Source organism: Cinclus cinclus, chromosome 8 (genome assembly GCF_963662255.1).
Source record: "Cinclus cinclus chromosome 8, bCinCin1.1, whole genome shotgun sequence".
Taxonomy (NCBI): domain Eukaryota; kingdom Metazoa; phylum Chordata; class Aves; order Passeriformes; family Cinclidae; genus Cinclus; species Cinclus cinclus.
Genome location: NC_085053.1, coordinates 1,607,488 through 1,677,775, shown reverse-complemented (window position 1 = coordinate 1,677,775; position 70,288 = coordinate 1,607,488). Strand labels below are relative to the sequence as shown.

Here is a 70,288-nt window from a genome sequence, read left to right as displayed (position 1 = left end):
CTCCAGTGTGGATAGCCAAACTCAGGCAGTAAATGTGACCTCAGGAAGCTCCCCAGCTTGTTCTGACACATGACTGCTGGATGCAGATAAACCAGTGGTTATGGATGAGGTACTCTGCAGGCTTGTGGCTCTATGTTGTATCTGGGCTTCAGCAGTGCCAGCAATATGCACTTCATTTCTCTTTTCCTTCTTACTGTTTTAAAATTTTAAAGGTTCTTTCCACAAGACGCATTTGGGGTTCATTATGTATCATCATTCTGGTGTACGTTCATGTTCTACTGCCCAGCTCATCATGGGCTTTTGTTCCTGCCTGAAACAGGACGCTTAGAAGTGAACAGTAGGGTTTGTCCAAAGATTTTCAGCTTTTTGGTATCCATGGATGCCTGTTCTAAGCAGTGTGCAAGAGAAAGAAATACCTACAGGAGAAACCTGTGTCTGCTTCAGAACACATTGTGACAACTGCAGTAGGATGTTTGTCTTCCTTTGTATCCATAAGGGATTAGCTTCCAACGGTTTCTCATGCTGTGAAACCCAAGTGCTTACATTAATTGCCTTCCTAGAGGTTACTCTTTCCTGATATAAGGGAAATTTGTATATTGAGGTGAACTGCAAAGTCAGTTGTAATACCTCATATTTATCACTTCACCTGTCCCTTGCAGACAATGCTGAATCACGAAGCTGTACATTGATAACACTTATTAGCTATGAAATCACAGCTGCTAGGGTTCAACAAAAATGATGGGTTACAGTTTGAGACATTGCAGGATGTAGAAGTAGAAACACACAAAAGAGGGTGTGCTGTATTTAAAGCTGTTCCACTGCAGAGATTTTCTCTGTTGTAGTTGCCTGAAAGTGCTAATAATTAGCCAATAATTCATCTCATAATGAATAATCCCCCGCAGTATATTGGAAATGAGCCTATTTTTGCAGAACATTTAATGCATTTTCTTGCCTGAAGAGCAGGTTAGTACCCCACAAAAGTTCAGCTGGTTTGCTCTACTGCTGTTGAAAGGGTTTAAAAAGCTATTCCAGGTGGAGAAAGCCTCAGGAATTAAAAGAGAACACAGGAAAATCTCCCATAGACTGATTGCAGCTGCAAACCCTGGGGACTGCACTCACAGTTAACCTCTTGGTACCAGGGAAGTGTGGGAATGGTTCCTGGAATACCTGACCTGGACGTGTTGGGTCTGAGTTTATGAATGAGTTGCTGGATGACGCTGCCGAGTCTATAAATGGGACAGTGATTGTCTCTATGGCTTGAACAGTGGAAAAACATGTCACTACATTTCAGTTTTATTCTATTAATAAATCAGTGCATCTTGTACACAGTGTGTTTACTTTCAGTTGTGATATCTGAGACTAACAGAGGGATCCAAGCCTGTTTTTCCACAGGAGATGATAAATGGTAGAATCAGTTACATCCTTTGGCAACTTTCTGCTGTGTGAAAATAAAACCTCAAAAAAGGCTGCTCCAGAATATGGAAATGCATGAAGTAAAGACATGGCAGGATACAGCTTAGCAGGAATTTTTTCAACTATCTGGCTCAGGACAATGGTGGAAAATCTCTCCTGATGCCTTCCATACACAGGAGAAAGTGGGATAAGTATGTCTCCTAGAGCAGCCACTTGTAATTTGGGCTAATTGGAGTTAGATTCTAACTCCAAAGTAGTATTAGAAATATGTATGAAGCATTGCTCTGTTGTTGCTGGTACACTGCATTTCCTGTTATTTTGCTGGAAAACCTGACCTAAAAGCAGAAGATTTGATGGTATTGTGAGAAAATTGTGACTGCTGTTACTGCTGTTGCAGGACACCTTGTAGCAACCTGCTGGTGGTTTTCAGGATGGGATACCAGTAAGTGCAGTAATAATTTAATTGTACCATTCTCACTTCCATCCTCTGCAGCTGTCCCCAGTTGTTCCTCAAGAGATTCAAAGGCCTAGAGGATAGGTCTGTTCCTCATTACAGTTGTGTTCAGCTCGTCAGGGACACACAGAAGACCTTCTGACAGAAGAGTTGAATTGCAAATGGTATTTACAGAAATCACACAGACACCATTTTGCATATAATTTATGGTTCTCTGGTAGGCTAAAATGTGGTTAGAATGTTTCTACACCTTGTAGTCACAGGTAAGATTCTTGTTTGAACTCTGAAAATGGTGTTCAGAGAATTCCAAATCCAAAGGGGTTTTTTTTGACAACTGCTTAAGATAATGAGTTTCCTAGAAGGGAGTAAATTTATATGCAACAGGACTGTTTAAAGGCTGAAACATTCTTGTGTAGCATTCTGATAGTGCTGGTGCTCTTTCTGCCTGAGAGGGAAGACGCTGTTACAATCAGCAGTTTCTGTTCTCTTACAAGTCTCTTGTTGAAGTCCTGGGCGTTTCTCTCCGTCTTTAATTTCTGAGCCTGTGAAGTGAAATGGACTGGCTGGAAGCCACGTGAAACAGCCGTATGGAATAACAATAGCAGTCCAGCATCAGGCTGCTCTTGCTGGCCAGGGAGCTGAAGAGTTAACTTGTTTGATCTCAGTTGTGAAGCCTTTCTCTGACGTGTGATATAAACCACTACCGTGGTGTCAGTTCCACTTTGGAAGTTCGCGAATGTTTTGATGGGTGCCAGTGTGCCGGTTTAAAATTCCCCCTGTGCCGGAGCCAAGGAGTCCAGTCCTAATTGTAACAACATGTGTGCTGGTCAGAAATGCCAGGAGATGATTTTGGTGCAACAAAAGGCTTGGGGTTTTTTTCTTGTTTCTCCTTGAAGGAAAAAGAACTGTTGGAATTGAGGCTCTTCAAGCAAATCCATTTTTACCTTTGTAGTAGCTGATGTTTGTCCTGCTGCCCCAGGTGTGCACCAAGGGCAGGTGTGCTGTCCACTTTGGTATCTTTTCAAAATAATGGGAAAATGGAAAGTTCAGCACAGCTCAGGAATGAGTGGGCAGAGTTTTAGTGAGGACCTCTTGCACAGGTGCAGGTAAAAGTGTGTGAAATGTGCTGGGCTTGAACTCCCATGGCAGGGAAAATCAAGCTGTGTGATGTCTGACAGTAACACTGCAGGGCTTGGCACAGGGGATTCTCCTCTGGCAACGTGGCCATTTCTGTGCTGGATCACCACATTACCATTATGGGAAGAGCTGGAAAACACCAACGAACACCACTGAGAATGTTACAAAGCACAGTACAATTATCCATGTTGCATTTTGGCCAGGATGTCAGGATTAGCACTCCCTCCTCTGTCAAGAAATGTTTAAATGAGCACAGATGGTCATGACTCAGCCTGGGGTTCCCATGGATGTGTGCAGCATGGTGTAAAACACTTGGACACTCCCCAATCTGATTGTATGTCCAGCCAGATGAAGCTGGGCTCTCAAGAGGTTTGAGCTTAGGGGAGCTTTCTAGGGAGGGACTCAGGTTCTCCATCAGCCATTTTTCTTCCTAATACTTTCTGCGATGCAGTGGAGTCTTTCCTCTGGGCCTGGACCCTACCTGAACCAAATGAGGAAAAACTAGTAAGAGAGAATTGTAGAGACTGGCCTGGTGGTTGGAGGTGCTGTGTTTCCTGATCAGCTGCATTAGGAACATGCTGAGAGGAATGCTCATGGCAACTTAACCTCTGGAGAAGTTCTGGAGCCCAAGAAGGGGCAGAGCACTGTCAAATTCCCTCCTTTGCTGGGATTCTGTCTAGTCTGTATCTTCTGCTTAGGACAGCAGGAGCTCAAGATTTACTGTTCTTAACTTGCTTCTGTGAAGGTTCAAGTTTGGATTAAACACCTACACCTGAGGCCTGGAACTTCACCAGATGCACCTTATGTGGGATCTTGGAGCATCTGCACGTCCTGGACCAAGATTGGTACTTCAGTGGGATTCTGTGTAACTATGTCTTGGGTATCTGTGCTCCTCTTCTGCACATGCCATAGCTGTGTTTAAGGGTTCATGCAGTTGCTGAGAGATAGCTGAAATTTTTCTGCAGGCCTGATCCATCCCAGAAATCCTAAGTTCAGCAGTTTGGTGTTATATCATGATCCCTTTCCTAATTCTATGGATATCAGCAGGTGTGGCGTGTAATGGACAAAGGGTTTTGCCAGGGGCAGTGCAAAGCAGGGTGTAGAGATATGGGCTGGTATTATAGAAACCACATGCTTGTTAAGTTCCCTATTTAGGCTGGTCTGCATGGTCCCATTAAAGCGAGTGTTGGCTCCTTTGATGGGGCACGAGACTGGTTTCCTTCATGGTTTCCCTGATTTATGTCCCAGCAGAGAACTCGGACGTCAGTGGGGAAAGACCAAGTAACAAGAGCAGCGAGCCAAGCCTCACTCACCCCCTCGGTATGATAGGACAGCAGATCCTTCAAATCCTTGCCTTTGGCAGCCTATTAGTTACAGGGTTTAAATCATGCCTTTTAAGGCTCAGGTAGAGACACTAAAAAGCTTGGACCTTTCTGAATTAGGGCCTGGATTGTGAAGTTAGGGTCATTTTCTCAATTAGCTAAACATAAATCAGTCTAACGAGGCACTTGGGAGCACTGGGCAGGTTTAGTACCTTGTCTCTCCTGCCTCTGTCCTTACCACTCCCACCTGCTTGTTTGGCTGGTCAGCCAGTGATTTTATTTTTCCATGCTGCCAGTGCTGAGCAGTGGATTTTGATGTCTGAACTGGTTTTCACACCTGGCACATGAGTGCAAGAGGGAAGAACTGGAAGAAATTGCTCTTGAGCAAGTAGGTAAAACACATCTTAGGTGTGGTAGAGATTCAACAGTGTCAGCACTCCAAACCACACTGTCCTTCAGGGGCTGGGAATGGTGTATTGAATGGGCAGTGGTGGGTGGTGGCATGAATGCAGAAAGTCCAGCAGCAGCAGGGATGTGATATCTGGGACTGAAAAGCACATGTTGAGGCTGCAGCTCTGGAGCTGGTTAATGGAACACATGACTCCTTTACCAGGAGCCTTTTCCCTGGCTCCACCATGTAAGGACTATGCTGTTCTCTGTAGACTGATGGAAATTTGGGATGGGATAGGTTGCCCTGTGCCAAGTTCAGCCCAGTGCTCTGGTGGAGCCTTGGGATCCATTTCTGCAGTCAGCAAGAGAAAAGCTTGGAGGTTCCTCACAGCAAAGAATGAAACCCTGAGAGATGAAAGAACCCATTTCATGACTTGTGATGCCACTGAAGTGGATAAAAATCATCCCAAGGGAATGCTGCAGTGTTGGAGACATCCCTTCAGTCTCTTGCACTGTTTAATATTGGGGAGGATGTGGCAGAATGAAGGAACAGAGTCACTTCACCCTGGCCATGCATGAGCTGAAGCTGTGGCCCTCCCTCAGTCAGCTTTCAAGGGCTGGAGCTGAGTAAGACAAAAACAACCAAACACCAAAAAAAAAAATGCTTTGTGGGTAATAAAAGTGAAACATGAGTGATAAATCCCTGAGTGATGGGCCTTTTTAACTTCCCCACACAAGGTTTCTTTACTCTAGCAGTTGGTAAGTGCTGGTATATCTGAACATGATCAACTGATGTGATCCTCTCATGTTCATGTTATCAGGGCTGAATCTCACCATTCAAAAGTCTGTCTGACATTTTGCTCTGCACCAATTGGCCTTTGTTCTGGTTTGTTGGTGTTTGCTGATTATGCAGGGCCAAATTGAGCCCCAGATCTGGGGAGGTATTGCTCTGAACTTGCTGTGGCTTGGGAGCCCTCAAATATTGTGATGGGTTTGTAATGGAACAGCTGCAGACAAGGACACACAGCAGGAGCAGCTCTAAATGCACAGTTGTTGTTCTTGTGTTGCTCCTGTTAGTCCCTAACTGTCCTGAAGGAGACCTCACTGAGTTATTTCACCTCCACAGCTTCCTCCTCCATCGAGCCAGTAAAGGAGGAGTAGAGTAAAGGACAGAGTCACTCTATGAACTACAAGCTTAGCAATGGTGTGTGGTGTCATCATCTACCAAGATGTCTTGGCATCTTGGTGATGGATACCAAGTGAGGCTGTGGCTGCTCTGCAGTCCTAAGCCCAGCAGCAACAGAAATGGGAGCCCTTCAGCTGCCTGCCATGGAGCTAAAGGGCAACTGACCTTGGCCATTGTCTCCACGTGGACCACTGCATCCCCAGGAGAACTGAAGGGATGGAGAGCTCTGGGAGTCATTCCTAGGAAGCAGGTACCAGCACCTCCCTGCTGGTGTGACTCCTTCACAGGTAGGAAGTGGGTATCCTGCAGATGGTGTCTCAGCAAGCCATGTTTATTTGTTCCCTTCCTTTTTCCAAGTGGGAGGGAAGTCCTTTGTACTGCCACTGCCCTAGGAGGTCATGAGCCATCAGCCCATAAAAGAAACATCACTAGATGTGTTTGTTCACTGCATTTAAGAGTCACAAACTGGCTGTCCCTTGGATTGGTAGCTTGGGCAACAAACTGGCAAAGCCAGGCTGTGAGCATCTGCCAAAATATCTTCTGAGTACACTCACTGCCTTGGGCACACTAGCTAGGTACAGCTCTGCCTTTGCAGGCTTAAGTCACTTCCCCATTCCAGTGTGGACAGGCTCTGTCCCTGTCCCAAGGAGGGGTTAATCCAATCCAGCCATCATTTTCTTCAAACCTTCCCAGTTTGCATCTGGAGTAGATTTCTGAGCATCACCCCAAACCCACATCACATCTTAAATAGTTCTGTAGCTGTTTAGGTGATGACTCTGGTTGCTGATGATCTCCTAGAGGTTGTGTCTCTGGCTTGGCTGTCGTGTGAGCTGCAGCTGCTCCCACGTTTTGTGGTTTGCTTCATGGAGAAGATGATACTCTTTGGTGTGAGGATGTGCTCATGAAGAACCAGGTCCATTCCAAGGTTTTCCTAACGTGCTTCTCTGAGCCTCCAAGAAGAACATCCTCCAGCTGTTTTAAAAAATCATGCCTCATTCTCTGCAGGATTTTCTGCTTGCTTCCAGATCTGCTAAAATGCCAGTTGTTTTCTTTTCTTCATTCTTCAAATCAAAATATTTAGCAGTGGACTTTTCTCTATGACATCCCACTGCATCCCTTAACTACTGTCGAGTGTTCATCAGTCTCACTGACATTAACCAGTTCTGCAGGAAAACAGCACTGCCAAACAGGCAGGCTCCACTCCTGGACAGTATCTGGTACTGTCAATGACAGTCCCCCTGTGTGTCTCTCAGGGATGCTGCTTTTGCTGGCAGTACTTGAGAAGCTGTTGGAACATACTTTCCTTGGCCTGGCAAATAGCTCTTGGGCCTTCATGGTGTTCCTTCTGGCCTCAACATGAACAAAGCTCTATCTGCTTTTCAGAGAAGGGAGTCACCATTTGCTTTTCAAGGACTAGTGAGTCTCCTCTGCCCCAGCAGCCTGCCACACTGGAGCCTTTCATAATTTGCACCCTTCCAAGCCACCCCTTTTCTTTCTCCTTCTGTCTTTCAGTTTCCCTTTCTACTTCCAGCAGCTGCTGAGAAACTTAATGGACCCATCTGTCTTCCAGGCCAAACAAATAACCAGGGCTCCCCAGAGCCACCAGGCAGAGAAGAAGCTGGGTGAAAATACTCTAATTCATAGAACTATAACTCAGTAGGATTAAACTCACAGCCAGTTTTAGAAGCCCACATCCCTGCTGTTCTTCCAGGCTTTGGGGTTATCCATGTTCACTGTTACACCCCAAACACTTGCACTCAGAAAAGAAAACATTGCTTCCACCTACGGTCTGCAACCCCAGAGGTGGCTGGTTTGAGTTGGTCACCTCTGGGGCGGTGACAAATGATAACCCAGCTGGGAATTCCTGGGGAGAGCCAGGAGAATTCCTGGAGGAGGTGAGGCCTGGGGAAGGCATTTGGGATGGCTGCTATCCTCAAACACATCAAAGGTGCAAATGGCTTTTATCAAGAGGCAGTAAAACTAATCCAAAGCCCACTTTAATCTGTTTGCCACATATTTGAAAAGGAACTGATTTCAGAAATGCTTTCGAGAGTTTTAAAAATTCTTCTGGACCTGTGTCTTAGAGCTCTTTCCACTCTGGAAACCTGATGCTTTTGTTTCCCAGATGTTCTGGATTCATGACTGAGGGAAGATGGAGAACTAAAACTATTTCTAAACCTCTTCTGAAATATGGGCACAAATAGTTTGGCTTTTTTTTCCAAGCTCTAAACCCCTGTTAAACTGCAGGGTTTTTTTGAAAACCCAGGCCATGCTTACAGTAAATACCACCTCCTCAGTCAGAAAGTGAGACATCTTCCCATTGAGTTGTCAAAGACCCTTCATTTCCACCTCACTAAGCCTGCAAGACACTGGCCTTTTGACCTGCTGGGGTGCTTGCCCCTAGTCTGGAGCTTTAGGCTGGTCCTGTTCTGCTGGAAGAGATCAACCTTTAGTGTTTAAAACAGGAGCAAATCCTTGGAAAGGTCAGAGGAACTGTAGTCTTTCTCATTTTCTGGCTTTCTTTTTTTATTTTTTTTTTCCTGCAGGAGAGTTTAAACATCGCTGCTTTCATTTGGAAAGGGCGAGTGACTTTCCCATGCCGTAATACCCAGCAAGTGTTGAGAGAATGTGGTTACATAAAACCATATTTTTAATACAACCGACAGACTGTCTTGAGAGCTAAGTGTTTTTTGACAGTTTTTATGCACCTGTTAATTCAAAGCTCTTAACATGTGCCAGTTAAAAAGAGCCAGGCACTAAAACATCCACCCTGTGGACGGCCGGGGCTCAGCTGCACACCAGAGCACAGGGAATCCATGCAAGGTAGAAACTTGGCTTCTCTCACAGCACCAACTGGTACAGAGCTAATTCAACTCAGAGCTTTTGTTTCCCAGTCCTGCTTGGCCTCATAGATTCCTGCTTCTGCTTTGGAGCTGAAGAACAGCTGACATTTCTTTGTGTTTCTTCTGCTTGCTTTTCTCACCTGTGCCAGAAAGAAAAGATGACAAAATTTCTGTCAGGGCCATGTCCTTAAAAGACAATCCTGACAATACTTCACCAGGCTCCTCTGCTAAATTTGTGCCTCATTGTTTTCCAGATAATGGGGTTGGTTTTGGTGATCAGGTACAGCCCAGATGGAAACCTGCTGCACTGTCCTCCATCATGTCTGCTCAGGTATCATCTCCACTCCACTCCCTGCTCAGGTGGTCTCTTCAGACAGAAAGGAAGCTCTCCTCCTCCTCCCCTTGTCTAACATTTTCCTTCCTCTCCACTCCTTCAAAATTGCAAACTTTCAATGCAGAGATTTTCTCTGGGTCATTTTAAACCCCCACAGCCAGGTATTTCCTCTTCCTTCTGCAACTTTCTCACCACACTGTATCTGCTCATAATGTAACTCCCCAGTTTTAGGGTTAGGTTTAGGTTCTGGCTCTGCACTCTGTGGATCACCCAATGGCCTCATCCCTGCGGAGAAAAGCTTGAAAACTCAGCACCATATGACATAAAGCCCCAAAAAAGCCCAGAAGGCAGATAAATACAAGAAAGCCTGAGAATTTTAAATACTTGCAGATGCTGACACAGTAGTTTCTGTAGTAGAAATGACCAGCTAACCCTAAAATGAGTGGCCACTCATTTTTTTTTGTGCCAGTCACTGTGCACTTGGGATGTGTTTCTGTGTAAGGAAGGGTTAGCATGCCACTGCCACTCTTTTGCTGTGGAAAATTTAGTCAAGCTTAATCAAGCCTTCAGCTGATAATTGCACTGCCTTGAGGAGATGGGGACATGGCAACTGTAGACTTTTATCTCAAGGCCAAGAGGCATGAGGAGAGTCTCTGGTGTTAAGCCCAAAGCTTAACAAAACAAACATCAATATTTCTTCTTGCATCTCTGCTAAGTTCCCTACAGGCTGCATTTAGAGATTTGGTTCACAGTGAATAACCTGTCAGAACAGTATTAGTGTCCCTGAATGCTGCACATGAGCTTGAACTGACAGGAGAGTTCTTTAAGCAGGAAACACAAGGTGAGGACTTATCAGGACAGTAGATTGGGCCAGGATTTCATGGCAATAACACTCAGGTTGTTTATTGCAAAATCACCTGGTGGGACAAATGTGCTCCACGTCTTGTGTGTGCACGCTGTTCTTTGTGTTGAATTAGCTAGAACATGGTATTTAGTGTTTTTATTGGGTTTGCATTTTACACTGACTGCAGGAAGACATATTGTACCCCATCTGGCATAAATACTGTTGGACCCCAAGTTACCCTGTGACAATTCAGAGGATAAATTGGACCAGGCAGAATGGTGTGACCATCAGTGTTTTGCTGCACTGGATCACAACAGTTTTAATCATGCCCTGGGTACCCTCGAGCAAAATTTTCTGTCTCAGTACTGCCCAGCTTTGCAGGTATGTGTTATGCTTATGATGTTTCCTTGAAAAAAAATGTGACTCTGCTCCTGCTGAAAGGTTGCATTACTGTTATTTCTTAAACTGCTACTTCAGCAGCTGCTGTGCATGGACTTGACCTGTAGCCTGTGTCTTTTCAGGGTGTACCTTCCAAGCAAGATTAAGGTGTAGCTGGGGTGATCTGGAATGACAGAACTGGAAAGGATCTCAAGATGTCCTCTAACGCATAGCCACAACTAAGTCCACCCTGTGTGTCCTGACTGGTAATTGTCTGATAGTTCCTGCCTCCTGCAGTGATGGAGAATCTGTCTCCCAGCAATGGAATCTTGGAACCCAAGGTCTAACTGGAAACTCCAGTACACTTGAACCTGGCCCTTCTTGCCCCATTAACAGTGTTTGAGGAGAATGGTTTTTCTCTTCCCAAGGCACAGCCCTCTCTCTGTGTTACCCTCTAAAACACTTGCACAGCAGGCTCTGCAGTGAGGCAGGGAGTGAAGAATTCCTGGTGGGAAGCATCCCAAACTCGCTCAGATCAGTAGAGATTCCAACAGCAACCAAGCCATCTGTGACTCATCTTCGTGCTTGTGCATCAGCTCGTGGAGAGATCCTCAGAGCAAGCAAGGCTCTGCTTGCCTGCATGCTCACACAGAAAATAGCACCGGGTTCCTGGTGGTTTGTCCTCACGAGGGGACAGGGCTATGATGCAAGATAAGGTCATAAGAAAAGTATGGTTGTTGTTTACTGCTCTGAAAAATGCTCCATTTTTCAGCTACAGGAAAATTATAAGAGTCGTAATCCTTGCTGAGAGCTGAGCTACTTCTTCAAACAAATTGACTCCATTTCCATCTGATTTAAATTTGAGAGAACTGCTCATGTCCCAAAGCTGAGTGATTTTATCACCTCTTCACCAGCCCCAGCATATGATGACAGTTTTTTTGTGGCTTGAACCAGAGAATGAATAACTTTGCTGAGAGATCTCCCAGTTTTCACCCATCTGAGGAGCCCTGATGTTTCCTTAGAATCCCTTTGCCCTTTGGCTGCAAAGATGGCTTGCTCTGAGGGCAGAATAGCTCTCTAGGAATTGAGAGTAAAGGGAGGCTTCAGAAGAGCCTCCAGATCAAGCTTGAAGGTAGCAGCTTCTTTACTTAAGCTCAAAGAATATCTGCCATTTTTAATTTTTTTGAAAGTGTGTGTTAAAACATTTCAGTTAGAATTACTGCTCATGGGACAAATATGCAAACATGAGTTAGGATGCTAGAAGATAATTGCCTTGCTTAAAAATGTTCAGAGTAAAATCTAAGGGGCCTTTCCTTTGGCATACTCTTTCTCTTCTTTGGAGAACTTCCTGAAAACCCCTTCCTTGGATTGGTGACCGTGCACTCTTCTGGAGCCAAAAAGCGTTTTGGCAGAAAGGTAAACCCAAAGTGTCAGCCGACAGCGAAGCATTTGAATGCTGCTGCAAATTAATTTCCAGGACAGATGAATAGCTGATCTATCCTAGACAAAGATTTTTCCTTTGCACAGCCACATACAGCAATGAAAGCAGCAATTTCCACGGATACTTTTTGCCCAAGAAGAGATCTGTAGCAGAATTCACATCCCCTCGATTAAAGCATCTCCAAGTCCAAGCTGGACAGCTTGGTTCCCTGGAACATCAGAGTGTGGCTGGTCCTGATGATCCTGGGCTGGAATTTCTCACTGTCAGCCATAGAGGGAGCCGTGATGAGAGGCTGGGATGTGGCAGGAAATTCAGCACAATAGAAATTGCCCGGTTTGGAAGGGAATTGTGCAACCCTGGCTGCAGGGAGAGCCTGGCTGATCTGCTCCTTAGGTGTTCTGGGATGAATGAAGGCAACCTGGGTGGATAAAGGATGCTTTGTGCCGTGGTCAGATTCAGATACCTGGGGGAGGGGAGCAGGGAATGAAGCAATTCTGTTTGTTTTGAACCAAAACAGTTTTAAAAAAAAGAAAATAAAATAAACGAGAAATACTGAGTCAACTTAGGACATGGTGTTTGATCCGAAACACAATGTTCCATTTTAGAGTTTAATTTCATTTTTTTCTAAAGTCGGGTTTTTCAATAAAACCTCCAAAAGGCTCATTTCAGAAACACCTACATGAAGTCAACCCCTTTGCTTTGAAAACACTTTGGAATGAAATGTTTTGAAGTTTAAGAAAGAGCCTCCTGTATTAGGCTCGTTGGTTTTGTTTGGTTTTTTGGAAAAAGGTGCTTGTCAAATTCAGCCCAATTTTGTGAGTGGTTTATGTCCCTCCAAAATTAAACTCTGCTCAAAATTACTGCTTGCTGCACAAATTCACCCACTATATCTGTGGATCTGCCCAGGGCAAAATGGAGCCTGTGATTCAACCTGAAGCTGTTGGAACCAGGGAGGAGAAACCAGGGTGTTTGCACAAAGGAAAGGATTCAGCTCTCAGCAATCAAAGCCCAGGTCTTGCTTCCTTTCCAAGGGCATCTGGAGTCCCCTGGCTCCATGTGGCGAAAATTCCCATTGTCTCCATGTGGAGTTAAAAGATTAAATGAAGAAAACGCCAAATGAAGAAAAGAGCACGGGAAGAAATTTATTTCTAAGACCCATCTTATTTATCTGCTTCCAAGAAAAAAAAAAAAAATACGAGCGTGAGACATGTAAGTTTCTTTTCAGGCACTTTCTAATGACTTGGATGATCCAGTGAAACAAATGAGAGCAGCCAGGAGAGTGCTTTGCTCCGAAAGGGCAGGGAAATATTTGCCAATGCAGCAGCTCTGCAAATGTGTGAGGCTGTTAAGCTCCTAATCCCATGTCTTATTTTTATGAATTTTCACACTAGTGGGATATACTGAACGTTGAACCCAAAGACATTAATTACTCAGGTCCTTTTTTTGAGAGGAATTTCGATGGAGTGTAACGTTTTAAATTACAAGGTGTGAAATAAACTCTACAAAACTTACAGCTTTAGTGGAGGAACTCCAAAATCAAATAAAAATGCAAAACCGCTGATGAAGTCCAATTTACTGTAAAATGCCCCGGATCATGGTGTTCCAGTAATTTTTTTTTTTTCCCTACATACTTTGGTTAAAATAATTTATATCCGCTGCAGTGTTTATGTACCTTAAGCTTTATTTATTAAAGGATATGTATATTTCAAGCCCAGTTTTAATGAGACATGCTGAAATCTGTAAGGTACAGTGCGACTTTTGTTCTAATCAGCACTCAATCTCTTCTCTTTACTTCTTCTGTGTTGAAAATATTCATGTTGGACGGAAAGGGCCATGCATGTATATAAATTTCAGAAACGTATAAATATATATGTAAAGTAATAAGCAAAATTTATTTCTTTTTTTTTCTTCTATCATCAGGGCAAATACTCCATCGTTGCTCAGTCCGAGCACTTAAAATCACGGATGGATTTTATCCTTGTTCTTAGAACGGGACAGTTGCTTCTTTTTTTTAGACAAATTATGTATTTGCCAAAGATTGTGCTTTAGTTTGGCTGAAAATGTTTGGGAATTCACATCAGCTTGACGAACTGTTTTGGCAAAGGAAGAAAAAGAAGTCCAAGCGTTTTGGCTTTTTTTCTAATGAAAAGTTTTGAGATTTCATTTTGAACCAACACCCTTAAACTAACGTTAACATCAACAAAAAAAAAAACCCTGGGAAACTGAGAAACTTCTCTAAATTCTGAATTAAATGGGGCCTTAGGGTTGTTCCTTGGGGGAGTTGATTGGAAAGTTTCCTCCTGTGTTTTTGTTCTTGCAAGGAAATAGAAAATATTTTTGCTTAAATAGATGAATTTGAAAACTGTAATGTTTATGGCTGTTTCAGTGTAGCATTAGCAGTATATTCAGTTTAAGGAACTTAATCAAACTTGAGACATATTTTCAAGACGTTGTAGAAAGCCTGTCTTTCCTTGACACCTCAGGATAAGATAAAAGCTACTTAACTGTTTAAACTTTACTGATAGGACTCAAATCTGGATATGAAGCAGGTCATGGCAAGTGTCCCATGCAGTCCCTAAACCACTACTGAAAATGGTACAATGGTTCCTAAATCTCTTTAAATGGTTCCTTTAAATCCCTTCATTTAAAGGAAAGTGACAGGAAAATGACTCTCTCTCCATAACAAGCAGCCTTTGATGAAAAGGAAAAAGTCCATTTTGCCAATTTTTTGTTTCGATTTAATGAAAGAAGGAAATAGAAAAATCTTTAAAGATTCCTGCAGCAAAGAGGGCAAAACCTCTTCTGTTTTAAGAGATGCGGCAAATGGAAAATTTCTGGCAAAAACAGCTTTGCTCAACTTTTGCCCAAATATCTACATTTCAGAGGCAATCTGTAAAGTATAGAAGGTTTCAGGTCTGATGAGCTTGATTTCCTCACCATGCCTCCCTCTGCACCTATTTCCTGATGAACCTGAAGGCACAAGTTCCCAGCAAAGCAGTGAAATCTGGGAGCAGAGGAGGGGAGAACTTCACTCTGTTCTGTGAAAAATATTGGCTTCGGAAACGAATGCATTTCTCAGAAGAGAATCCTGAAGCCCAGAAATGGCTGACCAAGGAATTTAAAGGGAGAAACGCTGGGAAATCAGGGAGCAGAGTAATAAAGTACAGGTTTGTTCTGTAACAAATTCCAGCACTTGCGAGACTCTTTTAGACATATGGAAGTCCATTTACGAGGAAAATTGGTTGCAGCCGCTGACTCAGAACCTGTTGGAATCAGTGGAAACATTTCCATTGTCTTCTGTCCTGAAGAAATGGTGTTTCTGTCCTTCCTTCCATCCCTGGCCTGTGCTCACTCTCTGGGCCATATGGATTTCATCTCCCTCAAAGACATGCAAGAGAAGAGGGTTTGGCTGTTTAACAGCACGACGGAGCTGTGTGGACAGGAATGGCTGATTTCTACTTGATTTGCTACAAATCAGGTAACCAGCACCTTTGGAGGAGTCACCTGGGTGCATCTGGCTCTCGTAACCCAGAGCTGAATGTGGCTTTAATCACATCAGCTCGTTAATTGTGCCCCTCAAGATGAGCTCAGAGGAGTGAGGGTCTGCCTTTCTGCAATCATCTGATTCCTGGATTCTGACCATAACTGCCCGACTATCCCTGGGAAAGAACACTGGGTAATTGCTTACCTGGATAGTGCCCCCCTACAGCTATTTCAGACTTTTCTAGTGCTAAACCCAAAGCTGCCTGCAGGGAATGAGTGAACCAAGCCCATCAAGAATTGATCTTATAGGATCGACTCCTGTTTCTCTTTCTGCAAGGCAGGCTCCCAGGAATGGGGGCACAGAAGGGGCTGGATGCTCCCAAGCTCTCCCTGATCTCTCTGTCACCTCCAGACATTCTTGGGATCACTCTCTGCCTCCTACTGCCGAGGCCAGAACAAGTCCCCACGGAAGGGGTGACAACCTGCAGAGCAAGAAAGTCTTTCAGCCTCTAGAGCACATTGATATTTTCAGACGAGAGCTAGGCTTGAGGGCATGCAGTTCACCCCCACTGCCACCTCGGACCCTCTGTGTGGCCCAGACAGGTCCCCTCCTTTCCCTGTCCCTCATTCCCTTTGGTTCCTTCTGCCTTTCCCTTCTGATGCTCCATGTGGGGTAAGAAGTGCCTGTCTCCTGTTTGTAATGACAACCCCAGTGTCAGCTCCAGCAGAAGTGGATGTGCCATCACAGAAACCTTCCCTGAAACCAGTTCTGGTACCATCTGGCTCTGCTCTCCTCTCGCCACTGAACTGTTGAGTTTAGTGGCAATCTTCTCTGGGTATTTTGGACAATGAATGTCTTTCTTGCCATGTAATTAAATTAGCCACTTGAGAAAGAAAAAAGTGGTTTTGTTCCCATTACAAAAACAAACAAACAAGGACTGATATTTATTACAGGCCAAGGCTACTCAACAAGTGTTTTCTGGAACTCTAATAAATTGCTGAAGAAAGTTTACAGCTGAGCCCTAAAGATGGTTTAGTTTTCCAAGGGGCTGGGATGTATTTATTTCCCATTTTCTTAACCCGCAGTATGGTGAACAGCTTAACGTGCTCTTTCCAGGGTTCAGATGGTGTCAACCCAAACCCATGCTCTTCACCCCGAAACAGTTAACCACTTTTTAATTAAAACCACACCAATTATTCATTTGCAAGTTTCGCATTTATTTTTCCCCATTTGCTCAGCCTGCTATTTGGTTTTGCTCCCACTTCGTTAAAACAGCTTCCAAAAAAAAATTAAAAGAAAAAAAAAGAAAATAAACCCAAAACCTCCAGCCACACACTAAACCCAAACAACAGAAGTAGCCAGCAAGGAGCCGTTCAACCAAAGTGAGGATCTTGTCCTGTGCAGCTGCTGTGGGGTCTCTGTCCTGTTGTGTTGCCCATGCAAGGAGTAGTCCAACAGTTCAGCAGCCAGGGACTCTGACCCTGCCACAGTTTAAACCCTCTCCTCCCTTCAGGCACATCATTTGTGCACAGAGATGAGTGTGGACAGATGTGGGAGCAAGGCACTTAAACACAAGTTGGTTGTTAAGCACGTGCTTAAGTATTTGGCTGGATTAGCAAACTGTTTTTGAAAGGTTTGTGTTTAGAGAGAGCCCCCAAAAAACATTAGAAAGTTGATTTTTTAAATTTTTCTCTTTCAGTTCATTACTGGGCCTGCCAATGACATCATTCGTTTGCAAGATGAGAAAAAGTGTTTAAACGAGATTAAAAAAAAATTAAACAAGACGCAATTTTAATGGCCACTTACAAAGGAGATTTATGGACGTGCATAAAGCTGCTTTCCATGGGAGAGGGACTAAGCTTTTAACAGTTACCTTCCTCTGTATTTTTTTTTCCCTCTTGCAATATAATACCCACAAATATTTGTGAGTTGTGACTGTGCTCCTAAGGGTTAGTCCTCTTCCAGAAAGGGGGATGGAGGGAGAAAAGAGTGGTGCCAATTTGTCTGCCCAGACTCTGATTATGGGAGGTGGTGGGTTTTTTTTTTCCTTTCCTGCAGGGGAGAGAAGCTGGTGGGACGTTTTCTCTCTCCAGGGTTAGGGATATCTGATACCCAGCCCAAGAGCAGTCCAGCAGACTGAACTTTCATCTCCAGCAGCAAGGGATTTAAAATAAAAAAAACCAACCAAACCTTATGGATAAACTTCTTAGATAAATTTGCAGGAGATCTTGGACTTTCTGCTGGGGAAATTAGGGCCATTTGAAGGTCTGATTGTAAGGAGCAGAGCGTGTACATGGAGAAGGGGAGGGGGAGAGAGAGAGAGAGATCACTTGGAGGAAGGAGGTGGTTTCAATACATCTATTTATTTATTTGCATGCCCTGAGCCCTGCCCTCCTCCCTCCTATCCTGCTATCCAGTGACCCTCGGTGCTGATTAAAGTTCCCGGGTGACCTCTGAGTGCTTTTGTTCCCCTGCCTGGTAATAAAACCCTGGTTAAACTGCTGGCTTATCCAAACCCAGGGCTCCTTACGCAGCCAGCTCCGGAGCCAGCTCCAGTCTGAGCCTTTGGGAACACGAAGCTTAGCCCTCATTTAGCCTGGCCAGCCCTGCTAAGCTGGCCAGGGCCAAGGGGGAGTGTCTGGAGGTCCTGGTGGCTGTCTCAGGGTCGCTGTCATAGGGGAAGAGGCAACCTGGAAAGTGCCACAGCCTGGTTTCTCACCAGGCAGGTAAATCCACTGAAGTCCTCCAAGGTGCTGGAGCAATAAACACAGGCATCGTCCACCTGCAGGACTTCTTACCGAAGAAGGACCTTATAAAATCATAGCTTGAACCTGCTACTTCAACTAAGTACAACTAACAACTAGTCTATTAAGTTCCCATAAAAAAAACACAAACTATGAAAATAAAAATAAATTTACATAACAATCTATTCTTGTAACACTAATAAGTTGCACCTGCAAAACCAAAAAACCTATGTCGTAAAAATCAATAAACAAAATATATAAACTATCTAAAATAAATTTTAAAAAATACACAAAAACCATTTACCAACCAATAAACTGAATACCAGTATATTGTTAACCAATTAGACTTAACACAGTGCCTTCATATTCCTATAAAAATATAAGCCATACAATAAAGATTCAACTTTTCTACATATGAGAATTAAAGTCTATTTATAAAGTCTGGAGATATCTATTTATATAGCAAGATAAGACTGTGCCCTGTGCTCACACGGCTCACAGGCACTGCAAAAAAATTGGTGAGTGTGGAGGCCCACTAGATGAGGAGGTGTTTGTGCTGATGCTTCTGTGGTTTCCTGGTGGAACCCACGGTTATGGATTGTCCTGAGATGCCAGAGTGTGTGACATCTGCTCCCTCCAGCCCTCAGGCTCGAGGCTGAGGCAGGGCTGACAGCCCCAATGGCATCCCTGGCAAGAGCAAAGCCAAGGGAGAGAAGAGCTGAACTCTAGTTCAGATCCACAACCAGCCAGGCAAGAGGCCAGGACATTCTTCATAGCCCCTCTCCCACTTGGTGGGAAGATTATGGAAGAAGGAAAGTGAAAAGTAGTTCTTGCCACTGGCAGCTGGTAAATGTGCCTGCCATCTCTGTTGAAAGCTAGGTGACAGCTGTGGAAGCTCTGTCTTGGAATCTAAAAACTGGGACTAGTGCAGACAAACTGATAAACAAATTTCCACTCTCTCAGCCCCTCTTCCACTTGTGTTTTATAATCGACAAGGCAAAGGAAAGGCTCCAGCCCAGACTGGGTCCAAGGAGGTCTGGGCAAGGCAAGTTGAAGCCCTGTTAGTGCAAACTCCAACCCAGGTGCTGCACAGCCAGCCCAGCTGCCTCTCCTGTGAAAATCAAACCTGTGAAACCTGGGGGTACTGCCAGGAGCCGTCCAGATGGGGCTTGGCAGAAACACCATTCAGGAAGAGTTGTCCTGGCTGCATCGGACACAGAACTCCCTTCCCAGCCCTTAGCTGAGCCTGCTACAGAGTGCCAGGTCCCCTGAAGATTCTGTTGCTGTGAGGTGGCTTCATCCCCACCTTGAGTGACACAAAGCTTTCCACCCTTCCTCCCCCACACACATTGCCAGGGAAGATGGCAAAAAAAACCAAAAAACAAAAACCAAAACAAAACAAAATCAAAAAAACCTCAGCTGCTATCCTCCCTTATTATACCTGGTGCACAGCAAAAAAAAAAAAAAAAAAAGCAAGTGCATGGCCTTGCCCCACCATCCACATGGGGCTGGAGCATGTGTGCAAGTGTTCTCCTGCCTCAGGTTCTAAATCTTGTACAGTGTCAATGCTGCAATACTCCTAAAGAAGTTCCCAGAGCCAAGTATTTATCACCCCCATGAACCAGTAACAAGGCACCTTGCTCTGACTGGAGATGTGATAGCACTTCCAGGAATGATTGTGTGTGATGTGAACTCAGCCTCTGGTTCAAAATATTGTGCAGAGGAATAATAAATCTCAGTGCTAAATTGCTGCCCCATTTAAACTTTGATTAGACTCTGATGGTCTGTTCACCCTGGAGCTGCTGGTATTAATCTGCATGCTAAACCCTAATTATAAACTGCTCATGGCATTTCCAGATGACATCAAGATGTTTGGGATTAAAAGAAACCCTGATGTTGAGTTTACAGCTTGGAAGGACGGTAGACTACCTGATCCCCACAGATATAATAACTCACCTCTGTGTGGGGAGGAAAGAAAAAAGGGAAGTTTGGTCCGAGCAGGACAGGAGTTTGTGGGGGACAGGTCTAGCTCCAGACCCCTATATGTGCACACACCCCCAAAATCTGCCCCACACCTGTAAAGGGACGTGAGATGTACACACGTGTTCCTGCAGGTGCTCCAGGTCTCCAGCTCCACACAGATCTTATCCAGCCCTGACTGGGGTAAGTGCAGAAGGGCTTGAGGCCAGGCATGAAAGTGAACCAGCAGGAGGGGATGACTGGGGGAAAACTTTTCAGGGTGAAAGAATTCTGGTTTGGCTCCACAGCACTGCAGCATCAAGGAGTTCAGCAGCAGGGATACCACTGGGCTGAGCAGGGCATGGGACTTTGTCCCACATGGGACATTGTGGAGGCAGGCTGAGAAGAGCCAGAGGCTCTGAAGACATGCTCTGAATCAATCAGCTTTCCCCTAAGGAGCTGTAGCTGATGTTTTGGGAAAATCAAAGGGGTGAAGGTCTGTGTTGGAGCACTCCCTCTACAAAGCTGCCATGGGTTTAGGGAGAGGAGTAAACATCATTTGTGCCCTCCTGCCCTCTGAATCACCAATCTGAACTGCTTGCACCCCATCCAGGCACTCAAGAGAGCAAAGCTAGAGGGCATCCAGCATGTCTTCAGAGTGCCTTGCACAGAGCAGGAATAGATGGTGTGTGCATTTTGGTCAGATTTCCTACAGGCACAGGCTTGTGCCATGGCTCTGGCTGACAGCTCCTGCTCTTCACTGCCCCCCTGCATTTTTTCCCCTTTAATTTCTAGGATGAAACACATTGGGCAGGTCAAAAAAGGGCTCTAAGACTTCACACACTGAAAACAAAGTAGGGGAGACCCAAAGGACTTTCCCCTCACTAAGCAAAATGCTTCTTCACCTTAGTGCCATGATACGATCAGCCAGCTGAGGACACACACCTGGGTATCACAGGTTCTTCTGCCTGGTTTCTTTTATTTAAACCCAGGTGGAAGAAAAGATACTTAGAGTGCCTGAAAGAAAGGGGCAATCTATGCTGGTAAAGGTACGTGGTGTGGTGGTCAGTGCAGAGGAAGGCTTGCCTTTCTCACTGCTTTGCACCTTCCTGCATCCCATTAATGCCAACCCCAAAGGGTGTGAGCTGCCCTGAGGATTTCACAGCTGCTCACCTGCTCTGGGTGCTTCTTGTTGGTTCCAAGACTCTTGGGAGGCTTTTGCTGTACCTGAAAAGTGTCACTGAAACTATGGTGCTACAAAGCTGCTGTTCAGAGAGATGTGAAGGGGATGTTTTTGAGGGTTTATAACATACTTGGGCAGCCCAGATTTTTGGAGCTGGGAGCCACAGGAGCTGCCAGTGCTGGACTTCATGGGAAATTTCAACAATCAAAAATACACTCCCATTTAGGGACTTTCTCACTGGCACTGTGGGGTGCTTGTGTTTTTCTATGAGAAAAGAAAGCAGAAGTAAAATGTGCTGGTCATCTGCAGAGATGCAGATATTTGGGTTTCCCCTTCTTGAAATGCAGCTAGGGAAGGGAAAATGGGTGAGTTTGTGGTTTCTGCTTCACTTTCTCCCAGTGTTGGACATGATCACAGCACAGGGGAGGTGGGTTTTGAGGCAAGGCTCCAGCTGATGAATCTCATAGATATCCTTCAAAATGACAACCACTTTTGGGAGCAGGAAGGGTTAAACTAGCTGTGGTGTGAGGCTGGGCCTTTCAGCTGTGGGTGCTTTACCTGGCAGACTTCTGGCTGTTTCAGGGCTTTCGGGTTTTTTCTTCTTCTCCCTTGGTAGAAGGGGCTGAGGCTCCTGCCCTGCTGGGAGTGTGAGCAGAAGGCAACCATTTGCTGGACAGCTGGGAAAGGGAGGAATGGGGCTGTGAGCAGCCTCTGGGCAGGTGCACATTGGGGAGAAAAAGTGGGATGGGAAGACAGGGAGAAAGGGGAGCTATCTGTTCAGCTTGACACCAGAGCAGTGGCGAGGTAGGAAATAAATGTCTGGTCAACTTCTTGATGGCCTGTGGGATGTTAAAAGGGTTCCTGCCTTTGCTGCCATGAGCCATCTGTGGCATGGGAGTCCTTCCCAGCCTCAGGATTGCCAGAACTGGGGTATCCTATCACCTATACTTTGGGTTTGATGCTGAGGACAAGCATCACACACCGAGGTGGCAGCACAGGCACTGTCCCTGTCAGAGCCCAGGAGGTTCCTACTGCACTCATTTCCACATGGTAGGTGTGCCTTGGCATAGGGCCTGTCTGGTCGTAACAGCAAATTGAGATAACTGCAGCCCTGTAGTGCTCTGTGCAGTCTTGAAGGCTGCCCACTGCTCCAGTCTCTCTCCTTCTAGGACAGACAGAGTTGTCAGAGCTCACCTTGGATTCAGCTTGTCCCTCCCACCCAGTGACAAATCCAGTCGTGTTGCAGGAGGCACCTGGGAAAGGAGGGGTTCAGGTCACACTCAGAATGTGAATCAGGCACCCTATGCTGGAATTAAGCCTGTGGGTACTGCATGTGAGGGGAGCACCCAGGACTCACTTCAGGATAGAGCCTCAGTCTTGGAGCTGGGTGCTTCCTCTTCCCAGGGGAAATTCGGGCTGCATTCCCATACCCAGGGCTAGGAGGGAATATTGTCTGAAGGACAAGGGGAGATCTCATCAGGGATGTCAGCGTGGGCATTGCTGAAGGTGGCACAGAGACCTCTTGGTCTGGTTTCTGTAGCTCCTGCTGGCACCCCCAGGGCTAAGAGCAGACCCCACTGCCATAGAAAGGGATGTTTCTGGCAGGGCCTCTGCAGCACCCACTCAGGAAAGCCAGCTGCAACATCCATTTGAAGCAGATCAAGGAGAAAAAGGGTAAAACCCCAGCTCACCAAGGCAGGAGGCAGCAGACAGATACTCAGGAAAGGCAGAGAAAAGGGCATTTCATGATCAGGGTGTGTACAGGTGACCACCCACCCTGCCTTGCCTGAACCTGGAGAGCCAGGGTACAAGATGCCAGTATACAAAAGCCAGCCAGATCCAGCCTTGCACACCCACGTGAAGGCACAACTCCTTCCCCATCCAGCATGTGGACACGTACCACAGGACATCACACAAATTCTCCTTCAGATGCAGCAAAAGTCACTCCGTGCTGCGTACACAGATGCACCCACAGCATTTGGGGTGTATGTACACCCCCATGCTTCTGTGCACATGCACTACTCGCCCTAAAGTTGTTTTTTTTTGGCCTTTCCACCCAGAACCCACCAGCTTTGTCTACCCCCGCCCCCCAAACAGGGCACAGCAGAACTCTGCAGCTCTGCCCTGCTCATTTGGGTCTTTGAGACTGCAAAGGGTAAACTGGGATCGGGGTTGGGGGGGGGGGGGTCTGAAAGCAAACTAATGATGAAAATGTCTCCTCCATGCCTGTGCCTTAATTAAATGCATGGAGAGGCTCAGGGAAGAACATCTGTTTTCAATCTGGAGCCCTTTGATGGCATCAAATGTTCTTTCCCCAGATCAGGGGGGATGGAAATTCTGGGCTGGCTGTGGCAGCTCGGAGCCCCGGCTCCAGCCACCGGGAACCTTTCCTGCCCCGCTGCCCTGGGGCCCTTCTGCGGCAGGGTCCGAGGGCCACTACCTGTCCCTGGCCACAGGGGCCCCCGGAGCCAGGACACACTGCGGGCACCTCTTTGCTGGCCGGCCTGAGGAGCTCCGACTGCGTCCTCGCTTTTTTTTTTGTTGTTGTTGTTGTTTGGTGGGGTTTTTTCCCTTGTGTTCTTTTCACTTCGCTCTCTTTAGGTCTGTTTCTCTCAGTTCTCTGCTGCATTTTTCGCTGCTTTTCCTCTTCCCTGTTCGCACTTTCTCTCCCATTAGCCCCGGTCACCTTTCCATCTGCATTTCTCATTTTCGCTATTTCTCTCCTCACTCCCGGCGGCGCGTCCACCCCCCCCTTCCAGGTGCAGCGACAAGGTGGGGGTGGTTCTACCGGGGGTTCTGCCTAGCACCCCGCTTTTCCCCCAGCCGCTCCCCGCCGAGCGCGGCGCTGCCACCCCCGTCCCGCTGCCACGTCCCCCGCGGGCCGCCCGTGCTCCCTCCCTCCCTCCTTCCACTCCCTCCTTCCCCCGGGTGCCCGGAGCGCTACGGAGCCGCCCCCGCCGTTTGAAGTGCGGGCCGGAGGGGAGGGGAGGGCAGGGGCGGAGGGAGCGGAGCCGCCGGCAGCGGGGGCGGAGGGACGGGGCGCACCCGCCCCAGCGGCCCCACAGCCGCCCTGCGCCTCTCGGCCGGCGGCAGCTCCCGGCGCCCCGAGCCGGCCGCCGCCTCTCCCCTCCGGCATGTTTTAAACGCGACCCTACCCGCTCCCCTTCGGGTTTCCCTACGCGCCGCCGTCGGGTCCCGTCCCGTGCCGCGCTCCTTGCGCATTCCCCCCCCCCCTCGAAGCGCCGGCGGCTGGGGGGGCGCGGGGGGCGGTGGGCGCCCGCGGGGGGCCAGGGCAGAAAAGCCCCGCTCGGTACCATGGCGTCCAGCTATGCCCACGCCATGGAGAGGCAGGCCCTGCTGCCCGCCCGCCTCGACGGTCCCGCCGGCCTGGACAATTTACAAGCCAAGAAGAACTTCTCCGTGAGTCACCTGCTGGACCTGGAGGAGGCGGGTGACATGGTGGCCGCCCAGGCGGAGGAAGGTGGCGGCGAGCCCGGCCGGAGCTTGTTGGAGTCCCCCGGGCTGACCAGCGGCAGCGACACCCCGCAGCAGGACAGTAAGTGCGGGGACATCCTTTCCGTTCCTTCCGTCTCTTGCTGGCTCCGCTGGTGTTCCAGCCCGGCTTCCCCCGCTCTTCGGCGTGTGGAAACCCGTGTTTTCCCCCCACCCACGTCCCGGGAAAGAGGAGACCTGTTCTTCGCTCCGTGCCCGTCGGGTCCCGTGCCGTGGCTCCTGCATCTTGTGGGGAACCGGAGAACATCCCGGGGAGCAGAAGCGGGCAGGATCGGGCCCGCGGGCTCCTCCGGTGATTGCCGGGGTGGGCTGAGAACGGCGCTTGGCTGGACGGGGCGAGGCGCGGTAGGCGCTGAGCATCCCTCCATCCCTCCGTCTGTCCATCCCTCCGTCCGTCCATCTCTCCGTCCATCCCTTCCTCCGTCCATCCCTCCATCCTTCCGCCCGTCCCGTCCCGTCGGAGCGGGCACTGGCGCCGTGGTTTGCGGGACACCGAGAGGCTGCTCAGGGATCGGGATGGGATCCGGACCATTGTCCCCATGTCCTGCCGGGAGCGCCGCTCGCCATCAGCCCGGGGGTGCGTGAGCGGCTCCCAGGCGGAGCCGCGGATTCCCTCCGCCCCGAACCCCGGTTCTCTCCGATCCAGGCAGAGCAGCACGGGGCGGGGGGCAACAGAAGCCGTGTGTGAATTCCCCGTCCTAAAGAGCTGGGGCTCGGGAATTGGAGTAGCCCTGAGCCAGCAGCCCGGCGGCCGGGAGCAGAGGGATAGGCGCCGGCTTGCGCGGCGTTTTCCAAGGGCAGCGCTGTCGGAAAGGCTGAGCAGGGTGTGCAGGGTCAGTGACGCCCCTTTTACCCGCTCTCTGTTAAAATTATGATATCCCTGGCCGGGAGTTCCGTGAAGGTCCGGGCTGGCCGCCGCTTCGGACGCGGGCGCGCTTCCGAGGGAGTTCCCCGGCGAAGATCGGGGAAAAAGCAACAAAACGAAACGGGAAGCGAACCAAAACGCCAATTGCAGTTTTCGTTCGCTTTTCGATTTTTTTTGTTGCTTTGGTTTTCTGTTGTGTTTTTTTTTTTTTTTTTTTTGTTTTGTTTTGTTTTTTTTCTCTTCCCACCGGGAGCCGCCTGCGACCCTCTTTCCCCCGTGGATCCGACGTGGTTTTCTCGGTATTCCGAAGGAAACCGAGCTGAGGAGAGGGGAAGCCTTCCCAAAAGCAGACGCTCCTTGCAGAAGCGCCCGTGGGATCGCCGAGCTCGGCGCTGCCGGATGCATTCCCGGCGGGGAGCATCCTCCAGGAGCGGAGCGCGGCTGCTGGAGCGGCTCTTCTGCCCCCCCGGGAGCCGCTGGGACACGGCTTCGAAATATTTCCCTTCCCAGGACCCGAAAAACTGCGATTTCTAGCTCTAAAGGTGTGTATTTTAGTGGGGAAAACAGTGATTGCGGCTGCCCCCGATCCAGCACCTTGTGCCGCTGGAGAATCACCAAGATATCAAATGCAGGCAACTTTTTTTTGCTTCTACTCTGTACCCAGTTTGGTTTATCATATTTTATTTGGATTTACTCCTGATTTACTCTTGTTTTATTCCTGATGTTGCCCCTTGCCAACTGTGAGCTCAGTCAGAGTGGAAAAGGGAAAAACTGCATTTCACCAATACTCACCTTGCTCTTAAGAACATGAAGAGAACAAAAAAAAAAAAAAAAGGCAGTCCAAGGGCTTGTTTTCTAGCCAGCATTGCTGAGCAGGAATCAAACTACAGTTTCAAATAATTTATAAATTCTCTGAACGCTGTAAAAGTTTTAATACCGTTGCGGTGAATTAGAAAGTTTTAGAAGTATTCTAAAGTAAGCAATGACAAAAGAAGAAAGAGGGGAGGAATGAATTTTCCCAGGTTTATTGGGCAGAACTGTCATCTGAGCTTTCTGGCTCTCTAATGGGTGCATTTAGCACATCCCGGGAGGCTCCGTGCCTCAGTTTCCCTACCTGCTGCGTGTGTTCTGCGTTGTGCAATCCATGCAGGAAAAGGACTGTGCTGGAGCTAGGAAGGACAGCAGAGGTAGGAGCTTTTCTCAGTGAAAAACGAGATCTGGCTCAGTGGAAAAGCTAACACAGGGCTTAGTTACACTCTCCCCATGGTTTTAAGTGAGAAAAGGTAAAAGCCGTTTGAAGAAATTGTGGATTTCTCAAGAATACTAAAAATGTTCTTCCAACCTGAAGGAAAATGATCTGGTCTGCCACTGATTTCTGTCCCAAACAGAAGTGTAAAACCAAATTATTGGTGCTGTTTTTGTAAACAAAAATTAAGAGAAGTAGTTTGACGCAGAAATGACAAAAGGTTTTATTTGGACGTTTGAGATTGAAGGAAATATTTTGCCACTACTTTATTTGAGAGGTTCACGATAAAACATTTCTCTTATTAAGAAGAAAAAGCATTCCTGGGAGTAGCTGTGACTGTAATATTTACAGGGAGAGAGAGCTGTCCCTGGGTGAAGGAGCTGAGTTTTCAGCAGTGCTGCCGAGCTGTCATTCTTCCCAACTTCAGTTCAACTCCTGGCTCTGAACACCTTACCCTAAAAGCTGATAAACATCAGGGCAAACCTCCCTGCCTCTGCTGCTTTGCTGCGAAGGTTTGCAGTCCCAGTTCCAATTTGTCACAAAACAAATTAAGATAAAACCAAGTCTTGCTGTGGTAGCACAACTTTTGCTAACCCCAGCGAAAGCTGGGATGAAAATGCAGGTCCCAGCTCAGCTGAGGGGATCCCCTAAGCTTCCTAAAAAAGGCAGTGAGCTCCTATTGCTTTTGTGCCCTTTGAGGGTGACATAAACCTGTCAGTTGCCTGTGGGCTCTGGGGTAATTCTCAATTGTTGTTTGTTTTTTTGGGGTTTTTTTTTTTTCAGATGGGTATTTTTTTTTATTGGTTTGTTTGAGACTCGCTGTTGATGGCTCATAAAATGGTGTGGAGAAAGCACGAGCAGCAAAAGAAAAATTGTTATGCTGGGATTTCTTTCGTAAGGAGTGAATAAACCATATTTGAGTCCATTACAAGCTCAAGTTCTGTGTTTTGGGGTTTTTGCTGTCCTTTAATCTCTCTTCAGTATAAAAGTGCTGGCACTTAGGGGGCTGACAGATCATATCAGGCTGATTCATAATGAAAGCTGAGTGCAGGCTGCCCGAGTCCCCCCAGTGATTTTTTTTTTTCAGTCCCAGTGAGTGTTGTGACCCCTCAGTACTGCTGCTCCTTCCCAAGGAAATCCCACAAACCCTGCTGGGACAAGGTGAGCGAGTTCCTCTGCTCAGGCAGAGCATCAGTGTGACTTCAGCCCCTCTTCTCTGGCAGCAGGTTGAGGAAAGGCTTTTTCAGCCTTCTCCCTGTTGGGTGATGGGGCTCATCACCCCAGGATTTTGCACAGATCAAAAATCGGTGTTACTTCAAGAAAGGAATGACAAATTCATGGAGGATGAGGATGGCTGCTCGATGCAGTAGGGTTTGGAGGCAGCGTCCAGCTCAGGGAGCCGCGAGTCGTGGACTGAAAGGATGAGCTGAGGCAGAGATATCTCGCTTGCTGCCTGGGCTTAAACCCTCTGACTGCTGTTCCTGGCTGGCTGAAACAGGATCCTGAGCTGGAGTACTTCGGGTCTGCTCCCACATGGCTGCTCATTTTGCCTTAATTGCCTCTTTTTAATCAGAGCAGGTGAGGTTGCTGCGGGAGTAAGAGAGTGTGTCTAAGTAGTGAATAGTCTGTGTTCCCCTGCCTCCAGATCCTTAACCAAAAAAAAAAAAAAAAAAAAAGGGAGAGAGAGGTGGAAAAGCTCTGCCACTGCTTGGAAATGTGGAAAGCAATTCCTTGGGGCTGCTGAGGATGAGAACGAGAAGAAGAGGCTGAGACAACTGCAGTTTTCTCTCTGCACACTTTATCTGCTTTATCTTAGAGTATTAAGGATCTCTTTTGTTAGTAAATCGTAGCACTTATTCCCAGAAGATGCTGAGTCTGTAGATAGGGGCTGTACAACCAAGAGATAGAGGAGGGGAAAATTGATTAAAACTAGGAGTTTTCTTCCTGCCTTGTCCTGCTGATGGACAGAGAGTCTTGGGGCAGCAGCCGGTGCTGGTGTCCACAGGTTACACCGGGCTGAGCCGGGGAAACCGGCTGGTCCCTTGATCCCTGCAGATGGCGAATCTTCCTCCAGAAAGGCTCCTCAGACTTCTGAAAAAAGAAGAGTCTTGCAACTTTTCTTAGGAAAAGTCGGGGTTGGATCATTATTGTTTTTAAATTTAATTTATTGTTTGTAAATGATCTGTGTGAGAAACGCAGTTCCTCGTCGGGAAAATCCTTGCGCGCGCCGGTTCTACCGCGCGTATCCTTGAGGCTTTGAAGAGAGTTTGCTTGACTAAAGGTTGAGTAACAGATAACTAACACCCAGCAGTTGTTAGAAGTTTGATTAACTCCTTTCCATTTGTGTTCCCTGGGCATATCTATCTAATTTTGGCCTCAGGCTGGCAGATGTGTGGTTATTGCAGCGAGTATCGCGGTGTCAAATATTTTTCTGACATTATCTGAGTCCTCCAGTTTGAAGTGTGAAAAGGTTTTGTGTCTATTATATAAATTTCTGCAGCTTCTGGACAAAGAATGTGGCTCTGCCACATATCTAGAGTCTTTAAAAAAAGGCACAAAGAAATAAATGAAAGTGGTCAAGTTATTGACAGAGAAAGAAGAGCTGTGTGAATTTAGAGGTTGGCTCTGTCTGTGAGTGCTTTTCCTTTAGACAGGTGAAAAGAAACTTCTGTTTGTTTGTGAATTTCACTTTTTTTTAATCATAATCAGTTTTGCTTCCTGGTTCTCATGGTCTCATGATTTGCTGATGGTATTTGTGTTTTCAATCCATCCACTCAGAGCTTCCAACTTTTTAATTTGAAAAAGATTTTGCCGAAGGTTTTTACTTTCCCTCCTTCCCCTCTTAATGTAATGAAAACATTTCCATGAAAATTAGATTTTGAAATCTCTCATAAAACTGAAAGGTTTGGTCTAAACTGCTTGAAGGCTTTTAATGAACATCAGCTTTCTGTCATCTGCACCGAGTTTCCACTGCTAGCCAGTCTATTTTCCATCTTTTTGATGATGTATAAAGCAGTGATTGCATGGGAAAATATTATCTCAAGGTTAATTTGTGCAGGCCTTACTCACACGAGTCATTGCATGTGATTCAATGGGCCACTTATGTGTGTGCCAGTTGATGAGTATTATTAGTGTATGAAGACTTGACCAGCAGCCTTGAGTCATGCAAAAAAAAATTTTTTTTTTTTTTTTCCTTTGGGCCAGTGGAGTATTTTTGTGTGGGCATGGAGCGGTTTTGCTGTCTGCAGTCAGGAGCTCGATCCTTTTGCCTCTCTTCTGCAGAAGAGCAGAATGCATCAAAAATCTGTGATGTGAGGAAGCCTGAAAGGGAAAGAGCAAGAGCATGGACACAGCATAAGCAGGAGGGGCTGGGAGAGTTGGGTCTTTGGCAAGGCAGACACAGAATTACAGGACTGTATTTTTATTTTTTTCCCCCCAGTAACCGAGTTGACTCCCATGGTTTTTGACATCACCAGAATGACTTGATGGGATTATAGGTGTTTATTCCTGGTTGTGAGTTGTTTATGATATATTTAATCATTTTTGAAGCCCATATTAAGTAGCCCTGAGGGAGCTGTGTTCCTGCTGGGCCTCTATTGCATAATGAAGTACATCACTAATATTTACCAAGTGTCACAGTATTCCAGACTTGGGCCTCTGTTTCTGGGGAGGATGAATCACTGCCCTGCTGGTTCCCCACCCTGCTCGCCTTTCCTAAAGGAGGCTTGGCTTTTGGGGTGGATTATGGAGATTTGAAGTGAGAATCATCACAGTCTGGCTGGAGGAGCTGTTGTCCACGGCTCTGATGTTTGAATTGTCCTCTTGGCTTTACATGCAGGGTACAGAAAGGCTTCAGCCTCTGCTTGGGTGGTGGAGCAGGTTTTTAGTCTGGTTCCCCCAAGAAAACCCTGTTGTTTGGTCGCTGCGTGTGGGAAATATCTTCAGAATCCGCTGGCTGCTGTGATGGGAGAGCAGACAGCTCAAAGGAGGGGCGGAATCCCAGTGGGTTTTATGGCATTCTGGAGGGTATGGAGAAGGATGGCAGCAGTGCCTCCTCCTGAGGGGGAGATGCAGCAAAATTCCCACCTCTTCCTACCCACTAGAAATCTCTGTAGAGGCTCTGTGGTACAGGCTGTGTCAGTGGAAACTCGCACGTGTACACGTAGGTGCCACCAGCCCTACAGGTTGGGATTTGTCCTTTGTCACCCTGTGCTGTGACAGCTTTCTCATTGTCCAGGGCCAGTCAGCACAGCTCCCAAAGCTCCTCAGCACCTCAGGGACTTTTTTGGCTATGATTGGTTTTATGGAATTCCAGAATGGTTTGGTTTGGAAGGGCCTTAAAGATCATCCATTTCCAACCCTCACACCTTCCACTATCCCAGGATCCTCCCAGCATGGCCTTGGACTCTTCCAGGGATCCAGGGATAGCCACAGCTATCCTGCCAAGGCCTCACCACCCTCACAGGGAAGGATTCCACCACCCATTTTATTCCTTTTTATTCCTGTGTTTCCTTTCCTACACAATTCCTGCTGGTCCCAGCTGATCTCTGGAAGATGCTGTGAGGTGGGGACGGGACTGCACTGCCTGTGTGCTGGCACTTAGGGGGCATCACTTAAAGAGAAGTTTCTTTTGGGTGGGGGTGTCTGGAGGGTTCTGGTTGAGAAGGGAAGGGAGCAGTGGTGCTGAAGCTGAGGGCCACCTCCTGCAGTGGAAAGCCTGGCATCTGCAGGGATGAGTGTGTGAAGGCCAAGAGAGTCCTAATGAGCAAGCCAGGGAGCATCTATTTCAGCTTACATAGCATTCTGGGCTCCTTTCTCACCTCCAGAGGCTGAGAAAAGGTTACACCGCTGTTTAAAGCACTGTCCCAGACAGTCTGGATTTCATACGTGCCCATATGAAGTGAACATTTGCCTTGGGGTGGCAGCCCAGGACATCCTGGTGCCTCGTGTTCCTGGAAGGGAAGGTTAGATGAGAGGCAGAGGGAGCCAGCTAAGCTCTTAACAAATCACTACATCCTATTGCAGCAACCAGTTCATATTCTACCCAGATTTTCCCCCATTCTGGCAAGAGAAATTTTCCTACAGGACAAACTCCAGCCAGTCAGCAAGACTGCTGGGCAGGGCAAACATCCAAAGAGACGCTCAAGATCTGGCTGGGACCCTCTCCACGTCTTGATGAGCTGCTCAGGCAGCAAAACTGCTTTTGCACCAAGAGCTGGAACTCATCAGGAGCTTGGGGACACTGCTTCCAGCTCAGAGCCCACCGGAAGATGAACATCTCCTGTGGCCTCCTTGACCAAAGCAAAATCAAAGTTACCCGTGGTCCTGCCAGTCTGGGGTAAGAGGGAATTGCCAGCAGCAGCTGCTGAGTGGGCAGGCTTGGAAAAGGAGAATGGGAGCAGCAGGGCACTGGGATCAAAGCAGTGCTGATGGAGCAAGGGTGGGTGGTGGTGGAAGGCAGCATCCCAACAGCTTCCAGCCCTCTCAAGTGTAGGTGCTGGAGCAGGAGAAGTCTGTTTGCTGTGGGGTTTGCTGCTTGTGGCTGCTGAAAGAGTGGTGGGAGAGCTGGGCTGAGCTGCAGCCAGTCAAGATCCTCAAGACCAGCTCAATGCCTCTGGAAATCATCTTCTGTTTTTGGAAGTGTCACTAATACGATCCACATTTGTTTAAAAAAAAAAAAAAAAGGGATTCTTGCAGCTTTCAAAGAGTTGTCACTTCTCCCTGTGTCAGCTCAGCCGCGTCAGGGCCCTGTGCGGATGGATTGGACTTAAAAGGGAAAAGAGCCTGAGCCGTAACAGTGAAAACAGAGTGTTAATGCTCTGAACCTGCTGCTGCACAGGGCTGGCCTTGATGGTGGCTCTGCAGGCAGCTCCTGTCCCCACCATGCCTGGGCTGGTTTCCCAAAAAGCGTTACAGCACTCCTCACCTTGCAGCCTGAGGTAGCGCTCCGTGCTGGTCATCCTGGCAGCAGCCTTGCCTTTACTCCTGGGTGGAGGGCACAGAGCAGAGCTTTGTGAATCCAGCAGAGTTGGGGTGGATGGTTCCTGTGCTGGCAGTGCTGGAAAAAGCTGGAGACCAGGCTGTGTCCCAGGGAAGGCTGGCTGTAGGCTCGGGCTGGTAGCGCTGCCTGTCCTGTGCTGCATCTCCATGCAAATGTCTTGGTGATCTCACACTGAAGGAGAGAAAGACAGTTCTCAAAACCATCCCAGAACCAAGCTCTGCATCCTGCTGCCTTTACTGGCACTGCTGATAGGACTCTTGTCTGTCTCTGCATGGGAGCTGAGGTGGTGGGGGAAGCACAGTGTGGGTTTGATGCACACACACACACCCAAGGCAGCCCCTTGAGGAGGGCGTTTGCTCCCTGTGTTCCCCAGGCACTGAGGGCCTCTCCACTTGGGAGAACTGCTGGGCAGGTTTTTAGGGTCAGGTGTGTGCTGGTTTTTGGGAGCAGCTACCCAGAAAAGGCTTGCACCCAAAATCTCAGTTGGAACAGAAGGGCTTTTCTTCCTCCTAACGTCAGAGCAGATGACCCAGCCTGTCTTTTGTTGCTCAAATACGCCTTTGTGTGTTGGCCACAGGATCTTGAGGTCAGTTTTTCTCTATACTCACTGCCATAACTTGACCAGGATCACCTTGCCATGCCTCAGTTTTCCTACCAGTATAACTGGGTACAACCCTGCGCCCTAATTAGGGGCTTTGGAATTTTTTTTGGCTCTGTGTGTTACGTAAGAACTTGGCTTAAACAGCAATTTGGGAAGATTCTCCTCCTTCTGCACCATCCCCAGCAAACTGCTATTTCATCTCCTTTTTTTTGTGGACTTAGCATTGAGAATATCTCCTTCTGGAGCAACCTCAGCAAGGTTTGTTCCTGCAGGTAACCCGCCCGTGGGCTGGAACAGTTTTCAGGGACAGATTTTTGCATGCAGATGTGAATCTCCTGAACATCTTGAGGTGCCTGAGCTCTCCACAAACCCAAAGGATGCAGCATGTGCTGATCAGCTGGAAGGTCCCTGGAGTGTTTAGTGGTAGGCAGTGAAATTCCCAGTTGGGATGGTCGCACTCTTTTTCTTGGCTGTAGCCTGCTCTTGAATGTTTGGCCAAAAAAGATCATTACTTAGAGTTTGTTTCATTTGGAAAATTTCTGATACGTGTCGTGGAAACTAGGAGGACTGCTCAGGAATAAGTGCTTGCAGCACTATGCTTGTTTGTGATTTGTTTTTCATTGTTTCTCCTCAATTTTTTTTTTTATTCAACTAATCAGTTAAAAGAAACAATCACCTGTGATTTAGAAGAGGGATCTCTCACTGTAAATAATAAATTAGTATCAGGAGACCAGGCAGACAGAATGGTTGATGAATATCCTGCAGGCTGAAAGTTGTTTATCAAGCCTGTTTGAAGACTTAAGACTAGCAAGCTCATTTACAGAGCTTGGAGTCTGTTCATGAACCGTTCTCCAGCTGGGAGGATGTGGGAATCATCAGAAAATGTATTCACAAGTTACTCGATCATTTAAAAAAACGATCAAACAAAGACTGGTTTTTGGAAGGGAACTGTAAATTCCTCTTTCCCCCCCACTGGGTTTTCTGAGGCATTCCCGTTAGGAAAATGCAGGGCCTGGAGAAGAATGCAGAACCCCACGTTGCTCACTAATGACCTATTTTGGTGCTAAGCCTCCTGCTCAATGCCCTGCCACCAGCCAAGCCCTGCAGCTGCGGGAGAGCTGCTCCCCCGTGGGAGCCCTGCGATGGATCCGTCTCGTCTCCACCAGAGATTCCCAGTGGAGAAATTTGGCTTGCTGGGGGAAGAGGCTGCCCGTGCTCCTCTGGTGAGATCACAAGAGATTTCCCCACATCACACTGCAGTGTTTCTGTGTGGTGCCCTGGAAAGGAGGGCAGCACGGGATCTGCTGGTGTCAAGTGCCAGCAGGGATGAACTGGGAGCAGAGAGGCTGTGTTGGAGCCGGGTGGATCCATGCCTTTTGCAAATCTGCTGTCTGGCCTTGGACCAGCTCTCCTGCTCAATGCAAAACACCACATCTTTATGAGAGGCAGATGTTTTTTACCCCCAGCACGTCCTACAGCTTTGCCTTGTTTGTGGGGCATCCTCTCACTGTGATGCTTGGCCGTGGCAGGGTTCCAGGGTCTGGGCAAGCTGTGTATCAAGGTAGGTGCAAACTGACTCAAAAACAGTCCAGAGAAGAGGTAAAGATAGCTCCACTCCAGTTTAGAAGAGACTAAGAGGTGCTTAGGCTCAAGTATAAACTGATTTCCAAGCCCACCTACTGCCCTTGCAGATGTAAGTGAGGCAGTAGGGAAATCCTCCCAGGTCTAGAGAGGAGAAGGAAACCTGGGAAGAGATCTCCTTGAAAGGAAACCTTGCTGAGATCTGATGGGGACAAACGTGTCAAGGAATAAACAGCATAGAGCTCATCCTACCTTGGGGAGGGAATCCTCCCAAGTTTCTGTGGCTGTGTTATTTTAGTGGGAATTTGTTTAATCCTGAGTTGTATCTGTTCTGAATTTCTCTCCCATTCCAGGCAAGTTGCTGTGCTGTGTTCAGCTGGGATGCCTGTGGGGCAAGAGGCACCCATCGAGCTGAGGGAAAGCATGTGGATGGGGAAGGGTCACAGGCACTGGATGGAATGATGGAAAAGAAAAACTAGGATGTGATTAGCAAGAAAACCACCCCAGAAAGCTGCTCTCCATCAGTGTGGGCAGGTCCATCTCTGCCTTTATGTATTTTGCACGTTCCTCTGAGCAGAGAGAGCCAATGTCTGGAGGAGGTTACAGCCAGCAAGTGAAGGGGCTGCCTTGTTCTGGGTGGGGGGGGGTTGAAGAGCTCCATGTGGAGCTGGGGGCTGAATCCTGGTTTTCTTGCTTTTTGATACCTGTTCTACCTGACTCTTGTGCTACCCCATGGTGCTGCTCTCCAGGATTCCTCAGAAGGACATTGCTCTCTGCTCTGCTTCCCTGATCTCCCCTCTGAGTGGGAGCACTTTGGATTGTGTGACGTGTCGCTGTTGCTTTTGGGCCGTGCAGTCGCAAGGGCTCCTCCAGGCACTTGTGATGGTGGATTGGAATCCACATTTCTGTGACTTTCTAGGTAGAAGTCTTTCTCCCTGCTGCCTTTAATCTGTCAGAGAAAGGTGGAATGAGAGCCAGTGGCTGGGAGCAAAAGCCAGACATGCATTCAGAGGAGGTAGGAAATGCATTTTTTAGCTGTGAGATGCTGTGTAATCACTAGAAATAACTCCAAAGGAGAGCGCTGGCTGCTGCATCCATGAATGTCTGGAAGCCCTTTTGGAAGAGCAGCTTTTGTCAGCCATGAATTATTGGTCTCACTGGTGGGGTAACTGGGTGAAATGCTATGGCTGAGTCTCACACAGAAACTGAAGAGCTCAGCTCTGCTCAGGGGACGGAGGATGTGCTGCACAATACACTGTCAGGGATGTTCCTGCCAGGAAATCAGAAGACAGGACCAGATGGAGAGCACAGATCCACTTGGTACGAGTCTGTTTACAGGTTTGAACCAAAACATAGAGAGGAACACAAAAGGAAAGCAATGTCCTCATCTCTGATCCTAACTCAGGCCCTTTTTTGAACCAGCTGCCACACATTTATGGGACAATCCCCTCTGCAAAATCCCACTGTTAGGAATAGCAGAGGTAGGAAAGCCTTTGCAGAGCTGTGAAGGGCAAACATCAGCCATGGGAACAGCCCAACTTTCTCTTGTATTTCAGGACCTCTTCAGAGGTCACTGCAGCTCTGAAGGCAGCAGACTGCTGTGTGTCATTTCTGCTGTTTCTGGCCAGGTTGAGGCTCTGAGTGAGCAGTGTCTCCTGTAACTGCAACCCTGCCAGCTCCGGGTAAAATGAGGAAAACAGGGAGAGCTGCAAATCTGATCAGTGGAGGGATAGAAGAGGGAAAAAAATGCTCAGCATCTTCGTGGGACAGAGCATCTCTGAAGTGGTGGGGTGAGCTCCCTGGTGAGGTCAGATGTGGCACCAAGGGAAGGGAGCAGGAAGGTTTGCAGGGTTGGGATGATCATAGCACTTGCCCATCCCCTGTGTCCTGCTCTGCTGCACATTCAGCTGTCACCAGCAAGGAGAGAGCTGCTAAACCAGGAATGCCCAAAGAGCTGGAGAAGGACAGCTCTTCCAGGAGGGTTCGTAAAACAAAGCCCTCGTGGCTGGTTCTCTGCTCCACCACTGAACATATCCAAATATCCTAAACCCCCCCCCAAAAAAAAGTAATAAAATCAGTCACTGGACACCCAAAATCTGCACTGAAACACCCAACATCTGCCAAATTTCCAAGGATTTCCGGGAAATACCCAGAAAACATTCAGCCTAAAAAGCCAGAAAAATCCCTAAAAATTCGCACTAAGAAACGTAAAAATCACCCTAAAAATGGCAAAAAAATCTTAAAGTGTGCACTAAAAGAAAAAAACAAGAATGACCCCAAAATCCAGTGAGATTCCAGGGATTTCTGAGAGGGGAAAAAAACCAGGAAGATGGGTGGGAAAAGCATCTGGGGGAAATCCGACTTAAAATGGCCAAAAAAAAAAACCCCAAAATTGTACTAAAAATGGCAATAAAGGTCCTGAAATCTGCACTAAAGCACCCAAAATCTACCAGAATTTCAAGGATTTGTGGGAAAAATAATGCGGAAATGAGTGCTTGGGTATGGCAGTGGGAACCTTTCCCCACCGTGCTTGGCGTGGTGGTTTTCCAGCAGCGATGCTCAGTGTTTGAGGACATGATGTGGTCATGGATGTGTTGCTGGCCAAGGAGTATGGAGCTGTGGAGGTTTCCAAATGTGCTCTGTTCCTAGAAGGGACATCGAATAAAAAATGTGCCGAGAAATGGTTTGGCAAGAGATTTGGTTTGGAGGAATTACGCTTTCCTTCGGGATGATTAATAACGGGGATGTGGGGAAAAGATCGAAATAATCAAACTGCTTTAAAAACTTGGCTGGGCTGAGCCATGTTCAAAACTCAGTCTGGGTGTGAAAGTCAGGTGGTCTCTTGAGTTTGTCCCAGATCCTCCAGGCTGGATTCAAGCTTCTGAATCAATCCTGGTGCCTCCCTAAGGATGTGAAACCTGCCCCAGGCAGAGCCATGCTGCATCTTCAGGGTGTTTGGTGTCACTGTGTAGTGCCCACCTACATCGTGTCATGTGTCACAGCTGAGACAGGGACTGGGAGAATCCTGTCTGTGCTGGGGAGCCCGTCCCTGAAGACCACCATCATCTTTGCCCAGGTCCTTCTGAAAGCATGGTTATTCATCCTGAGGATTTAGGAGGTATCATAAGGCAGGAATGGGAATAGGATCATTCTTAACTTTCTGTGATGTGGATGGATTTTGCTGCAGGATGTGCGTTGGCTGTTAATTCTGTTTTGGGGCATCTTCTTTGTAAAGGGAAAAATTCTTGCACATCTGGTGTGCAAGAGAGAGGCGGGTGCCTCCTGGGAAAAATGCCCACCTTGACCTGAGCAGGTCCTATTGATCGTTTGGAGAGAGTTGAGATGATGCTGAGCCCACTGGAGTCAGGGATGTTGTCATTAGCTGACAGCAGAAGCTGCTGGAGAAACAGTTCTTTCCCCTAAACAGTGCTGACAGTCACAAGAGTCAAAGAGAAGGGGACTTTCCTACCTAAAAATATAGCCTGGCACTTCTTAAGTGAATTGCTTCTAATCCAGAAATGCAGATCCTGTTCAAATGCAGCAGGCAGAGAACTTCTGTCAGTTCTGGCTGGATAGGGGAAGCCTTCTCCGAGTTAAAGCAGTCATAGAGAAAAGTAGATGCTTTGGGTTAATGCTTTGTTTCTGTGTTTCATTTAAAAGTGGCATCTAAGTTTCAGGAGAAGAAAATAAAGAGATTTTATAAGCCTCAGAAAGGGGACGGTATCTCTTAGTTTGAAATCTCTATGTTTTTTCTCCCAGAGTTTGTGTGGTAGAACTTTTCGAAGCCCTGGAGAGGTCAGCTCTAAACAGGCTTTTAAAACAGAGAGCTGAAAACCATCACTTGGTGCCAGTGCCCCGTGCTCTGTGTGCTGGGGGGAGGAAGGGATGGTGCTGATGGACAATTTGGGGAGATGCAGAGGGGCTTTTCTGTTATTCTGGTGCCATCTACTGGTCCAAGCCCACAGGAAGGTCTGTGTTAGGGGGAATGGAACATGGATGGCCGGGGTGGGGTGGCCAGCATCCCCCCAGGAGCGGGGGCTGCATTCCCTCCCTACAGGTACAATTGATGCTGCACTCCCCATCGTCTCCATCTCTGCTTTCTCCACGATTAATAGCTAAACAACACTAAAATCTGGAGCTTGGTCTGCTCAGTCAGCTCTACCAGCTCTGGCCTTGCCAGAAAGGTGAGAGGGGTTGTGTGAAGGTGGCAGTGGATGGCAGTGCTGCTCCTGCCGCTGTGCACCTCCAGGGATACCCGTGGGAACCTGGGCTGACCCCTGCTGGGATTTTCCTTTGTTGTGTTACAGCAGCAGTGTGTGACTCTCGGTTCTTAGGCTCACCCAGCTATTTGGTCTTTGCTGCTGGCATTAATAATCCTCTTTTCTTTTACCAAGCCACCAGGTTTTCAAAAAACTAACAGCAGCTGAATTATCTTCACAATTTCTGTTCAAGTGGTCAAAATGTAGTTGAAATCTGCTAATTCCTCAAAAACTGCCAGGAGATCAGAGGCAAAGAGTGTGTTGCATTGGAAGCATTTCCTCTGGTAAGCCAGTTGAAACCAGCTGGGAAAGCTGGGCTGCCCTTCTGGAAGGCACCTCGAGAGATCTGGGATTTGAGGATGCAGTCTCCCCTCTGAACACCGAGCTCCTGTGGGAGGCTGCTGTGAGCTCTGCCCCATGGCTTCTCCTCCATCCCTGCCTCTCTCCTGCTTGCCACACGTTCCAGGCTGGCTTTGGTGTCCCGGTGGCCAGGCCAGCCCCATGTGGCACGTCCCTGAGGAGAGGATGCCCTCTCTGTTGTGGCTGTTTCAAAGGGCTGAGGCTGGTCCTCGACTCGCTTCACTCAAGCTGGGCTTTGAGCAAGGCACAGCCAGCACAGGGAGCAAGGAAGACAGGAAGCCAGGAGAGAGGAACAGATCTTTAATGGGGTTTTCCAGCAGCTTTCCCCTCTTTTTTTTTTTTTTTTTTTATTTTGCAGTTTAAAGGCAAGACCCACAGCAGGAGAGCTGATGGCTCAGGAGCAGCCTCTCTGCTCTGGGAAACAGGAGGCATTTCCCTGCCTGTAACCCCTTTGGTCACTATCAGTAGCAGATTTTAAAGTGTTTGGGTTTCAAGCCTTTGACATTTATTTCCGTGTTCCCTCTAATGATGTGAGAGAAGTCAAATCCCTTTCTGTGTGAAAACTGGAAGCGTGAGGGGTAGGTGAAAGTGGGAAAGGCTGGTCCTCAGTGGCCAGGGCTGCCCAGTGGGACACCCCAAAGCTGTCTGGGCAATTGCAGGGGTTTGGTGTTGTTTTGGGGCAGCCAGGCCTTTTCAGCCAGTGTTGGTGGAGCTATGGAGCAATGATTAGGGTGGCCATGGGCCCCCTTCTCTCTGGGAGGGCAGCAGCAAGACTCCCAAGGCAGGCAGTGAGGATGATTTTGATTTTGGCCATAGGCTGGCAGGTAACCAAGAGAAGATATGACCCATGCCCAGGACTGAGATTTTTGGTATTTTATCCGTAGAGTTTGGTATTTTATTATCTACCTCCATGCCCAGGTGGTAGATTCCATAAAACTACCAGAGCAACTGAGAAACAACAGAAGAGGTTTTTGGGAGAAATCTGTAGGTTGTATCACAGCCTGAGCTCAGCAAGCAAGAGAACTTGAAGTCAGCTGTGCATAAATGATAATCTTTGGGAGTACTTTAGCTCCCCTGAGCAGAGTCCTGTTAGCCAAAACAAAATGTAGTATTTATTTTAGTAACTCATCCATCCTTCATCGGGGATGAGTTTTCCAGCTTAAAAGGAGATTTTCATCTCCAGCTCCTGTACTGCTTCTAAGGCTGGGACCTGATTTGGTTGAAATATTACTTTGCGTGGAGACTTGGGGTTTTCTTCCTGTTGGTTTTGAGTCAGGAAAGTGTCTCTGTTCATCGGGGGGCACTTAAACTATCTGCTGAGAGAAGAAGCAGTGTCTAAGCTGGGAGTGGTCCGTGCATCTGCTGTGAGCTGGGCAGGAATGAGCCCATGACAGTGGTTTGATGCACTCCTTCCCGTCAGATGTTGGGAAATAAAACAGGCTCAGGATTCCGGGACATTCATTTGATGATGTTGGCTTGGTCTCCCTGCCAGTCACTGTGTAAGGAGAGTCAATTTAAAAGGCCTTTTTATTTTTTTCCTTTTTTTTCCTTTTTTTTTTTTTTTTCCCCCTAGAGGACTCCAGGGTCTGCCTTCCAGGCTCTGCCCTACAGAAATTACCATCGGACTTGTGGACTGGGAAACGGCTGAAATTTTCCTGTGCATTTCAGCCTTTGGTTCTGTACCCGACTGTGAGTGGCTAGAGCAACAAAGGGCTCTGCAGGTGGTTTTAGCTGATGCACTTTTAAAACAAAACAACTTGACTAAGGGCAGGCCATTACTATCAGGATGCCTGCTTTTTGCCTGGTTCTCTAAAACAGATTGCCCAGAACTTTTATGGGAACATTGTCGTCCTGCCTGAATGTGCCATGCCAGCACAGCAAGACCAAATCCTAGTTTCAGCATTGCTGTGACTCCTTGAAGGACTGTAGCTTTTAATTATCTATTTTATTTTTATTTTAGGCTTCAGATTCTGGGGTTGCGTTAAAGCCCGGGATGAAAAAAAGCACAACTCTGTCAGTGGGTGTACGGCAAAAGGGTGAACCTCAGCCAGCTTTAAGGTTAAAAAAGAGCAGAGAATGCAAGTAGAGAAGGCACAGCCAGTCTGGAGCCTCTGTCGAAGCTGATCTCAAGCAGGGGCAGTAGCACAGCTCTCGCACAGCTCTCGCAGCCAGGATCCAGCTCGGGATATGTGAATGTTTAGGTTGGTCCTGCTTTGGGTGCTCCTGCTGTGCGCGAGCAGCTCCGAGTGGCAAAGTTCTCCCCTGTCCCCAGCCCAGTAAAAACTCACAGACACACTTCATTTCAATTCCTGGCCCTGCAGGAGCAGGGGTTGACTGGTGCAGTCTGGGTTTTACAAGTGCTGGAGCGGGCAGGCTGCTGCAGCTGCCTGCTAAAAGGGCTTGTATTCCCCTCTTTTCTCTGTTGGGGCTGTATGAGTCCTGCGAATGGTTAAATCTCCTTCCAGGACGAGGTAAACAAAGGGTATCTGCCCAGTAAACCCCTGTCTCTGTAGGTCTGGGGAAGGAAACAGAAAAGCTCTTGCTGAGCAGAGGGATGGGAATGTTTTACAGCTCACCGAGCAGGCTCCAGGTCTGTGGCAGGAAAATGTAGCTCAGGCTGACCTCTCTGGAGCCCCCTTTGAGAGCTGGGGTGGAGACTGTTTCTGGACTGTGAGAATCCCCGTCACCTTTTCCAGGTTAACTCAAGACAGCCCTGGTATAGTGCAGACAGTGATGGCCTTTCCCTTCCCCAGGCATGTGCTCCCACCTGGACACGGCGTTCATCCCGAGCAAACACCAGCAAGGATTCCCAGCTCTGAGCTTTCCTTTTCCAGAGCCAGAGTGGAAAAATGTTTGAGAGCCTGAGGAGTTTGGTGGCAGAGCTCTTTCCTCCTCCCAGGGAGGTGGGAATAATCCAAAGTTGTGTCCTGTGCCTTGTGTCCTGGTTTGTGGCTGAGTTGTGCAGGGTCAGGAGGTGATGGAGCTCCCAAACATCCATGCTGTTGAGCTCAGTCTATCCCAGTTGACCATCCAGCCTGGAGGAATGGGATGCTTCCCTCATATTCCTCCTTCACCTAACGAGCTGTGGGGCTGATGAGCTCAGGATTTCTTTGCAGCCTGCTTAGAGCTTAGCGAGGCCCTTGCAGAACCCAGCTCGCTGCATCCCAAACCCCATGGCTGAACTTGGTGGCGCGCTGCAGAGTTGGGCACAGGGATATCACCAGTCCCAAAGCAGGCAGCAGCCTCCTGAGAAAAGGGGCAGGAAGTGCTGAATTCCCAATCCCCCCGCTGAACCGGCAGCTCGTGCCGAGCATTGTATCCGAGCGTGTTTGCAGCGTTTTATGGGGCATAATCTGCTGTCATCAAAGCCCGTGGCAAATTCCGTACTCTCTGCAGCTGACACTAAATAGGTCTTTTGAAGGTTGTAATTTCTCGTTTAACCGGTGCCAGTTGCAAATACTTTGTGTTGAGGAGTAACCCCTTAGTGCCAAATAAAACACAGTGGAAGTCTGTGGCGTGTTTTTCAGCATATTGTTAGTTACAGCCCTCCTGACAGAGCACATTCTATGCTGAAGATAAATGCTTGGGAGTCTCTTGCCAATTCATGTCCAAGAGGGCTTTTCTTGGATGTCCTCCTCTCTGTGGAAAATGCTTTTCTGTTTTTCCAGCAAACATTTAATGAGTTGTGCTTAAAAGAAAAAGAGGATTTTTTCAGCACCAGCCTGTGGAGCTTTAGTTCTCTTCCAGCTGGTTTGGGGTTTTTGGGGTGCTCTGATCTTCGTTACACCACACTGCCTGGCAGTGGTTTCTTTGTGTAGCAGTTTGCATGTTCCATCCCTGTGCAGGGGATGTTTCAGTCCACCCAGCACCCCTCTGGAGTGTCCCTCGTGCCTGGGATGGAAGGACACTTTGCAGCTGACCTGTACCAGAAAGCTCAGGCTCTGTCCAGCTTGCAGGTACATCGCATCATCACATGCAGGTACATCTAGGTTGGCACATCAGGATGCTGATGTATCCCCATGCAGGAATTGAAATCAGTTTCTGTGACCACAGGGGAGCCTGGAGTTGGTGTGAGTGAGCTGGACTATGGGGCTAGTTGGAGGATGTGCCCACAGGCACCTGGGCTAGCGTGGCCCATGGCCAGGAGCCTGTGGTCGCTCACAGCTGCTCACTGGTTCCAGCTCAACATGTCCAGCACCTGGCTGGGCCCCGGTCTTCAGCTGGCCATCCCTGGTCCCCTGTTCTGGAAGATGTGTGGAGAGCTGTAAGAGGGAGAGGGAGGAGGCCACCTCTGACAGGGAACCACCTGCACACTTGCTCGTGTGACCAGAGAGGTTGAGATTTCCTAGGTGAAGTTGAAGGCTCTTGAGGTTTCTTTGCGCAGCCAGGAGCAGCTGAGCTTTCTTTCCTAGGGATGAGGTGGTTTCAGAAGTGCCCTTGAGGGATGCTGCTGGTGAAGCAGAGAGAAAGCCCATCCCATGGATGCTTCTGTCTAAATCTGTCTCAGTCCCAGGGTCAGTAGGTCAGCGAGGCTGAGGGAGGGTCTGCGCTGCAGCAGTGGGGTGATGTGAGGCTCTGTGCCCTGCTAGTGCTGGGAAATGGGACTGCAGGACTCACAAACACTGAAGTTACACAGCTGCTCTATGTACCTTTATACCACACATTGAAAGTGGTTTTATTGCTTGCTGTCATTTTGTTTTCTGTGCTGTGAAGGTCAACAGTGTGGATGTAATGCTGGTGCATCCCACTTGTGATTTATTTGGAAGTGATTTGCTTTTTGTCTGCACCCCTCTAAGCACTGCTGGATGTGTTAGGAGCAAAGAGACAGTCGACAGTCCACTTCTACTCCAGGGCCATATGGAATTTTCATGTGCTTTTTGACCTACACGAGCCTTGGCACACGTTCCTCTGGCTTGCTTTGAGGATCTCTGAGGATGGAGAAATCTGTGTAACTCACACTGATCACCCCTGCACTCCTGAATCTGGTGGAAGGTAGTATGCTTATTTTAGGGCAGCTTTGGTGTGGATGGGTTTAAATCTCCTGTTCCATATGGTGTTGAATGTGGCCCTGAGGCTAGGCTCTCTGTAAATATTCCCAAACATTGTTTTTCCAGTAAAAACATCACCTAACTCCCAAAAGTTATGCTGAGTAGTATTTTTATTATACGGAGAACATTTTTTCCTACATTTCCGTTGCAATTCATATTCACATATCAGCATTTCTTGGCTTAAAAATACTTGTACTTGACTTACTTCATTTTTACTGTAATTGTTAGCAAAAAATATTTAATGAAATAATGAAAGAATAAATTATTTTGCCAGAGGGGTGATAAAGAAAATCATGAGGCATTTTCCTCTGTGTATGGAGAAATCTGTTTAAAAACTTCTCATTAAACATAATGGCATTTCTGGACATGAGTAACACTAGGAAGATTGAAAAAATGCCCATGCTAACAGGCTGGGGGACAGGAATTTGCTGTATTTGACAGGCTGGATAGGAGAAGGATGCAGCACTGCAAATGTGCAAGGCAGCACAGCCTTGCCAATGTGTCTAGACAGCCCATCTCTATGGGGGAGAGAAAAGCTTATTTCTTGGAGCTGCTCCAATGAGACCAGACCACTTCTGGTCTCCTTTATCCATGGAGACTTTCCATCCAGGCTTGGGGTTTGTGCTGGGCTGGCTCAGCCCTCGCTGCCTGGTGGCTGATGATCCACAAGATCTGATTTGGGTGAGCCATCCAACCTTTTGCTGGTTTTTAGACACTCCTGTGTTAGGTGAGGATGTGGCTAGTCTGGCAGTGGATGTGATTCATTAGCTAGAGCCCTTTAAAAGGCTTAAATTGTGTTAAATTTTGCCAGAACTGCAGCAGCTGTCTGCTAACCCTGCACCAGACCAAAAGCAGTGTCTTTTGGCCGAGATATTCCGTGTTTCTGCATGGGTCCCCTGAATTGTCCGATCCTCCAGGTTAGAGTATCTGACATTTCAGGCAGATTAAGGGCAGGAATAAACACATATACTATAGCATATTCATCGCCTGGAGGGAAAAATTATGACCCCCATATTAAGGATTGTCATTTCCAGCATATCCCTTGTGTGCCTCAATTCACAAGAACTCTCATAATCATTATTTCACCTCCTTTACTGGGAGTTGTGCTTTTCAAACTGCGGTGAACTCTGGAAAGACAGGGCTTTCCATTTTTCAGCTTTTTGATTTCAGATTTCTGGATGATTGTTCGACTCTGGCAAGAAACCATTCAAAATACATTCCAAAATATTCATCATTCCAGCAGGCTAAGAAACATAAGATGTAGCAATTTATTAGCTAATGTGAAATGCATTTGCTGTCCAGAAGAGGCAAAGGATGGAGGTGGGTCTGAGCCTGGTTTCCCTTTGCGTCCTGCAGAGCTGGGGTGTGGAGCATCCTGGAAACCCTGGCCTGTCCCATCTGCCTTCCTGTTTTTTCTGGATGTCCCCATGTCCAACAAAAGTCTTCCAGACACCAGCAGCAGCCTCCTTGTCCCTTCTCCTTAGAAGAGCAGGTTTTCAAGGTGGGCTTAGGAAGGAGAAAGTTGTTTTGAAATGCTCTGATCCCTTTGCCTCCTGCAGCAATTGTTAAGGTCCTTTATACCCCACCCAAGGAGTGTGCTTCTGGTCAGGATGCTCAGCCCTTGGAAAAGGCAGGTGGGCTGGTTGCTGGGAGCCAGGCTCAAGTTATGTTATTTCTGGACCTTGGACACCATCGTTTTTCCAGTTGCGATCAAGAGGGACCCATAAAATCCATTAGAGGTAAAAAAAATGGATTTCTAAGTGAAGCTTTGCAGTGGCTCCAGTCCAGTTTGCTCAGGAAGGGGTGCTGGTCGTCCAATATCCTTGAAACACATTTGTTCTTGGATGCTAATGAAAGGGGAGCACAGCCTTTGGAGAGCTCGTTCCCGTGTTCTCGCTGCCGTTTGCGCCTCCCTTCTCTGGCGCCCTGTGGTCCTGGCGTGGCCGTTCTGTGCCATGCAGTTCGTAGTCCTGGATATTCCAGGAATGCACAGATGAAATATCCATTGGGAGCAGTGTTCCTGCCCACCAGAGGAGCCAGCTGGCTTGTGCATCCCACTGATCATCCTCAGTCTGTTTGTGCGGGTCCCATGGACCAAAAAAACCCACGTCCCAAGTGAATTTCCAGATCCAGGATGGCTGCTGGATAATGGCACTTCTCAGCAGCACGGTAGGGACCTGGAGGAGCAGAGACATTCATGGAGCCACTGGGCTTGAGTCAGTCTTTCTCCATGAGAGGAGCTTGCTGGGGAGCATTTGCAGGTAGTGTTTGGAAATGAGCCAGCTGAAATGCCAAGTGGTTCATCTGCAATCGAAATATGGACTGGAAAAATATCCCCCCCAAAGCAGCTCTTTTTGGTCTTGACAAAAACCCTTTCTTTTTTCTTCCCCCACCCCCCTTTTTATTTTTGCACTAGTCAGCTTGTTGCCAAAATACTTGGTTTTCCTTATATGAAAGCTTTTCTAGCTGAAGTTCATGAGGATTTTTTACCACTCTTTCTAAATGCAAGAATAAATTTATTAAAAGCAGCATTGCCCAGAGTCCAGGTGGGCATGCAGTGCCTGATCTTCACTTCATGGCTTCCACCTGTTCATGATTCATGTCAAGCTGTAGGTCTGGGGGGGTCACCTCTGTACATAAAGAGAAGGGGACAGTAGGAAAATCCACCAGGGGAGCAGATGGAAATTACACCATGTGCCTTTCGCATAACCTGTAACCCCGTGGAGCTCACTCCAGAGGGATATAAGCATGGGAAATAAATTTAATAAGCTGTTCTGTCCTTATTGAAGCAGTGCTTGTTGCCACTTTTTTTTTTCTTTATTTTTCTTTTTTGAGGCAGCTTGTGGGGTATATCCAGGTGGATGTTTGCCTTCCTGACACTTCTGCTCCTGCATGGAAAGTGTTAATTGCACAGTCAAGAGCAGCGGTGGCTCTGAAGGACACTCTGAATGAGCTGGTGTGCTGGTTTGGAGTACACCACGTCTGCATGAAAGGGGGCAGAGTCCCACAGCTTGGCTTTTCAAGGCTGTGGAGAAGGGAAGGGAAAGGATACTGGACAGGAGAGGAGAAATTTTTATTACGGGTGGGCTTTTTTTCCTAGAATAAACTGGGGCAGGGAGGGGATCGAGAGCGTAGGGAGGCATCTGTGGGAGTGAGGAGATGCCGATGGAGCAGGATGGAGTTTGGGCAGGTTGATCTGTGCTGAATCAATGCCCTTCCTAAGATGGAACATCAGCACACACGGCATGGCAAGGGGAGCTGATGGGAAGAGGTGTTGGAAGTCAAAGCCCTGACCTTGCAAAGCCCTGAGTTCACAAGTGTTCCTCCAGTGCCAAGCACTGATGCAGATGTGAAAGCAGGAGTGAGGGAGGGGCTGAGTGGCTCTCAGGAAGGTCTGGAGGTCACACTGGCTCCGTGGCAGCTCAGGGCTGTGCTGGGACATTCGGGCTGTAACACTTTGGGGTGCGATGGTGACACTTTTGGGGTTTGGCTGGCGCATGTCTGCGAGTGTGTTCCTGCTCCTCTGCCATGGGGCAGTGTCTCCGTGGCATGGGGCTGATCTAGAGAGGGATATGGGGGAGCTCAGCCCCCTTGGACCCCATCCCCTCCTGGTAAATCCACACTGCTGGATCTCTGCCACAGCCTGGTGGTTTGGGCTCTGTCACTTACAAAGTGCAGCCTCACAGAACATGATTTGCCGCTGGCAGGCTTTTAAATGTATGTGTTTGCTTTTGATTATGTGTGTTGGGTGTTTTTGTTGTTGTTGTTGGTTTTTATTCATTAATTTTCCAAAGATCAATGCGGTAACGCATATAAAAATTACAATATGTATAACAAAGTATAAAAGCATACAAGGAATTCCAAACACATAACATACTGTGCCTTGGAGCTTATGAGATCCGTACAGTGCTTATTGTATTATGGGAACACTCTGACCCCAAGACCTGTCGGAAAGGCTTGTTAGAAGAGTAGGACTAAGCCATGTGCCTTATGAGCTGTAGGATGCCCAGAAGGAAAACCCTAGTGAATAAAAAAGCAGAACAGTTGCAGCAGAGCTCAGACTGGTCTGTGGGATGTAGGGGGACTTCCCATGGCTTTGTACCAATTTCTGGAGGAGGATGTAAACTTCTGCCCCTGCAAATGTTGTTCTCCTGATAATAACACTTAATGTTAAGTCTTTCCACAGAGACTTTCTGGATTTCCATGGGATCGTGATTACTCTTTTTTCTTTTTTTTCCACCAAATATAATTTCTTCTGTCAGCTCCAGCAAGTGGGAACATCAACATGGTTAGGGAGAGCTCACATCTTAGCTGCTGTAATTGCCCATGTGCTCTGCAGGTTGCCACCAGATGAGAGGCAGAGCACCAGAGCTGAAACCACCCTGGAAAGGAGTTCTGGCTTATGTCTGCCTTAGGATAGGCTCTTGGCTTCTTGTGCTGCCCTGTCTGTGGGTCGGGAGAGGGGCAGGTTGGGATTTTAATGGGACCCCATCCCTGCAGACCCACAAAAGCTCAGAGCACAGGGAGAGCCTCTGCACTCATGTCCCCAGTGCCTGGTAAGTTTGGGTGAAGATTGTTTGCATGCTGGAAACTATTCTCAGGAGCTTGGAGGTGTCTGTAGACACCTCTATAGACCTGGAAGGTGACAACCCCAAGAGCCTCATTCCAGGTGGCAAGAGTCACTGTGTTGTGCCTGGAATGTCACCTGGGAATGTCTCCTTTGGCCACAGTACAGGTGGGAGGTCCTGAGGGAGGACAGTGAGGGGTTCGTCCTTAATGCTGGGGAAGCTGTGGCTGAACAGGACCTCAGCATGTCCTGGCAGCCAGAGCCAAGGGCAGCAGGAGAGCCAGGGCAGGGCTTTTCCTGCTATCCACGCCGTTCACAGCTCTGTAATGATCTGTAATTTGTGTGCAGGCAGCTAAAAATCACCCTGATGGGTTCCACATTGCAGACACTTGGGAGAGGAGCTGCCGTAGCCCCACGGGTAATGCTGAAAATGTGCACGTTTTTCTGTTTGGTGTCAAAATTCAGGTTTGGTATGAAAAATTCGGTGCTGCCTTTCTGAAGCTTCGTGCTCATGCACAAAACAATTTATTATTTATGTGCAAAACTTGAACCTGACTGCGAGATAATCGCAAGAGATGGCTCTTAAAGGAAATGGAGCATCTGTTTCTTTGTTATTTTTTTTTTTCTGTGTTCCCGGTGCTCTTAACAAGACTGGAACTTTGGATGCTTGGATTTTCTGTATAATTGAAATAATTAAAACATTAAGATAGTTCAGAAAAAAAACCACAAATAAACAGCTGGTGCTGTGTAACGAGAAGATGATAGTTGAAGAATCTCTGTAGTCTGACCTGCACTCACAAATAAAAGCCTTCTGTTATCACTGCTGTACAGCTGGGCTTGGTATCGCTGCACTCCATTAAGTGCATGACTTAGTAGCCATCTCCTACCTTAGTATATTCACTTTCTTGTTAGGTGTTATCTTCATTCCCTATTGCCTACACTTGTGACAGTGCTGTAGGGTACTTACACCTTCTCTATGTAGCATTTGTGTGCCCTGAAGTTAAACCTAGTTTCCATTCGAAAATGCTTTTCCTTGTGCGCAGAAACACGCACGAGCTGGAGTTCCTTCTCTCCTGGGAGGTTTTGAAAGATACTTCAGGCAGCTCTGAGCATGAAATGTTATCCATTTATGTACCCCGGCCCTCTTCTGTCCCTGCTCACATCTGGAAGGACGATGGATGCTGCTGCTGGACAACGAGCTCCCCTTGTCTCAAATCAGTGGGGCAGGGCTTTGGCACCGTGTGGATTTTGTATGTTCCCATTCCTCTGCTTGAAGCCTTGTTTTCACCTTAATTAAACATTTTGAGTCTGGGTTTTGGATATTTTATGATGCCAGTTGACAAAGCTGCCCTGCACCCAAAGTGTTGTAATGTTTTGGAGGGATGGGATGAATCGAAAGCAAAGCAAAGCGAGAGTAAAGCTGGGCTGGGAGTGTGTGATGGGCTGTAAACTGGATGGCTGATGCTGGGGAGAGGAGTCTATCCAGAGCTGGGGAAACACCCAGAAATATTTCTATTCAAGCTTCATGAAATTTAAGTTTAAACCCAATAAAAAGCCCTGTTCCTTTCCCTTCTATTCTCCGTTTTCCTTTCTTTCTCCACCAATCTGAATAAAACTTTCTCTGGCTTGCAGTATTTTTTGTCTTTTAAGAATTTTGCATTGTTGCCTTTTTAATTTATAGTTTACTAGCTTTTTTTCCACTGTGAGATCATTTGTCTTTCTTGTTCTTAAATCTGTGCTCAAACATTAGCTTCTTACTCTGAAGGCTGTGATTAGACTGCAATTCCTTATTTTTGTCCTGGTATCCTTTCTCAGTTTACAGTTTCCATAACTGATGTGACAAATCTTCCCTGCCTTACCGTGCGTTGTACTGTGGTTAAGTGTCTCTGTCCCTCCCTTAATTCAATCCAATTGTTTGCTTTCGATTCGGATCCAATTAATGAACTATAACAACTGGTTCTGGACTTAATAGAAGTAGTCAAAACTTTTCCAAACTGCCCACGTAATGTAAATCCCATCTGGAAATTAGTTTTTGTTCTGACCTGGAATGAGTGCAAGTATGCACAAGCATGCCTGCAAACTGGAAATCTGAAATATGTTGCGGTTGTAAGTATTGATGAAAAAAATACCAATCTTGAAACTCCTACATAAGCATTTAATTCTCAATTCTGATTTTTGTTTTTTTTTAATGTATTTTATTTTCAGTGTGGCATCCCAAGAGCAGCTACCTGGTGATGCCCCAGGGATAGTTGCAGGCACTGGGACAGACACTGTTCAGTGAGGAGAATACATTGGAGTGTCTTCACATGTGGATCTGCCTCACTGCAAGAGGAAAAAACAATAGGATGCTTCATGCTGAATCGTTTAGGAGAACTTGAAAATGCTTTTTTGTGCTTGTGTATGACACCAGGACTTGCATGTTAGGGGGAAATGTAGAAATAACACAGGAAAACACGAATGTGGAGACAGGAAACATAGTCCCCAGCCCAGCATGGAAAGTTGGGATCTGGCAGTGAAATCCCCAGATTTTCCAGCACTGGGTTTCTGCACATTTCGATCTCTCTGCAAGGCACATTTGCAGGCTGCTCAGCTCTTGAGAAAGCTGCACGTAATGAAAATTTTTGTGATTAAAAGAACGTTGACAAAAGACTTCTGACCTACCCAAAAAGCGTTGGAGCTGTTTTCCTCTCCTCTGCATTTCTGCTGACTCCAGTCTCTAGTGCTGTCAACACTGTTTAGGAAAATCATTTTTCAGTGCTCAGTGTTGTTTCCTGATAAAGAAATGATGGCAGAGAAGAAGAAATACCCTGCTGACGTGCTGGAGGCAGCCGGGCAGCTCTGTGAGCAAGGTGACATTTGCAGGCAGGCTGGGCTTTAGGTGTGTGCAGTCCCTCATTCAGCAGTTTGTAAACAGCATATGGCAAAACACAAGGATTAATATTCTGTTATTATCATTTTTTTTTCCCCCTGCTACCCAAGTCTCTTCTGTAGACATTTGGCTCTTGCGCCGTTCCAGAGGCGCGGCAACAGGAGATCCCAAAATTCCAAAGCTCCCCGTCGCAGGTTGTGCTTTGCTGTCCTGGAAGAAGGGGGTGACTCACATCCCTGCTTCGTGCCAGCCCAGGCTGGGGGTGACCTGGCCATGAGTCACCCAGCATGGACACTTTCCTATTTTTGGGCGCAGTAATTACGAGGTGAGCCGTGAATCACCGCCGGCGTCTCGCTTTACGCCGGGAGGAAACCAGGCAAATTGTGTTAACGTGCTTGGCAGGAGGAACTCTTGTTCTCCAGCATTTTACAGACTTTGGCCCTTCTTCTTGCTCCCCAGGGGGATGTGCTCACCCTTCCTCATGTGTAGCTGTCACGCAGGATGGAGCAATGGCCAGACGGCTTCGGGCTCGTGTTGCCTCCAGCCGGGTGTTGTCTGCTGGGCAGGACCTGATCCTTCAGAGCCTGGAAGGGACTCTGAAAGGAGCCCCAAGGCTTTTATTGATTTGTTCATCTGCTCTGCATAGGCAGGGTTTACATTAGGAAACAGTGTGAAATGGGTAGCCCCAAAGGAGGCTCTTTGTGTTGTCTTTGGCCTCTCCAGCAGCTGGATTTGCAAATGTTTATGGCATCTGGAGGGACATTTGTGCCCTGAGGCTCGTGTGCTGTGTGGTGTGGTGCACAGCAGCACAGCTATGTCGAAACTGGCCAGCAAAGCCAGGGGGGGGAAATAGCTGACCCCTTCTGAGAAGGGTTTGGTGATGAGTCAAGAGAGGGACATGCAGGGTTTTTCTCCTTCTTTATAAGGGGTGGACCCTGTGACAGCGTTAAACCAGGGTGTTCTGCACAAGCAGGAGTTAAATCCCATCCCTCTGCTTGGCTTTGTGGTCCTCTGCTTTGCTTCCCACCAACTGATTCACCTGTAGCCCTGCTCTAATTCTTTTGTTTTTCTTGCACATTCCTGCCTCTGCCAGTCCCTTCCCAGCTCAGCTTTACGACTCAGTGTTCCTGTTAAAAACTGGTCTCCAAATGTTTCCTCTGGGAAACGGGAAAACCAAGGGTGTGTTTTTGCACCCAGGAATCCCTAGGCTTGGAAAGGAGCCTTCTGGGGATCATCAGGCTGTTGGAAGAGGATTAGGGATGGAGGCACTGTAAACCTGAAGGAATTTGAAAACCCTGCTTTAATTTAAAAGGAATGTCCTTTTGTTCCCAAATGGATGGGCCTTGCTCCAAAGGTGTTCAGGTGCAGTAACTGGTACCAGATGGGCTGTGAAAAGCAACACAAACAGGTGGTGAGGACAACAACTGCAGACTTTAATTTCCTTGTCAGCTCCTCCCCGTGCCTTACACACCCCCTGGAGAAGAAGGGGACAGCGGGGGGGGCTGTCATATTTGTGTACATAGCAAAAGTGGGACTCTCAGTGGTGACACTGTCACCTGGGCCAAGGTGTGCAGTGATGAACTTAGAATGCGATTCACTAGCTGGTGCATTTTTATGGATTCAGGGATCAATACACTTCAATGCTGACATGAATATTGGCTTTGGTCCCCCCCCCAGGGTAATGTGAATTTTTTGTTGGCATCCCACACATAGTGGTGTGATCCAGATGTATCGATTAATTTCTGAGTAAATGCAAACCAGGTAAAAAACAATTTGTGCTCTTTTACGGGTGGTTGTTCAACACCTTGTTGGGCTCAGCAAGGCAAGGAGGATGCTGCAGAGGGCACAACTGCTCCTCACTAACAGTATCCAACATGCTGTTGCCCCAGAAAACTTTATTATGTCCCAGTAAGAGCAGTCCTTGGAAATTTGAAGCCAAGAGAACAGGATTTTGTGATTCTTTGGTGTCAGAGAAGATTTCCGGGGTTGTCAGGAATGGAGAGATGCAGTTTGGGCTTTCTTGCTGTTTTTTAGAGATAAGGAAGCTGAGACCTGGGGTAGCTTGAGAGAGCTGGTACAAGTCTTACACAGTGGAATTGAACAATAAATGCTTGGGATCAGTGCACTCTCCACCTCATCTCCATGTGGGGGCTAACACAGCATGGTTTTTATGTGGGCCTGAAATTGTGCAAGCCCCTTCCTCAGCCCCTTCCCTTCTTGAAACCATTGAGGTCGTTCACCCCGTGGCTGCGGGCTCGTACCTTCCTCACTTTTCCCATCCCCAACTGTCTCTCCTAGATGATCAGCTGAACTCAGAAGAGAAGAAGAAAAGAAAGCAGAGGAGGAACAGGACTACCTTCAACAGCAGCCAGCTGCAGGCACTAGAGAGGGTCTTTGAGAGGACACACTACCCCGATGCCTTCGTACGGGAAGACCTTGCACGCAGAGTCAACCTCACTGAAGCCAGAGTTCAGGTAATCCCACATCTCACACCTCACTTGGGGGATCATCGGGCAAGCAGCAGAAATCCTCGAGGTCTGTGTGGCACACGAGGTTCACCAAGCTCCTGGCTCGTGCTGCACTCTAGAAAATTTTTTAAAGCTTTAATGAAAAGATAAAAGGGACGATAAACAGCGCTGGGTGCGTGGCCTTAGCCAGAAGCACACGGTTAGCCATAACAGCTCTTGCATACTTTTCCATTGTGTTGGTCAAATACATATTCATAAAGGTTATGCATATTCAAACATTCCTTTGAATTTGTTTACATGTTCTTGGAATTCTTTAGCTTGGTTTGATTCCTGACTCATGCAGAAATTGGGAATTATCCTTTTTTTTGAGGGTCGTGTGTCACTTCCTCACAACAGCCCCTGGTGCCGTGGTCTCAGCAGCTGACGGTTATTGATCGCATCCTTTAAATGTTATCAAATCATATAGACAAGTGTTGGCTATTTCCACAAATACTTTAACCACCATTAGCTATTTCAGAGCTATGTCTATGAGTTGTTCTTATTACTGTCAGTTAGTTACAAAAATAAAAGCATTAGTTGTTGTTTGACAGCCACAGTTACTTCTGCGAAAGTTAAAATTATAATGCACAACATGTATTTTTTAATATTTTGCCAAGGCCAAAACTAAAATATGTATTTATCATGCTGTCCACAAACTAAAATATCATCCATAAATGATGTTCTGAGAATACAAACTACACAGGGGCCACAAAAGCCGACATCATGCTGTACCAAAAGCAGTTAAAAGTGATGACAAGGTGTACTACATCAAAATCTTTGTGATTTTAATAATATTAAATAAATGTTATTAAATAAATACTTATGAAAGAAATAGTGTTAAATAACTAAGTATTACATAAATAATTATTTAATATGTAATTTAAAAATAAATAGCATTAAATAAATTTTAATAATATAAATAAATGGGATTTTGATAATAATTGTGAAATTACTAATTTGCAACAGCCAATTCACAGTAATGGAAGTTATTACACTCAGGTGAGGGCTTCATCAGAGCAGGCACGAGGGTTATGTCATGCTTGGTGTTCCCAGGGACAGGCTGGGAAGCAGCCAGCTTTCCCAGAGGCTGCAGGGCGCAGTGGCACGGGGTGATGGTTGGTGTCTGTGTGCTCTTCCCCCCGGCTCCAGGTGTGGTTCCAGAACCGGAGAGCCAAGTTCCGCCGGAACGAGAGGGCCATGCTGGCCAGCAAGAACGCCTCTCTGCTCAAATCCTACTCAGGGGACGTGACAGCTGTGGAGCAGCCCATAGTACCCCGCCCCGCCCCGAGACCCAGTGACTATCTGTCCTGGGGGACAGCCTCGCCCTACAGGTCAGTGAGTAACCCCATGGACTGCTGGATCCCACAAACTTGGGAGTTTTGAGCTTTCTGTGCTTTCTGGCACTGACCCCCTGGAGAACGCTGCTTTGGACTTGAGGCCTTGGAGAAGGCTTCCAAACTTAACAGAGTTAAAATCACTGGTGTGTAGTTGGAATAGAAGGGTGTGATTTCACATGGTGGAGGGTTTGGAATTTGAGGTTTTTTAGAATATAGTAATAGGTATGGGGCAAGATGGAGGATTTTGGGTGTTGTCTCTTTCTGTCTTTTTCTTCCTTCTTCTTCATGATTTCAGGCAGTAGTTTTTTGTTGGACAGTTAGTGCTGCGCTGCGGGTCACAGGGGTTTGGTTATTGGGTCAAAAGTATAAATAATACAGGTGTTAGTTCTTTATTGGACTGTTTAACTTTAAAAGACCTTGTACCTAGCTATGTTCAGCTCCGTTTTCCTCTCTTTTAGCTGGTAGCTAGAAGTGTTGCAGAACTCTCTGTACTTTAGATAAGATTTAATAAATAATCAAGCCAATAATCAAGCCAAATCAATCAACACAAGAAAATTCATCTCCTTTGCATTTTTAATCCTGGCTCTCAGTGGAGACAGAAGAAACAGCAGAGAAACCACTAATTAAGCGGTGCAGATACCACCCTTTACAATGGACCATCCCAAAAGTGGCCCTCAGTCAGTTCTGATGTACCCACACGGGACACCTGGAGGATGCAGCTGTCTCACTATCCCACTGGTTTTCCCCACCTGTTCCCACCCCATCTCGTTGCCAGTTTTGCAGTGTGGCTCTGGCTCGGCATCGTCATTGGCAGCTTCTTTTCTGGAGATCTCTCTCTGCAATTCAGGAAATTTCGAAAGAGGCTTAGGTAGAATTACCTGGAAACAGGAGGTTTTCCCTAGTGCATCTGGTTTATAGCAAGGAGGAAACCTTTCCATGGGGCACAGATCCCGGGGAGGGGAGGTCAGAGCACTCGGGGAGGCTCAGCCAGCACACAGTGGCCAGAAGAGGGAGTTCTGTGGCTGTCCTGTGGCTTGGGATGCCAGGAAGGGCTGGGATCTCACTTCATCCATGTGGAGCAGTGCTCAGCACTGAGCTGGTGAGCACTTTTCTCTCTGTTGCCTGAGCACAAGTGTGTGTGTGGATGCTGCCCTGTGGTTTGCCTGCATTAAGGGCCAGGTGACAGCCTGGCATTGTGTCCACCTCCTGTGGTCAGTGCTACTTAAGGGATGACAGAAAAGGAGCACGGATGTGGCAAGCCCAGTCTCAGAGGATCTGGGATGTCCCTGCACATCACCCTGTCCTCTCTGTGCCATTCCTGGCTCTGCAGGAGCTGGGTGTGGACACAAGATCCACAGGATGTGTTGGTGTGTGGGGAGCCAGCTGGCTTACAGGCAGTTAAAAATTAGGATGGCGGGTGGTTTTTAGCACAGTGGCTTCATTGTTGGTCAGGAGCATGAAGACTGAGGCTGGATTTCTTCCTGTTCATCTGGCCTGGTCACTGCCAGCTTCCCACTGCCTTCCAGGAGCCACGCCATGCACAGGACCCCTCTTGCTCAGTCACCTGGACCCTCTTTTTGCTCCAGGTGTTGTTTGCACAGTCAGAGCTGCAAACACATGGTCTTCCTGCAAACACATGCTTCAGCTCCTCATATCCTCCCTGTATCTCCAGAAGAACGAGTCCTAGATCCACCACTCCAGATACGGAAAAGGATGCTTTTGGTGGCCACCAACTTTATCTTAGAAAAGCCTCTATCCTTTGAATTTTTTTTCTGAGGACTGCTGTCTGTCAAAATCCCTCTTTTTGGGGTTAAGATGTTCTCCCTGTGAAGTGTTCCTTGGTGTAGTATTCTGGGGAGATGAGATCAGGGAAGGGAAGTGAGTTCCTTCCCCATCCCAGTGAGACTGCACTGGTCACAGCACCAGATCCCTACGGAATGTTCGTGGCTTATTTCTACCTCTCACACTTTCAAAAAGAGGCCATCCCTCCTGAGATGTTGTTAATCACTGCTAGGAGAAGACTCTGGGAAGGTAACTCCCAAGGGCACCCTGGGAAGGGCTGTCTGAGGTCTCTTGCAGCACCTGGGATGTGCTGATGAGAGCAGGGGAGAAGGGACAGCCTTAGGGATGGCTCTTCAGCCCCCCAGGTCCAGGCTGTGCCTTAACCACATCTTCCCCTTGTCTTTTCTAAAGCCAAGATGTTTCAGCAAAGGCATTTTCAGCTGACACATCAAAGCAGGCTGGAGTGCCACCCTCCCACTGCCCTGCACTGGCAGAGCAGCACAGCAGCTGCTTTGCACACTGTGGGATGCTCAGGACCCTCAGACACCCCATGCTCCCCAGATTTCCTAATCCTAGTGATCATCTCTTGGCCATCACATTCATCTGAAAGGGCCAGGCTGTCACAGCCTCAGTAAAGCTTTGCAGTAAGGTCATTCAAGTATTGGACCCTTGGTGAAATAATACTGAAGCCCTCCAGCCATGTGCAGTGTTTGCATGGCCCTCTGCCCCCTCCCCATCTTCCCAGCAGTGATGTACCAACTCCTGATTAACAATTAGCAACTCCTGGGGGTGAGGGCTGGGAGCTGCATGGCCAGGGCTGGTTTTACTCTTAGATCTGGGGAAAGTTTTCAGTCCCTCTGTTTACTCTCCAAATACATTCAGCCACAGGTCAGCCAAAGCTATTTGCAGATCTCTGCTGTCACACACACAGCCAAGTAGATTTTTTTTGAAGTTGAAAAATGTTTTGCTTAGGCATTTTTTTAGCATAGGTTCCTAAGAAAACAAGATTGGCAGCCTGTACTTCCCACTCCAGCAGCCTTTGACTCCACAGGCCACTGAGAACCTTATTTGAAAAAAGGATTTTAGGCCTCAGAAACATGATGCTCCTCTGTGTTTCATGAAAGCAGGCAGCTGAGTGGAGGAAGGACATTTTTCTCTGCCTCAGTGGGGTGGAGTGAGGGGGAAACAGGGTGACTTCAACCCTTATTAGACCCTGGAGAGTCTCTGGAGCAACCCTCAAGCTATTGTGGTGTTTGGACAGAGCCTTCTTGTGCGCTGCTCCTGGTGGAATAACTTGATGAAAGGAAGCACTTCTGGAGATTTTTGGTTTAGCAGGGATTTCACTTGGCATCAGTAAGTGAAATCATCTTCCCTACACTTCTGAGGAGCTGGGAGCCAGAGGCTCCCAGGAGTTCCAGCCCAGACTTGGCCAGCAACCTGGTTTTGAATGGGGACAGTTTACATCCCTGACTGAAAACTCCTATTTTATCTAGCTTAGAGTACCCTTGAAGGTCTCCAAATTTCTTCCAGCTCAAGAACATGGGAGAGATGCACCCTGTGAAAGCAGATGGGCATGGGGGATTAAGTAGCCACCACTTTTACACCTTGTGGGTGTAAAAACACCTCCTGCAGGCAGTGCCTGGCTTCTCCCACTGCTGCTGACTTAGGGGTGAGGAGAGCAGGCAGCCCAGCCATGGGGAGGGAGCTGAGGGGATGCAGCTGGTTAAGAGCTCCAGAAACACACATCTTCCACGTGTTCTGAGTGCTGGTGAAATGCAAACCTTCCCTGGTCTGGATCTCCTGCAGGCTGAGGATTCACAAAGCACTGAGTGGCAAATAAACTCCTGGGAGGTCAGAAATGCCAGCAGTACCTCGGGGTGAGCAGGCACAGCTCCAGCCTGGATCTGTGCAGCAGGTGCCCATGTCCCTGCAGGGAGATTTGCTGTTGCAAAGGCATTTCCAGTTGTGGAGGTCAGTGCTGGAAGGATTTAAAAAAAAAAAAAAAGAAAAAAAAGAAAGAAAAAGGAAAAGACAACAAGGCAAAAAACCCCAACCCATCTTGATTTTTTGGTTTGTGGATATGGAGCAGAGCTTCAGCTGTGAGCCACCCGGGCACACAGATGGAAAAGGTCAGCACCAGAGCTGAGCTGGCCTCCAGCAGAGAATTTTGGGCTTCCTCCTGAACACTGTGTTAAATGGGCACCTCTAGTTCATGTGGTGCTTTTCAACTGTTTTTGATCTGTGGACCCAGTAAAGGAAATGCAGCAGGTCAGATACTCTGCTGGGTTTTGGGGAATTGGTGTGGGGGAGCTTCTTTTCACAGAAACCCACGGGACACATGGATTAAAAGAGTTTTCTAGTGGTCTGGAAAGCAGCTTTGCAGATTTTTTGGTAGGATAAGAAAGAAGTCGGAGATCTTTGTTCAGCCTCTGCTGTCAGAAGTGATGTTTTTCATGAATAAAGTCGCAGTTTAAAGGGAAAATAAGTGGTTTATGTTTTGGGTTTTTAACTTCAGCCTTCAGGGCATGCTCTTTATAATCAGCTGAAGTTTTGAGGGGAAAAAAAAGTGTGGAAATTTTCCATCCAAAAGGCTGAAACCAGAAAACATCACAGTTGTTGAAACGGGTTTTTCCCAGAGTGTTTCTTTAATGTAACATGTGTTTCAGAAGTGACGTGATTTCACAGGCTGTAAAACCAGCAATTGGTCTCATCAAAAAGACATTGCTTCCAGTGGGAATACTTTTAAGGACAATGGTCTCACTGGCAGGCTGACATCATTGCAAACCTTTTTGGGTTAGAAAAGAGGATGTGGAAATTTTTCCTGTTGACTTCCAAGCAGCTTTGGCGCTGGGTGAGTGAACGGCAGCGGAAATAAAGAAATAAAGGGGTGTTAAAAAAGAGGAGTGGTAATTCCCTGCTGACACTGGGAGTACATCCCACAGGTATGGAAAAAAACAGGGTTTAGGTTCTGCTGGTGGTTTCTGATGTGATGTTTCTCTTTCCATCCCTCAGTGCCATGGCCACCTACTCTGCCACGTGTACCAATGCCAGCCCAGCACAGGGCATGAACATGGCCAACAGTATTGCCAACCTGAGACTGAAGGCAAAGGAATATAGTTTACAGAGGAATCAGGTGCCCACAGTCAATTAACAGCTGGGGGCCTTGCAGAAGGAGAAAACACAACAGCACCCGTCCTGCTTCGCAACTTGTCTGTGCTGGAAGAAAATAAAAAAGAAAGGGGAAAAAAAAAAGCATAAAAAGTAAAGAAAAAAAAAAAAAAAGAAAAAAAAAAAGCCAACCCTCACCCAGAACTGAACACAGGGAGCAAACCAAACCTGTGAGTGATAAGGTTCCTCCTTCCTTTTGGGATAATGCCACCGTTTTGTTTTTGTTTGTTTTTTTTTTTCTTGTTATCGTCGGGTTTATTGCTTCTGCTCAATATACTACGAGCTTCTTCAGTAAAGGACAGTCTCACCCCGCTGGTTTCCATTTTTGTACGGGACTGCAAAAAGAAACCCCTGCCAATCTCAGCCCACGGACAAGTGCCACCACCAGCATGCTGAGATGCAAAGCTTGCTCATCACCCCGCTGCCCCAGCTCACCCTAGAAGAATTTGTTTGCTCACCAATTTCCATGATATCCACCCAGCCCTCATCCCTCCAGTCCCTTGTGCCACAGAGGCAGCACATTCCTATCAGTCTGCCAGAAGCCCATTAATGCAACAAGATGGATTCCTGCTGGCTGAGTTGCCTGGAAAACCTCCCTGGGCTCTGCAGAGCTCCATTGTTTTGTTGAGTATTCCCAGCACTGCTGCCTCAAAAAGCCAAAGAAGAGAGCAAAGCCAATGTGGGTGTGTGAGCAGGGGGAGTGTAGCAGGGAGATCTCTGTGTAGTGCCAAGAACAGGACTGTCAGGACACTCCTTTCTATGCCTTACAGTTTGTGCCACAGGGAAAGGTGTTGTCCAGATGCATTTGTTTTATATATACTGTATATATTTATATATATAAGATAATACATGCAAGCTTGGTTGGTGTTTTTTATTAAACAAAATAAAATCCACTGAAAACCTTTGGGATGTTTGTGTTGCATCCAGGTGGAGCTGTGCATTGAAATTCCAGCCACAGCCTCCCTCAGCCCTGTCAGAGATCTTCCCTGCAGCCTTGGGCAGTGCTGGAAAAAGCAGTCCTCCTGTGAGAAACTCCAAAGAACTGGTGCTGCAGGGAGCCACACTCTTTTGCAGATTTTCCCCATGGGCAGCTTCACAGAACACAACAAGGATCTCCTCTGCAGTCAGCCTGGTTCATGTGGCTCTTGGGGACATGCAGGGATAACCCCAGGGAAAAGTCACTCTGAGCACAAGGGGTGTCTCAGCAGGGAATCCCTCCAAAGATCCCATAACACTGCTCAGTAAGGCTTGTCCTGTAACCTTAACCATTAACCTTATAACCTTAACCATTTTCCCTACCTGCTGTCCTCCCTCTGGGCTCTGGAGACCTAATTAGGACCTAATTTGTTTATCTCCACGAAGAGTAGAGGAGATGCAGCCCAAAAGGCATTTCCTCCACACTCCATTCCCTGAGGAAATTGGGAACTTTCTCATTGCTGGCAATGCCTGCCCCTCACATTTGGGGGAGGAGGGGCTTGATTTATGACAAATAGCACTTGTGTCCAAACTGAGATGGACTTTGCCATGGAATATTCCCACTGAAGACAGCAGAGGTACTCCATGGTCCAGGCTGGACCATGAGGGAAGGAGAATGAAGCTCAGTCATGAGAAATATTCTGGTTGGGTGGCTTAGATCTCCACCCTGGTGTTTGCTGCAGACACACTGGGCATATGTAGGTGTCTGACAGTGGGCTTTGATAGCCTAAAACAGCATGTTGCAGGAAATGAGGAATAAATCTCTTTAAAGTGTAGGTGAAAATTAAACTGGCAGAGGATGAATGGAAATCCAGCCAAAGTATTTGAGCTAGCACAAGGGAAAAAGCCCTGAATCCAAACTGGAGTAAGTTGTGCCTGTGATTGTATGCATTGCTGCTGGATTTTTTTTTTCTTCCCTCCCTGTTGTGGGTATTTTTGAGGGGAAAAATACATAATTGTGATCAGGACAAAAAGCTGAAAGTCACAGGCAGAACACCAGGGAAAAGGAGGAATACTGTGCTTTGAGAAATCCATCATGCTCTGTTTGATCGCTTTTTTTTGGGCCACCTGCAGTGTGGAGAACCTAATGTGTGTAAACCAAAATATTTCTACTCTGCATAGTATGGGTCTGTTACCTGGGAAGGGTGACCTGGAACAGAGACTAGACAGAGCAGAAGGAATAAAATAGGTATTTATTGAAAGGATGCACTTTGGGCAGTGCAAGAGCCCGGCTGGGGCTAAACCCAAATCAAATCCAAGACAGATCCTGGTCATGAGTTTTTACACTTTCATAAGTTTTGGTTCATCTTGGGGTCAATTATCCCACCACAGCCCCAGGCTATGAAGTCTCAGCTCCCTGGCTTGCCCCCTTCCCTTTGACGTTTCTGCTTTTTGGGTACCAGTTGTCCTTGATTCTCCAGCTGGGAAGGGATTGTTTTGTCCAACTACCCTGTGAAGGGACCTCACTAACACCTAACATGAGGTTTCAGAGCTTCACACTAAGCAGCAGAGAGTCTGAAAAATATAAAAGTTAAAACCCAAGGCATCAGGTCCAGCTCCTGAAGCCAAGTGATCATGCTGGAAATCTCAGGCTGCACTTAGGAACTCACTCCTGTTTCCCATGCCAGCACAAACACACGAGCAATTGAAGAATGTGGTCAGAAGGGACCCAGTGCCTTTGAGTAACATTACTGAAAGGTTGAACTGGTTGTTGAGCACCTGGAGCTGGTGCTCTCCACTCGCCTTGCTGCTCTCCTCCACATCCCACCACCATCCCAGCAGTGACAGCAGCCTGGATGAATTCCCCTGTGCTGGCCTGAGCGCTCACCCTGGAGCTTCAGCTCTTTCCTTCAGTGTCTCGCTTGCCTGGAGCTTTCCCCCAGTCTTTTCTGCAGTAGAAAAACCACCCTGAGCAGCTTCTGTTGTTGTTTGTGTAGGGACACCACTTTCTGAGGTTATCAAGGGGCATGAAGCTCCTGGTGCCCCATTACCCAGCCATGGGCTGAGATCTCCATCCCCACGCTGGGATGCTCTCATGAAGGGGCTCAAAAATGCCTGTGCAAGCCCTTGTTCAGCCTCCTCACATCATTTGAATTGTCTGGAGTGGGGCTGCTCCTGCAGGAAGGCTCTGGAAGCTTCTGCACCTCCAGTTTGGGCTAGGACTTGCCTTGGCTTGGGCTGCTTGCTCAGAGATGCCACCACATCCTTATCTGTTGTCAGTTCAGATAAGACCTTTACATCCCCTTTGGTGACCCAGTATTGCCTTGTTTACATGGATTTACTAACCAGAGTGCAGCTGGATGCACAGACAGCTTTTGGTGTTTGTTCCTTATTGTCCAGCCTTGTTGTTGATCAAGCCAAAGTGAAATTTTAGAGTTGTGCACGTTTAATCTGTATTTTATTAAACCATGTGAATAGATGTGTAAATCAAGGGCCATATCCTCAAAGAATGGACTTCTCCAGGGTTTCAGTAGATTTTCAGTTGTAGCTCTGGGAAGTTGCCATGGTGATCACAGTTTTCATTAAGTTTGGGTACCATCCAGGGGAGAAAATGTGTCTTAAGGCATTTTCCTCTTGCCTTACTCTGTTTTCTCAGGCTCTCCCTTTCTCAACAGAGGAGCAGGTGACTGGTTCACTCAAAGTGGGAATTTTGTGCATGACAGGGATGGATGATTAGCAAGGCTGTGAAGCCATGGGATTTCCAGATGGAAGTGCATCCTGTAAATGATCCCTTGCTTTGTGATGTAAAATGTACAGTGTTTGCACTAGAATAGAAATGATCATTTTCAATAAAAGGGGGAAGAGACTCCCCAGTGCTTTCTATAAGCTGCCACATCTGTGTCACGTGTTGCTGCCCTGAGATGTCCTACAGTGTTGGCTGGGAACTCTCTGGAGCCTCGTGGGGGGAACAGGAGCCCGTGGAGCTGGGCTTGGGGTCAGGCAGCTGCAGGTTCAGCCACAGTGTAAGGCAGGAAACATCCACAGAGCCTTCTCCTAGAAGAGATGGTGTTCAGGAAGAGTGGAGACACAGAGCTGGCTTTGTCCCCAGCTCCCTGCACCCCACCAAGCTGGGCAGGCACCAGGTGGGGCTGAAGGGGAGCAGAGGGGTCACCCCCCAGAGAAGGGAGGTGAGGGAGGGATGGACATCCCCCTGTGGGTGATGGGGATGGGTGACCAGCAGAGAAGGAAGGAAAGCAACAAATGAAGAGAGGAAAAGGGTTGAGTCCCATCAGCTGTGCAGGAGTGAACAGAGCTGGGCTCAGCAGGGAAATCCCTCCACCGTGGAGCAAGGCAGAAAGAGCTCAGAGGCTCATCAGGGCTAATTAGGGAGAGTAGGGGTGGGAGTGGTGCTGGTTTTGTCTCCTGAAGATGTGCAGCTAGGCTGGAGTGGGTGAGCCGTGCTCCAGGGCTTGGGTCTCTGCTGGGAGCTGCAGCTGGGTGGGAGGAGATGCTGGGGGGCTGGGCTGGTGGGCTTCTGCAACTTCCCTTCTTGGTCACTGAACGATTAATTCAGATTTGGGCCAGCTCTTGGGAATCTGGGCTATGTCTGGGTTGCTATCCTCTTTCCCTGCTGCTCTGCCTTCTGGCCCTCCCTGGGCAGCTAAATTTCAGCAGGGCAGTCCCCAGAGAGACCCTGTTAAAGGGAGATGGGTATCTCTGCAAGGCCCTCAGCAGTCAGCCAAGCTTGCATTCCTTGGAAAGCTGATTATTCCCTCCTCTGAAGCTGGAATAACAATAACATCACCCTCTTGCTTATTATTTCTTGGTTGCCAAAAGAAGTAGGCTTGTAGAGAGCATCGTTTCCAAGTTGCTTCTGAGACTGGAGTGGTTTGGAGCGAGTTGGAAGGAGCCTTGGGTGTCCACCCAGACCTGCAGCCAGCTCCTGTGAGCTGCATTTGGCCAGGTGTCCATCTCCTGGCCTGGCCCTGCTGTGCCCTGCTCACCTGATGGCTGCAGCTCAGTTTGGTTTGGGTTTTCCAGCAGGGTCACTGAGAACTGTGGCACGAGCAGGGTGTGGCAGCCTCCCCTCACCCTGCAGGTGTGTCCTGAGCATACCTTGCATACTTTGTGGTGGTCCCACCATGGCAGCAGACACCTGATGGACTCCATAGCAAAACCACATCTCCTGCTCACCCCTTGGTGACAGGGAAGTGTCTCCATGCCTGAGGGTTTGCCCACAGGGGTTTTACAGTTCACCCTTCCCCTTCCTGCCCCTCCAGGGAGTTCCCAGGTGAGCAGGGACAATGCTCAGCAGCTTGTTTGGGGTCCAGCAGCCTGGATTTGGGGCTTAGCACTGTTCCTGGACTCACCTTTTCCAGCTTTCCCACCAGTTGCTTTTCTGCCTCTCAGCTGCCTGGAACACCTCTTTGTCATCTTCTCATCTTAGCAATTCATCCAGCTGTGGCTCAGGTGGGTTATTCTGTGTCATCAGGTGTGGTGAAATCACACGAAGCAGCAAAATTCAGGGGAGCAGAAGGAGTGGGGAAACCCCAGCTCCTTTCACAAGCCAGGAAGGACCTGTGTGTGTCCTACCAGCAGATGCTCAACAGAGGCAGCGTGCACTCAAGGGGGTTCAGAAATTAGGTTTGCAAAAAAACCAAACCAAACTGTCTGGGAGGGAAGGCAGGCAGGCCAGCTGTCGTTTTTGGGGGTCTGGAGAGGACGCTGTGCTGTGTCCAAACCTTCTTCTATGCCCCTGCTGGCTGCTGTGTGGCAGGAGGGCATCTCTGGGGCTGCTGGGATCAGAGTGCCCTGGCAAGGCTGGGGCATCATCCAAGAGCCAGGTGTTGATTCTGAAATGTCATTGAAGGATCTTTGAAAGGAGTGGCCCCCTTCCAAGGTGGGGTGTTGAAACCCAGAAACCTGGGAGTTTTGAGCTTTCTGTGCATTCTGGCACTGACCCCCTGGAGAACACTGCTTTGGACTTGAGGCCTTGGAGAAGGCTTCCAAACTTAACAGAGTTAAAATCACTGGTGTGTAGTTGGAATAAAAGTGTGTGATTTCACATGGTGAAGGGTTGGAATTTGAAGACTTTAGAATATAGTAATAGGTATGGGACAAGATGGAGGATTTTGGGTGTTGTCTCTTTCTGTCTTTTTCTTCCTTCTTCTTCATGATTTCAGGTGGTAGTTTTTGGTTGGACAGTTAGTGCTGCACTGTGGGTCACAGGGGTTTGGTTATTGGGTCAAAAGTATAAATAATACAGGTGTTAGCTCTTTATTGGACTGTTTAACTTTAAAAGACCTTGTACATAGCTAGGTTCAGCTCCGTTTTCCTCTCTTTTAGCTGGTAGCTAGAAGTGTTGCAGAGCCCTCTGTACTTTAGATAAGATTTAATAACATGCACATAATAAATATTAATAAAGATTTAATAAGTGCACATTTACAGTGGGGGCTGGGAGATGGCTGTGCCCTGTCATTCCCTGCAGTCTCCCAGTCCCCACCCTGGAGTCCTGAGGGCACTGCTGAGATGGAGCCTCAAGGTCTCCAGCTGTGAAGACAAAGCTCAAGTGACTTTGGTGGGGCAGGGGATTGACATCCCTGTGCCATGGCAGGAATGTGCTGTGGGAGTTAAGAGCAGGCTGAAGGATGATAAATGGCCACCAGCACCTTACGATGTCTTTCTCCCTCTTTCTCTCTTTTCCTTTTTTCTTTTTTCTTTTTTAATGACTTTTTTAAGATCAGAGTTACGCTTTCCAGTGTCTTGGCCAAATTTTGCTCTCTGCCTGGCTGCAGTCCCTCAGCAGGCTTGGACAGACACTGTTTTCTTTTTCATCCTGCCTCTGCCTGTCCAAGCCCTCCCAGATGTTGTCTCACAGCCCAGAGGTGGTTTCAGAGCAGGGCCAGGTGGAGCCCTCCTTTCAAATTCCTAAAATTAGCCAGGCCATAAACCCATCCTGGGACATCACCCAGCACCACATTTCTCTGACCAGGTGATGGGCTTGGTGCCACTTGCCCAAAAAGCTGCTGTGTGAAGGAGATGAGTGCTCTCCATGGCCACCTTCAAGGAGCAGAGGAGGTGATGAGCTGTCCTCAAGGTGAGAATGGGATGTGGGGATTTTTCACTCCTCGGAGGAGGAGCTCAGGTGGGAGCTGTCCTGTTTGAACTATTTTCAAGTCAGCCCCATCATTTCCTCCCTTTCCTCAGTGAAGGGGTGTGAGCCTTGTAGATGCAGGACCTTCATGGGGCTGGGATGTCTTGGAGGAGAGCTGAGCTCTTTGCACATCTGGCTTGTGGGGGCTGAATGGGACAAGGAGCCAGGGAACTCTGCCATGTGCCCCCTCTTGCTGTCACCTCCCACCAGCATCTTGTGGGAATCTTCAGCCCATCCTTGGAGGGGTGGGACAGCAGCAACTCCCCAAACTGGCTGCAGGACAAAGACCTCCTGGACCATGTTTTAAGTCCTTATCTGAGAGGCTAGTACAGCTCCCCAGCCTGGCAGGAGATTTGTTGCTGTGGCTTGAAGGCTGTATCTAAAGCTCATTGAAAAGTGGAGTTTCTTTTCCTGTGGCAGCTTCCAAGATTTACATATTTGACTTTGTCCCAGATCAGGCTGAGGAGTGGAAATCTCTAAAAATACTGCAAGGAAAATGCAAACATGCACAGGCATGGCAGGAGAGCTGACATTATAGATTTTCCAGCCTTGCTGAAGTGGAATATGTTGAGATTTTGGAAAAAACACACTCCAAGAAAACTGTTGCATTTCAGTGATGTCTGTGCCCTAAGTGAAGCGTCCAAGCAGGATGCTCCACATCCTGAGCTTGGCAGGACCTGGGATGTTTTCTCTGTTTTGGGCCAGTTCTGGGTTTCTCCTGTGACTGGGTCAGCCCAGGGGATGGATCTTTACAGGAATTGTGGGCACAGACAAAACAGCTTTGCAAATTCAAGGACCCTGCTCCGTGCCCATCACCTGGCTCTTTTAACACCATGATGACCTCCCAGTGCTCTCCAGACTGAAACTCAGGGTGGGAAGAGCAGAACCCCAGGAGAATGGGCTGCCCACAAGCACAGGAATGAGGGCTGAGAGTCACGGTGAATGTGCTAACTGCTTATTTTGGCAATGCACGATACTTCCTTTTTTTATTTTCTTCTTTTTCTTTCCTTTCCCTTTGCAAGCCATTTGTCAAGGTGGGGTTTCACTGATGGAATGCAGATGTCCAATAAGATTTTCAGAGGTAAATGAAATAAATAAAGGAATTGACAGTCATTCCAATACAATGGTTTGCCTGTCACAAGAGGCCAGAGGTGAAGGTCCTGATGCAGCATTGCTGCATCTCCTAAACCACAGGGTGATTTCTCCCTCCTCAGTCTGCATCTGTGACCAACCTCACTTCACCAAGGACAGCTTGCTGGCCAAACATGGAATCTTGGAATAATAAATAGCAATAATCTGTCTTTGATTTCACCTCCCTTTTTTTCAGTGATGAATGGCTTCCATCAGAGTGAGTGGAGGAGGAGCAGCTGCTCATGGGGGGTAGGGTGGCTTCTCCAGGGTTCATTGTTTTAATCATGGCCTGAGTGAAAGTGGCAGCCTGAAGATGAAATACTTGCTGAAAGGAAATCATAACTCTGGGTGACTCCACTTAGCTCTACTCCTATTAAGAACTTACTTTTGTTGGACACTGAGGAGCACGATTTCGACCAACCATGCACTTAAATGCCACTTCTGTCTGTGTTTATGTTGTTGGGTTTGCAGTGTCTCTGCAGCCTGTCTTGGGAGCTCTTAGGCCAGCCTGGAGCCTTCTGTTGGGGCCTCTCCAGCCTTGCCTGGTATGGGATTTTTGTGGAGGATCTGTGCTGCACTAAGGAATGGAAGCCATGACACTGAACAGGGCTTTGCCATCCCGAAGGAGACAAGAGGAGATGGTGGACATGAGGTCTGCTCCCTGTTCCAGGGCAGGGGCCCTCCCAGTGGGGAGATGGGTGCCAACAAACGGGGGGAATGCACTGGGTGACACCTGGGCAGCTCACACCCACCTGTGGCCATCCTCGCTGGACACCTCTGTCTGTGCCCGAGCTCTCATGTCCTTTTCTGCAGTGCTCAGCACAATAAAACCCTGCTCTTCCTCCACTGCTGGCCCAGAGCCAGCAGCAAAATGTGTATTTTGGGGCACACAGAGTGTCGTGTCACATCTTGATGATGATGGTGGTCTGTAAAGCTGTGGATGGATGGACAGCAGAGAATTTGGTCTGCAATGGGCATGGTCATCCCACCAGTCTGGGGCTCCTGCCCGTGGCACAGAGGGAGTTAAACATTCCATGTTGTTCTTCCAAGTGGTGCATCTTGTATCCAAGCACCAGGAATACTGGGGAGAACAGTTAAAAATAGCCAATCTTCCAATGTTCCTGAAAAGAAAGAAAAAAAAGAAAAAAAAAAGTTCTCATATGCTCTGCTGGCTGCAGCTGCTGTTATGAAACAAAACATTTCCCATCAACAGTTATTAGCCTTGGAGCCCAGGCTGCAATGCTGTTTATTACGGTAAGAGTAATATATTAT

General features: G+C 47.7%; 2 protein-coding genes across 3 annotated transcripts in view; both read left to right on the top strand.

Moving 5' to 3' along the window:
* The window catches only part of GORAB (golgin, RAB6 interacting), an 8,743-nt gene extending 7,419 nt beyond the window's left edge, over positions 1-1,324 (top strand). For both annotated transcript variants that reach the window (XM_062497204.1, XM_062497205.1), the window contains one exon: positions 1-1,324. This exon is cut by the window's left edge and continues 381 nt beyond it. In XM_062497204.1, coding sequence (XP_062353188.1) covers positions 1-73 — 73 coding nt within the window. In that variant the 3' untranslated portion in view covers positions 74-1,324.
* Positions 1,325-24,427: 23,103 nt separating this feature from the next.
* PRRX1 (paired related homeobox 1) lies at positions 24,428-61,436 on the top strand. Its single transcript, XM_062497626.1, has 4 exons — positions 24,428-24,668; positions 54,321-54,496; positions 55,679-55,860; positions 60,661-61,436. The coding sequence occupies exons 1-4, from the start codon at positions 24,428-24,430 to the stop codon at positions 60,797-60,799; spliced, it is 738 nt and encodes a 245-aa protein (XP_062353610.1). The 3' UTR covers positions 60,800-61,436.
* The last annotated feature ends 8,852 nt before the right edge of the window (positions 61,437-70,288 follow it).

Excerpts from the sequence above, each read along its gene's own strand:
- PRRX1 (XM_062497626.1), top strand. The coding sequence starts at position 24,428 with ATGGCGTCCAGCTATGCCCACGCCATGGAGAGGCAGGCCCTGCTGCCC. Across the intron at positions 24,669-54,320 it reads CGACACCCCGCAGCAGGACA|ATGATCAGCTGAACTCAGAA; the intron begins GTAAGTGCGGGG and ends TGTCTCTCCTAG. Across the intron at positions 55,861-60,660 it reads GGGACAGCCTCGCCCTACAG|TGCCATGGCCACCTACTCTG; the intron begins GTCAGTGAGTAA and ends TCCATCCCTCAG.